This window comes from Rhea pennata, chromosome 14 (assembly GCF_028389875.1).
Source record: "Rhea pennata isolate bPtePen1 chromosome 14, bPtePen1.pri, whole genome shotgun sequence".
Lineage (NCBI taxonomy): Eukaryota > Metazoa > Chordata > Aves > Rheiformes > Rheidae > Rhea > Rhea pennata.
Genome location: NC_084676.1, coordinates 12,896,057 through 12,967,046, shown reverse-complemented (window position 1 = coordinate 12,967,046; position 70,990 = coordinate 12,896,057). Strand labels below are relative to the sequence as shown.

The window sequence follows — 70,990 nt, the reverse complement described above, 5'->3', positions numbered from 1 at the left end:
AGACTAAAGGACCTTTGTAACTGGAAGTGATGCTCATCTGTTCATTTGCTTCTAGTCTTTCCACAGATTATCTTAAGCATGATAAAGTAGGGCCAGGGATACAAGGAAGAAAGAATTTTGATTTTGTTCTTACCTTTCCCAGTGTTTGTGATTCAGCTCCAAGAAGTCATCTAATTTTGCTATTTCTTTGAGGTATTGAGTGAGCTTTAGAAGCTCCTTGTCTTTATCCCGATTTAAATGTGCTTTCATGAAAGGTCTTATCTATATAAAAGAAGTAAATTGGGTATAAGCATTCGTTTAAAGAAAAATTCTTCCAATTGTCCAACATTTACCATCTAATTAAAACATATTTTTAGTACTATTCAAAGTTATAACTTCTCTTAACTAAGAGAAAGGCAAACCTTCCTCTATTAGTGGCTACCTCTAGTTTGTCTTGATATTAATGTAATCTGGACTATAGGGTTTTTGCTCTGTATGCCCACCAGGAAGTAATTTATCCTGTTAGTTTTGCAGTCCTTCAAGCTTTCCCCTCCTAGCCAGGCAGAATGACAAATTGATCTGCAATAGACTGTCACATTTTCTAATTTCAGAGATTGTACTACAGGAGACATGAGGGGTTTTCAGCTCTGCTTAATGAGTTATGTGGCCTCACTGGAGCCAGAAGCTTCCCCCCCCCCCCAATAAAAATTGCAATCATAGCTTCAGTGACAAAAGAGATGTCAGAAATAAAGCTTATCTGACAATTACTTTAACCTTGGAATACACTATAACTGTGCCTTGTTTTAGCTATTTAACATTCTTACCTGCAGCTCTGTTAATGTTTTGACAAACATCTTTGAGATCCAAGCTAGAGGGAGCTCTCTTGGCAATCCTCTCCCAGAAAGATTTTTGATAATTCTTTAATGCTCATAAGAGTGTACAGTTCTGATTACTATCTTTTTGTCAGATCTCACCAATTGCCATTTTCTTCAAATTATGGATATTTTCAAACAAACACCTGTATTGCTGCATTTGCAAACAATTTTTTTAAAAAAATTTTGGAGGTTCTTTTAGTACTGTATTGCTGCACTGCATGTTCTATTACTAGAAATTTAAGTTGCACGCTTCCTATCTAGAGCAACAATGACGAAGAGTTTTGTAACAGGAACTGGTTGATAATTTTATCAAATGAAATATTCACTGTTCTGCAGTGAAAATGGCTCCAGGTATTATTTTCCAGGATCAGAATGCCTGCTATTACATCTGCACTAACACAAAGTACAGCATCTTGATATTTGACTTGTTTTCTGACTATAACTACTCTTGAGATTGTACATCACCTGTCTTAATGGTAGATGTCAGGAATGCCCAACCTGATTAGGTTTTGCAAGTGCAATTTAAGCAGAAATAATAATTTCAATGATTTCAGCAGTCTCTTGAAAGCTCACTTAATAGTGAATCAAAGTGTATCTAACAGTGATTCAAAAATTTTCTATTGCTTCCACAAAAACACTCTTAGGGAAACGTTAGCCCAAACCAATAGCAATTTAAGTAAAAATTAAAATAAAACATGCATCTTTACTGATTAAGTACAGCCTTTCCTTAAGATACAGTAAAAAGTCTGAGAAGGTATTTCTCAAAGTATGAGAAAAGCAGTCACAAATGAAAATTTAGTTAGAATTACCTTGAGTCCATTTTGTGGATTCATTAGGAAGTTTCGGCCAATATCATCAAACATAATAGTATTTTTTTTGCTGTAATATTCTGAAAATTTTCCCCAGATAACACCAAGAGGCTTGACCTGTGAAAATGATGCATATAAGGTACATGAAGTAAATAAGACTTACAGATCATAAGCAGGAGATGAAAATACCACTCCATAGGAACTTGAATGGAAGTTTGAATGGAATCTTGAATTCTTTTGATGAAAAATGAGTTGGGCTTTTATAAGGGAAGAGATATTTAATGGTATCGTATGCTAAATACTCCCAACTGTCTTTCGACACTACATTTTCTTGCAACAATCTTACCTGTTATTTTATTTGAGAACACTGTTATTCAAATGAGCTACTGAAATCAAAACATTAAATATTAAAAGAGGATTTCAGTAGAAGAAGAAAATCTCTGCTTCAGAGATTCCTACAGCTTTCTTGCATGAAACTACAGCACAACTTTAAGGATTTCAAGAGGGTTTCATAACATATCTGTTGGAAATAGAAAAAGACTGGGAACAGCAATAGTACTTACATCTATTAGTCCTCTTCTAGGAGTGTGCACTGTTATCATGGCAGCACTGTCCAACATGAAGGTTATCTTGTAGTTTGCATTGGTACTCACGCCTAGCTCCTGCATCACAAAGACTAATCATTAAAACTTCAGATTATGACAGTTTTACTGCTGTACAATTGAAACAACTTGTAACACATTGTAAAAGAGTAAGCTGCTGAGGATGAATAGAGGCATACTAGAAGTAGGTATGTGTTTATCACTCTCCAAGGAGAATCATAAAAGTACACCATTCTAAACAAGAGGAAAAAAGCAGACAGGAATTTTTTTGCTGTGTCTACTGTTAGAAATTCAACAACTGATGTCAGCATAAAATCAAAGCAGCTTTGCAGAAGAGCCAAAATACAGACAGCTCTTGGCCATACCTTCATGCACAACCTTTCACAAGTTCTACAGGTCTCAGAACTTTGCTCTGTAACAAGGATAGCAGGTGTGTGTGTTCTGCTATTTGTTCATTTCAGTAACTTGCAGTAAATCACAGACTGAACAAATATACAATAAAAGTTTATTGTTCCCCTTTTGTCCTGAATGTGTTCAAGATACCTAATGACTGTCAGAAATCAAGAGACTGTCAGTCTGTATTTTAAAGATCTGATCGCTACTAAATAAAGACTGCAACGGAAAACCATCACTTTTTTTTCTAAAAGAATCTTTGACTAGATGAGAAGAAATCATTTCCATTTCAAATCCTTTCTAAGCTGAAGAGTAACAGTAAAAGCTGCTGACAATTTATAACACATTTTATATTGCTGACTTAACTCTGGTGCACGCAACAGCAATAATACGCAAAACTACATAACAAGGAGAAAATATCCACTGCAACAGCCTTCTTGCAGATACCTGGCCACACTTAAATGATCTGCTTTTACATGCAAATGAAAAGTGCTACCTACCTGGGCCAGTATCCAGTTATACTGAAAAAACTACCTGCTCTAGACCATCTGAATTCTGGGCAATAAGTAGATGGTAATTTAGAGATAAAACTTGGTTATCTGATACTGCCTCTTTATCATACTGTTTCTGTTTTTGTAGATTTAAGCAAAAACTTGAATGCTGAGTATTGCTGAAATCATTGTTTCCAGATGAAGAGTGAAACCTGCAAAGGTAAGCACTCCTGTGTGGTCAATTTAAGAAGTGGCAGTTGTCAGCTACTGGTGGGAGTCTCAAGTGATGAAGATGTAGGACCAGGCACAGAAAGGCTGTGATTCAGTAGCACAGAAAAAGGCTTGGGAAGGTGACCCAAAATGTGGTAAGATGACCTATTAGAAGTGCAGAAAGGTTACCAGTGCAAGAGAAAGAGCAAAGTTTGGAGCAATTGCTTTCCACTTGGTAAAATCCTAGGGCTACAGACCATGGTACAGAGAATCTGCATATGATTACGTGTAGCAAAACAAAGGATTTACCTTGTATGTAAACCCCACATACAAAGTGTGATGCTTGCATATATTAGGGACTGAAACAAAGCCAAAGGAAGGTTAATGATTAACTTTGTAGACTTACTTCATCGTACTCTCACTTACTTTTATGTGCTACAGGGCTTTTGTTTACAGCCACAGAACTAACCACATAAGCAACAGCCACAAGCTCTTTCAAGAATATTTTAGTAACTTGCTCATTCTAGATTAAAATCATGGTTTGATACTAGAGGATCTAAGTTTTTTTATTTTTTTCCCTAGATGTAGCAGATATGATTCACATAGAGTTGTGCTACTGCCACAGAAGTTATTTTTACAGGTCTTAATAGTGTTTCATTTGCATGGAACTCCATTTCATAGCTCTGATCAAAGGTTTTTATTTCAGAGATCAATATGAAGGATTTTTATCTGTTTAGAAAAACTGAAGCAAATAACTATTTTGAGCAAAATAAAATTGTAATTTGTTCTTTGCTGAGATTAGAAACTGAAAAAATGGTCAGTCTGTAACAAAGAGAGTGGAAATTAAAACTCTGAATTTAGAAGAGTTTCCCCTGAAACTGTTTTGATTTCGAGGCATAAAAAACCCTCATAAACCAAACGTACAGTAATTTTTACTAAGCTCCTGAGCTTTACATTTAAGCCTGGCTGTAAATATGTTTATCACTAGATCAGCTGTGCAAAACTGGCTAGTTGCCTCATTTAGGTACGGAAGGAACCAGGATTGAAAGAAAAACTCTTATGGATGTTTTAACAAAGCAGAGGAAGCAACAGGCACACAGTTGCAAGAGGTACAAGATAAATATGAAAGGGGCTTCCTCTTGCTAACTTACTCCTGCATGCCACATTTATCCACTCCTTAAAAAAGAAAAAAGAAAAAAAAAGAAAAAAGGTATTACACATAACACTATAATTAGAGCTAAAACATGAAAGCAACAGTGAAGGCTGCAGTGACTATTTCAGTAAGTATCACCTAGTGTTTAGTTGTGCTAAATTTAGGACCCACTGCTGTGAAGTTTGTGTGGAATTCTAAAATTAGATTTAATCTAGTTTTGTGATAAAAATATGTTAAAGTGTCTATAAACATCTAGAAAACTCAGATTTTGATTTAGATGAGTTTCCCGGTTGCTAATCCTCTTTACAGTGCTGAACATAAGAGCAACTATATGAAGTTAGCCAGATGAGAAATAAATTAGTATTTTCAGAATAACTCACTTTCATTTTAGCTTCAATCCACTTCATATTAGTAGCAGCTGAAACAAAAGGGAAAAACAAAGTTGTTTTTTTTTTTTTTTAAGGCCAAAAACCTGTTCACTTATCAAATTTGTACACAAGCTCTCATTTCAGAATGATCTATCCTTATTACAGCTTCAGGTTACTGCCTTTAAGTTATTCTGCCTTTGTGGAAGTTTATTTTTATTTGGAAAAGCCTACTTTTCAAAAGAATACATACACTAAGCACTGCATATATTCAAAACTGTTTCCTACATCAGCTATTGCTGAACTAAGCCTGCAGAGTGATACGAAGTAGACTACATCTGGTCTGTGGAACTATATTGACTTTACAGAATTTTTAACTGGAAGCAATGGTAAGAATACTTAAGGCCTGTAAGGGACAAAATGTCAACACTGCCCATTGATTTAAGAATTTGTGGAACTATTTCTCAAGACTATAAAAATTAAATTTTGTGATACAATTTTAGTATGGTTTAAAACCTGTCTTGGGTAAAGTCTGCTTTCCAGCTGTTGGACAGGAAGTGAAACAGCATGTTAAAGCAAACAATCCATCATTCCTGTAGACAGGAGAGTTCTGTTCATTTCCAGTTTCCCTTTGCTATGGCAGTTCACTACTTACTGTCTAGACAGATGTTATTTGTAAAGATATCTATCAAGCAATGTTTGAATACTGATTATACAATTTCATTACTGGAAGCACTTGTTTATTTGTACAAACTAACACTCAGTAAAGTAATGTTGAGCTTTATATTGTGATTAGATCCATTCAAGTGAACAATACGTGGGAGTTTTTTTCCCTCGCATAAGAATCACTGTTTTTCTAAAGTAGCTCTAATAGCTGTGTGTGAACATTCCTGGTGAATGTTACAGCCGAGTATTAAGGCATTTTTTCAGGTCTTGTGATTCTCACTAAAAAGCAATGTAAGTACTTTCTAGCCTGGTGTCTCCATTCTGAATGACAACTTACAATAAAATCTTAGTTAGCTGTTAAGTATAATACTTACACCAAATTACAATATCGTAATCCTCATAGGCAGATGTCAGGAATTCATGAAGATATGGCCTCATTAGTTCTACCCCAGTTTCAGCACACGACCTGTGGTCTGCCAAGAAGATAAGAAATTCATCATTAAGTTTAGGATGTTTAGTCTGACTTTCTTACCAGAGACCTAGAGAATTTTACCGGGGTAGCACCAGAGCACTGTGAAATAATGAAAAATTTCTCCCTCCTGCATGCTTACTGCATAGCAAACTAGTATTCTCATTTTAAAAAGTGAAGAGAAGCAGCAGAAGCAACTTTTTTATCCATATAGTTATTTGAGGGCTTAGCTAATAGTTAAATCAGGGAGAGCTATGTGTCTAAATATCTCCGAGCAGCCAGGCCAAGTATGTTCACGTAGCAAATTTGCAACAGCTCAGAAATAAAACAAACTTAGTCTAGTTCATCTTGTGAACATGTATCAAGCTTCTTTCAGACACTTAAACATTGCCTATTCCAGTGAGAAAACTGTTACCAGTGAAACTCCATTAGGAGGAGACCGCTAAATAAAAGTTCTTAACTCAGTTATTACCAGATAGAATTTTGATCTCAGATTACAAACAAGTGTCATTAAAAAAGAAGATTAAGGAAAGAGAAGGACACAAACTATTAGCTTGACTACTAAGTCAAGATGTCATGACACACCAACATCGCAGGACAATGAAGTCAGAAGGAAAATTCTGGCTTCCAAAAAACCAGTCTGACTGAATTTTCAGGTGAAACGTGCTTTCATGCATGTCTAGTAAGTCTCTGAAAACATAATCTGAAGCTACTCTCCCACTCCCCAAAAGAGGAATCAATCATATACGGACAGAGATCATTATTTTACAACAATAAAGTCATTGCTGCCGCCCTGATATCCAAGACACAGGTTAGTCTAAAAAGAAAGGTTATTTGGGTAAAGTAGTTGGATAAAGTACTAAACTATTTCTTTTTTGTGATTTTGTGTAGAAAGTAAAGAACTAGTGCTTTAAAATCAATGGTATGCAATATTTGCAAGGCACAATTCTTTTTAAAAATATCAGCAGAAGACCCCCAAAATATTACAAAATAGATGTTGAGCAGTACCATACCAGCCAAAGTTAATAAAGTAGACTTGTAAAGCAAAATCAAGAAACATTAACTGGCAAATAGATTGAACTCTTAAACAAAACCACAGAACTGCATAAAATCTCACCAAATAGTGTATAATCAACATCTAGCACCAGCAGTTTTTTTCCTTCCCTTGGAGGATTCAGAATTTCCACTTTGTATTCTTTAACTCTGCGTGAAATTTTTAGTAGATTTTCTTCCCTACAAAGAGGGTAAAAGTTATAGTTAATCAAAATGCATGCAGTACATTCAATAACAGGACTATTTTAATTGATAAAACTGCTAACCTATTTTCTACTTCAACAACTTCTTCTTCAATATCAAAATCATTAACAACATCATCATTGTCAGGGGGTGGCCCAAGAACATCTTCCTAGAGAAATGATAATAAAAGATAACTAAGATCATTAAAGTAAAATAACACTGGATATCAAGATTCTGTTACCGTGCATTACTGAGCAAACAATGGTATTATTTAACTTAAGTGATTTTCATTTCATACTGGAGTAACTAGCAAGAGATACTGAGGAATGTTGAGATTCGAGAAGTTAGCAAAAAGATCATAGTAATAGGCTTATACTTTAAGCCTAGAACAATACAGTTTAATGTATACAAATTATGCAGAACAGCTTATTTACATAAAAAACAACACCAATAGAAATCTACTGTGCTTTTACACAGTACTTTTACAACAATTTCTGAAATATTCTCAACTTAATATCATAGTGAGGAGATGCATAACAGTTTTTTTTCCCTCTTTTTTAAGTTAATTATCAAGTAAAATATTTACCAAACTCTCTTCACGAGTGCCCATCATCATGATTTTAGTGTTTGGTTTTAACTTGAGAGCGCCAAGCTTAACATCATCATCTGCAGGTTTGCCTATAATGCAAGCAGAGATTTTTCTTTATTACAGATATTTTTAGAAAATTGTCAATATAACATATTTTGTGTTTACTTGAAATAGGCTACCCATCAAGCACCAGAATTCACAATTCCTCCTCCATATACAGATATAGTGCTTGTTCCACTAACAGCAATTTAACATTTTTTAATGTATGTTTGCAGCACTTCCACATCAGCCATTAAAAAAGTGACTATATTGAGGTATCAATAATAAGCAACATCCAATGATGTGCAAAATTTCTATGTTCATCAAAACACTAAGTCTGGGAGGCAGATGCCCTAGTAGTATTCACATCCTGACTAGGGTTAAAGGATGTTTTTCCTTAAATGTCTCAGACATATCCACAACAAACAATAATTGTGAACAATTACCCTTCATCTTAAGTCCAAGTAGTTTTTGACGCTCTGGTAACACTCCAGTAAGGCCTTTAAGAGACTGCTTCAGATCCAACACTGTGTCCTCTTCTGACAGTGAGGTTATTGTATACTCCTGTCCACCCCATTTTATTATAAGAGAGAGAGACATCCTTGAATCATATGTTCCGTATTATTTTCTGGAAAATCTGCTGGAGGAGGAATAGAAAATGATCATGTAAGGAAGAAAAAGGAGACTTAATTGCTCTTTTCAGAAAACAAACTATACTATTTAAAGTTTTTTTTAAATGTTATTGAACTGAACAGATGCTAAACATGTTGAACAAAGTATTGAAACTAGGGGAGAACGAATAACATTAAAACTAGGGCTTCAAGTTCCACCTTACTGTTATTTAGCAATGTCACATTCACTGCTTGCTCCAGCATATGCTCATTTGCTGTGTGTTCTGGACAGGTACAGCCTGTTCACTGCAAATCAGCACCTAAGCAGAGAACTACAGTATGATAAAAGTTGTTCAAATCTCAGAAATGTCTTCTGCAATAATTAGGCAACTGAACCAATCAATGATAACTTTATAACAAAACAAAACAGCAAATATAAAATACCACCAACATAAAGAAAATAAAACATTTCTGAACCAACAGTTCAATTTAAGCATTATTTTTTTCTACTCACTGTCACTAAGATCTGTATAATACCTGTAGTAATATACACCCCAGGCCATGTCTCACCATACCAATATCAAAGTAAGAGTTTGAGAACGAAGCCAAAATGCACACCTACACAATGCAATTACACTGTAAGAACCACGCATTTGTTGCGGTGCTGACGAAACCACCATAATTATACTATATTCCATTTACACGGCATCATTTATATGAACTGTTTACAGTTTGTTTATATGAACTGTTTACACTTTAGTCTTGCTTCAAGTACAGCAGAGAAGCAGAAATTTTAGCTGTACACAGAAGGGAGAAGAACGTGTTTTTCCATTAAAGTTTTGAAGTAGAGAAACAGGGAGGTAGAGAGATAAGAAGTCTCTTCCAGATCATCAGGAAATGCAGAGAAGGCCTCTGCACCGCTAATGGTGAGATTGTCTTCAAAAAAAATGCTGTTTGAAAAAAAAAAAAACAGATCTATGCAAAAATGATCCACTTTCAGGAGATGCATTATACCAATAAATGCAGGTATAAAAATTTCGAATTACAGCCTGAGAAATGTTGGAATCAAAAAATCTGATTCTGCTCCCTCTCCAGAATCACATTCTCAGAGATTACCTAATCTCAGCCAAATACTTATTTATACTGTATTACAAATGATCAAGTAATTACTCAGGCATACATACCTACCATGAAACAGAGAGATAAGAGAGGACTAAATACAATCTGCTGGCTGAGGACACCAAAAGCCACATGTCCTCATTATTCCCTCTGACAGCCCTGACCAGAAGCTCAAAACTGATAGTCCTGAACAACAAAAAGCCCTTTTTTCCACCAGTAACCAGAATTAGATAAGTACCTAGTATTATCCTGTGAAAATGACCATGAGAAAAGGTTATTACAGAAGTGCTAAGAGATCCAACTGAGTTTAAGGCTGTGTAGTGGCAAGCAACGGAGATGCACAAGTGTATTATCAAAAACAATCTCTGTCCATAAAGCTTAGACTAAATTTACAAAAAAGAAAAGTTCATTGTCTCCTTTCTCACCTGCACACATACACTGACTTACCCAAAGTCATTTTGCAAGAAAATGGATGAGGCAAGAATTGTAAGAGAACTCTGTTCTGTGTCCAGTGCTAAATTACAAAGATCATCACTCCTAACTTAAGTATTTGAGCCATCATCTGTTCTTGAAACATCTGAGCTATCATCTATTCTTACTGAGTTACAGTCCTGTCAAGATGAAAATTATCTGAAAAACAGTCTTTTTTTATTATTTGGTGTTTCTGTCTCATACACTACAGGGACTGTAGTGAGTGTAGATACCAGAACCACTGTCTAAAGTAAAACAGATTAGGACCAAAGAGAAAGCAGCAGGGATTTTCAACATTTCTACCACCTAAGCTGGTCAGCATGTGGAACTGAAACTTAGGAACGTGACATCTGCTCTACTTAATTACATTTTCCAAGCCCTTAAAAGCTTCCTGGCCCATTAAGGTCTACAGTGACAGGCTGAAAAATCACTGTGACAGAGAATTTGGTTCAAGTTATGTTGCTGTAGCTGCACCGTTGCATTACACCACTTTCCTCGGAAGATTACAGAGCGATCCACGTCCTGAAGCTCCTGGATGCTTTACGGTGCGACTGTGTGATTATTTCCTTAGACACGGGAGCAGCTGCGTAGGAGGCGCTTTCCGCGGCGCTTCGGCGGGTGAAGGAGGAATCGGGTTTCAGACCAAAGGCCGCTGCGAGCGAACCAGCATCGGCAGCGCCCCCCTCCCAGCGCTGCTGCCCCGGCCCCGCTCGGCCGGGAGCCGCCGGCCCCCGCAGGCGTTACGGTGAGCACGGACGGCCCGGGGCCGCCCCAGGCCCAGACACACCGGGCTGCCCCGGCGGTCACGCCGCCGCTCCCGCGGGGTCGCGCCGCCACCCTCGGCCCCGCTCCCAGCCGCTGCCGCCCCAGGCCCGGCCGCGGCGGCGCGGCGCGGCCCCTCACCCTGGCAACGGAACCGGCGCCTTCCCGGGATCCGCGCACCGGAAGCGGAACTGGCGCCGGCCGGAAGCGGCGGGGGCGGATGTGCGCGGTGCCGCGCCGCTCTCCCGGGCGACGGGCGGCAGCCGTCGCCATGGCAACGCGGCGGCCCGGGCCGGGGCCGGGGGCTGCCGGCGGCTGCCCCGCGCCGCCGCTTCGCTTCTGAGCCGGCTCTTTGCGGACCTGTGATCGTGCCGCTCGGTCCGGGGCCCCGCTGTGGTCCTGGGGAAGCGGCTCCCGCGGCCGAGGTCCGGGGCACGGACGGCAGCCGTACTTCGGGGGCAGAAAAACGTATTTGGCGCAAAGCTGGTCTTTTGCACTGAGTTATTCTGCTACCGAGAAGAGAGTAACGCAGTTCAGCAGGAAGCACGAAGTGGAGTTTATGCGGACTGCAGTTCCCCTTGGCGTCGGTAGAGGGGCTGTTAAATTTGAGGGAGGCAATGAAAGTTGCGGTCTTCCCTCACCTTGCCTGTCTGGCTCTGTAGCAAGATTAGACTTCCCCCCCCCCCCCTTTTCTGAGATAAATAGGGAAGGGAACAAAAGAGGAGACGTGAGCGCCCAGGAAACAAGTAAAACTTTACTGCTTTCTCAGAAAGGCCTCAATAAATTTAGGAGTCGTTCCTATCAAGTATATCAAATCTTTGCAAGTACAAAATAAATAAAACCTCGCTAGAAGCTGATTTATCACAGTCTGTTTCTTTCCTAAGTGGAAGGGAATTTAATGTATTTCCAGCCTGAATATGTATTTTCAGTTCTGTTCTATATTCAATTTTTAGCATAGAAGTGATTTGGTTTCCAAAAGAGCAGTTCAAAAGGGAGACTACTGCAGTGGCTGTTCCTGTCTACTTGCAAAAACGTGTAAAACAAAGCGGTGTGTGTCTCAGTCCCGAAGAGTTTTCTTTGTCCTTCCATGGTACATCCTTGCCTTCTGCTGAGGCTGTGCATTACAGGTAGTGCTGGAAGGCTTCCAAAGCAGCAACTGAAGTCACACCCTGTCATAAAACTATGCACCCTGCAGGCCTGTTAAAAAAATCAGGCTAGGAAAGCAGAATGTAGTGTATAGCCTCTCTAGTTTTTGTAGTCTTTCTAATACATTTTTATGAATGTTAGATTAGCTTTTAAAAGGCTGTCTTTTAGAGACAAAAGGAGACAGCAGGGGTCTTGGTTTTATTTATTTATTTTCTCTTTGAGGAGAATTATGAAAAAGTTTAAAGTATTTTTGCGGATATTTGATTTCATGTATGATACTGGTATTTTAGTATCCTGAAGCCTGAGCCATGACTAGGACTTCTTTGTGCTAGTTTAAAAACACTCTGATCTTGACAACATTCGTGTGCCACACATAAATACATCCTTTTTCTTGGCTATGAAAACACGGGGGGGGGGGGGGCTTAGTCCTAACATTAGTAAGCAAAGAGTGGTCAAGTAATGACTTAAGACCACGTAGTTCTAATTCAGAGCCCAAACAGCACTGCCTTTTCGCTGTACTAAGACATTTGTGTTGTGGTGGTATTCTTTGGGTCTAGACTATAGTAAACTCCTGGAGATCAAGAAGAAAGAAAAAGTACTGAGGAAATTTTAAAGCAAATGCTTACTGTCTCTCATCCCGATGTGCACTGTGTCCTGGGATGCTACAGAGCAAAAGAAAAGAAGTGACTGCAAGACAAATTGATGCCTAATGGCTGCATTCCAGTACCTTATGTTCACAGCAAGCATTTCTGAGCATTTTGAGGAATATGCTCCTATGTATACGCAAGCCGAGGAGCTAATCTCCTAAATTGCTGTGCATGCTGCGTATTAGAAAACAAAAATCCCTTAGGAAAATCCATGTAGCAACTCTATTTGGAGAATGGTAGATCAGGATCCTTTAAAATGGTTACTTACAGTTGAAAATGGTTTGGAAATCTCAAAAGGTTATTTTGAGAGATGTATTAACACAAAGTTTAAATCAGATGGAGAAAAGGAGTTTGAAAGTAAAGGTAACGACATTGCAAGGCTGAGGGAGGATAAATATCTGCTATATTCTTTGACTTAAATGAGTGCAGAATCAGTGCAGATGTTAATGTGATAGACTGTGAATGAGCAACATCCCAGATTTCAAGGTTTTGCAACTTTTTTTTTTTTCAATTTGCTTTTTGTGCTCAGAAAATTCATTTGAGTATGTACCAGTCTTTCCACTCCATTTCTAAACTGAACCCATGCTAGGAAAAAAATCTAGAAGGGAGCCCATATTCTCCTTTGGGCACAAAAGAATCCTTAAATACAGTTCTATACTAGTGTATTTTACTGTGAATGCTACTCTGTTTCATGTATTTTCTTTTCCTTTCTCAACTCTCTTGCATTCATTACTTTTTCCTAGTCCCTTTTCTCCATTTTATAATTTGTTCTAGGCAGGCAATGAGGGCAATAATGTCTGAGAATGTCAAACTTGCCTTTATTGTACAAGTGATGCCAGACCAATGCAGATTTCCATGCAAGCCTTCTGTTCTTTTCATGACCACTAATGATAAATGTAATATAACAGACAGCATGGTTTCCTGGGTGCTGCCATCACTGTGGCCTAGAAACACTAGCATTTGAATGTACACTGTGATTCTGAGTCACTGTGTGACTCCAGGCAAAGCACGGAGAGCTGGATTCTTGGTGTTCAATAATGTGATGTGCTGTTGTAGCTAGCAGCTCAGCTGGAGACATGGAAATGCCTCAAGTTTGAAATGAAGCACATTTTCAAGTGATCACTAATACAGCAAGTGCCTATCTCGGCTTCCTCATCAGTTAAGTGGAGGTTAGCATAATATTTATCTAGCTTCCTCACAAGATCTTTTTCAATATGATTTAATTAATGTTGGCACTGCGAGATGCTATAAATACTAGGAGGTTGTACCAATATACCATATGATTCTGTACTTTCTGAATGTGACTGTTATTTTTCTGCCACTGTTTGGCCCAATTATTTTTATTTTATTTACTTCAGTTCTTTGTATTCTAGATTATGCCCAACTGGCAAGTGACCTTGGGAGAGAACTGTGATTCTTTTGTTCACAGAACAAAACCTGATTCATCACTTTCCTTACATCACCACTCAGCTCTCTAGCTTCTCAATGCAGAGTTTGGTAGGGCTCTTCCTTAGGTAAATTGTAAATTACAGCAACTGTTTATCTTTTTAGAGTCAAGGCTCTTCAGTATTATGAACATGGTAAAAATAGCTATATAGCTCACATGATTATATATATCAGAGATACTGTAGAGGTGGTATTCTGCACTGAAAAGCAATGAGGGTGGAAGAAAAACTGCGGGTCCGTGAGAAACCAAGTTATGCGGAAAAACTTAGCAAATAGGATCACAGGTGGTGAATAGCAGAGAAGATTCTGACATGGTGACCACAGAGTAAGATTAGGTAAATCAGAGAAAGAGATGTGTTGGCTAAGTCTCTATTGTGGAACTGAGTAACATTTCTAGTTCCTATGTCTGAGTATGTGTTTCTGCAGGAATTACTGTTTATTTGTTTCTGTGTTTAGTGAATGAGATAAGATTACAAGAAAAGAACACACAGGTTTTGATGGCTGGCTGCCATCTGTATTATAAGGCACGTACATAAGGCATCAAGTTAGTTTTCATGAGCATTCTTAATGTTTACATTATTTAACTTATGTCTGTTTGACTTTTCTGTGGACCTAATTGTTAAATAAAACACTACATTATGCTACATGACCTCCTGGTTATTAAGACATACCTTTGTGTTATGAATATTTATTGAAACAGGTGATTATAAAAAACTTCAAATGATACTTCCAATGTTATTGTCTATCTTAGGCATGCAGTGTCCTTCCATTTCAGTGTATTCTGCTGCTCTTGAGAATTCTTATGAGAGATTTTCTTTGTATGCAGTTTGGGGTGCTGGCATTTGTCCATGCACATAAACAAATCAAACTTCCACATTATCTGAACTCTGAGAAGCTCTTTTGAAAGTTTTAATGAGACATCTCCATGCTGGCCCACTTTAGTCCTCCGTTACTGATTGCTGAAAGTTTGGAATCAAAGTGCCTCTGCTAATAATGAAAAACAAACAATCCTTGAATTCAGAACTCCTAGCAACCTAATGTCAAACATAGAAAAGGCTTTTAAAATTCCAGAGCAATGAAGCAGAAAGTTGAGGTACTTTTTAAAAGACATGCCTGACAGTAAAACAGTGATAAAGCCACACACCTGGTCTGCCCATTAGAAAGCTTGTGCTTTTCTGAAGTAATAAATTTTAAGAATTACATGATGAGAGGTGATGGAATGAAATGAAGGTGGAGCTCAGTTCCTATTGTTTGCTTGCTGTGATAGGAGAATTTTGGTGATTTGTTACAATACTTTCATGATATGAATACTTCTAAGATAGTAACAGAGATCTGCACTGTCTCTCCTATAAGTTCTTCTTGTTCTCTACAGTTGTGAACGTATGTTTTCTCTCTCCACTACTTGCCATCTTTTTCTCAGATGCATCGCTGAAGACAGGAGGTAGGATTCACAGAGGCAACCATTGCCCTTGACTAAACAGCATAGAACCAAGCCCACAAAGAACAGAAGTGACTTGTGCTTTTTAACATGTGGTGCAAGAATACCAGCAGTCCACAGAGATCAGCATGCAATTGTTATGCCTTACATGACAACTGGTTCATACACCTTGTGATAAGAAGTGGGGTACTGGTACTGACTAGTTTTAGGGAGTAAGTGTGACTAATTAATGACTAGGCTGAGCCAAACATAACAACGGGGTGGCTGGAGTCTGCTGGAAACCATTTTTTTCCCACATTCTCTGCAGTGTTTGGAGCAATGTGTTTACTCCAGATACAAGGGGGTTACTAATCTGTTATTAATCTTGACAGTGGCAAGATTAATAAAAAGATTCATAGAACAAAGAGGAACAAGAGTAGCAAGCACTTGTCATACAGGAGCCTGTTAACTGAAGGAGGAGGAAACTAACTGGCAGCAGAGAAAATCAGTGGCTCACAGAAGCTGTGTGCAGGAGGACTCTGTAATCCCTGGAAGACACACAGTGCTTGTGAGTAATTATCACATGTGTATGAATATCCTTAGTTTGTCTGGACGTGCATGTTTTGCTCTTCCTAAAGAAAATAATGATGGAGTTCAGGAATTCTCATGTAAACAAAAAGCTTTAAACTATTTTGAGCCCATGCAAAGTTGTGTTGATAAGCTGGGCTCTCCTATGGCGCCTGAGCAACAGCTACCCTTGGAGGCCTCTGTGGGTTTGCCAGGTGGTCTCACTCCTGCAGAGGGAAACTCGGTTGAGCTGGCGCTTTTCACCAAAGTTAACACAGAAACTTTCAAATTCCCATTTTCTTCTGGTGTTTTGAAAGTGTTTGGATATTCAGAGAAGAGTAATTTTGCACAACAGAATGTGGACAGCCACCCAGCCCCCATTTTCCAGTATCTGCATTCCTCACGTTGTGTGTCCTTTGTAACACCTATGTCTCGGTAAAGTGCTCCAGTTCTCATTAGAGATGGGAGAAAAAAACCCAATTATTAAGTTGGCCATCCCAGCCTCTGCAAACTACAAGATTTTCCAGTTCAGTGTATCCTCTCATTCCTCACTGTGGCAAAGTTCCTCATCTCTCAGACAATGTGGCATTGTAACTTTTCAAACAATAAGGTCAAAAACATTATTTCTCTCAGGTCGCAATTTTTCTCAGGGACACTCAGCTTAACAGGCTGCGTCATGGCCAACTGCCCCCGACACGACCCTCATCTTTCTAGCTGAAAAAAAAAATGATGACAGCACGACGTCAGCTGTTTCCTGGCTGATTCTGCAGTGAAGATGACCACGGACGCGGCGGCACGCTGCCGGGGAACACCGAGCCCCTTCCGACCCGCTAAGCGGATTTTTCCTCTCAGCAGCCGCGCGCAGAGGATTAGGCGAACGGCGGAGCTGCCGCGGCCGCTGCTCGCGGCCTTCCGTGGGTCGTTATTCCGACTTCCGGCCGCCCTGATGAGCCCTTCACGTCTCCCGAGAGGAGGGAGAAGGGAAAAAGAAAGAAAGGAAGGAAAAAAGGTCTTTCATCGGAATTTAAAACCAAACGACTTGGGGGGGGGGGGGGGAACGCGCTGAGGCAGCGCCCGGCGGCGGGGCGGGGCCCTCGCCGAGAGGGGCGGCGCGCGCATGCGCGGAGCGGCGCGCGCGCGCAGGCAGCGGGGCCATGGCCGCCCGTCCGTGGGGCCGCGGGGTGTCGGCGCCCTGAGGCGGCGCCGCGCCGCGCCGCCATGGTGCCTCGAGGAGCCGCTCTGCCGCCGGGCACCGAGCCGCCGCCGCCGCTGTGAGCCGCGCCGGGGAGGAGAGGGAGGAGGAGGAGGAGGAGACGCCGTCGCCGGCGCAGGTGACCCCCCCCCCACGCCGCGCCGCCGCCTCCGACACGCGTGTGCCCCTTCCCCCCCCTCAGGGCGCCGTGGGGCGGGGGCGCCCCAACCCCCCTCCCCGCGCGGGGGCGCAGGGCCCCCTCCCCTCCCCGCCCCGCGGCGCGTGCGCGCCCGCGCTGCCGCGACCCGCGCGGCGCCCCCGCCCCCCTGCGCGCGCTCCGCGGCGAGCTCGCGGGGTTACTAGAGTTCGCGCGCGGCTCGGCGCCGCGGGGCCCGCGCGGGGCGGCGGCGGCGGCGGCCGGGGGCTTCCTGCCGCGCCGGGCGCGCGCGCGAGCTCGGCCCGGCGGCGGGCGGAGGCGGCGCCGCGGGGCTCGGGCCGCCGCGGGGAGCTGCCCGGTGCCGCAGTCGCGGCCGAGGCGCGCCCCCTCCTCCCCCCCCGGCCTGGCTCCGCGTCCTGGTGCCCGAGAGAGACGAGCCGCGGATGTCTCCTCAGCCCGCTTCTGCAGGCCGGGCGCCGGGTGAGGGGCGCCGCTCCGGCGCCGCGCCGGGCTCCAGCCCGTCGGGTGGGAGCAGGGGAGGCCCGGCTCTCCCCTCCCGCGGAAGAGCCCCGGAGCATATGGTAATGCTTATGTAAGAAGCAGTCGCTCCTTAGCGCGATGAACAGCGTTTTCTCTGTCCTCCCTACCTATGTCACGTTAACTTCTCTTTCTTTCTTTATTTTTTTCCTGATACCTTCCTTTTAAAATCAGGTTTGTGATGAGAATTTTCAGTTTTTCCACGGCCACGAGCAGTTCTGTGTATGAAATGCGCTTGTGGCAGACAGTCAGCTCCTAGAATGATGCATGTCTTTCAGATGCCAGATAAATGGTGTTACCATTTATTTATGTTACCTTTTGAGTGTGGGGCTGGGAGCAGAGCATAAATAATGTGATTGGGAGAATAAAGTGAAAAAACAATGTTTGCTCTGTTTTCTTTAATGCAAATAAGCATCAGTAACCAAAGGACAATAGGAGATGCAGGTATTGTAGGTGAAATGTGTTTTGTTTACTAGTTAAATGGATTTCTGTAAGGTTTAACTCACAAATATTATCCATTTGTGATCTCATTCAAAATAGGTGTTTTTCTGAAGCCTGTAGGCATTGATGTACTTCTGTAGTTTTTTAATACAAGAATTTCTACTAACTTTCTTTCTGGAGCTAGGACTCTTAGATACTTTCATATTTGTGTTACTTTTTTCTTGTGTGTGTAAAATGCACTCCCAGATTTCAAAGTTGAGACAATTTTTATTTACTGTCTTTGATAATTTTTATTTGTAGATAAGGCAGATTTAAGTATGAGCACAGACATTTATTTATTCAGATAAGGGAGCTGTTAAGATATTGAAACCTATAACTTTGGTTAATTTGTAACTTTGGTTAATCTGTACAGTTACCTTTATCAGCTGGCTGCACAGGAGAAAACATATCTCTCTGTCTTTAGTTATTTTTAATAACTGCAGCAACCACTTTCATGATATTATGGCTGCTGTCTGAAGCAGAGTACTCACCTTGTTTTACATCAGTCTTAGGTGGCTGTGATGTCAGTACTGCTTCTTCATTCTGACTCTTGAGACACAAACCAAACAATACATCTGAAGAAACAGCAGGGATTTCTTTACTTTGCAGTTGATGGAAAAAGATCAGTATCATACACTGGTTCAGCAGCTGGAATCTATGGGGCAGTTTCAGAAAGGCTCATTGTGCCAATAAAATGTGAGTGAATGAGTATGCCTTGAAAAAGTGTTTAGCCTGCTCAGTGCTTCATGTTGCTCTGTTAGCAAATAGCTCAGAGATTGTTTTCAGACTTGGACTGGTTTTCTTCTCTTCACACGGATATGCAGATACCTTCTGTTTCAACTGACTGAATTTTTTTTGTTCTATTTTTGTTTAGTGACATCCTCTTTTTCTGCATCCATTTTAACTGTAAATACACCTAGAAATGTTTGATGTGGTTGCGGAGCAGATGGTTTACAGTAGTTTTGTCTTTTGAGTGCAATGTCAGTGTCCAGTAACTTCAATATGATTCAGCACCTCATTGTTTCACTGCATTTACTTTTATAACTTCTTTTTTTTGTTTTAGCAAAGCTTTACTGCTTTGTAATTAGTTGTGTACTTAGGATCATTCAGGGTCAAATATTCCATTTCATGGTGCTTTTCTGGAAGTTTTTTAGTTGCATATCCTGAGCTTGAGCATGTTTTAAAAGGGACTTTCCTAAGTACTTTCACTGTTCATGTGATCTTGTAGTCATGCAAGACTACAGGAAGCTAAACTACTTATTTGACAGACCTGGAGACTATTGCTCTTTATTTAAAGGACTCAAATAGCTAAGGCAGCAACTATGGAAATGTCATCAATATTGACTCAGAGCATCTTATTAAAAGTCTTACTTTATATTCTAATGAGTTGGGTAGCAAGTTATTGGCGTCTAAACCTAGCCCGTGTCTGAAATGACTAAAAACTAAATGAGTAATTGTGACAGGTGAACTGCCTTTCATCCTGTCAGCTATCTGCTTCCTTGTAGCATGTTTTGTTTGCAGTTTTTCTGTGTGGTAAACGGGGCACTTCAGCTTTGCTTGCTTATTAGGTGGTGATCCTGTGCTCTTTGAGGTGGGTTGCAGTAGACTGCATCTTGTGCTGTCATCGGTGCTCTGTGCAGGTCCTTTGGGTGTTCAGTCCTCTGCAGAGGCACTCTGGGACTGCTGCCCAGATTTTCTCAGAATATAAATGTGGTTAGGCAGGCTTGTAGGTGTAGACTTGCAAACATGGCTGTGATGGCAAAAAAAACAAAATGCTGATTGTATAAATAGTTAATATAACCAAACCTTTGACTGGCAAGAAATCGTAGAGTTGAAAAGGATTTCAGGGCAATTCAGTCTAGCATTTTTTTCTGAAGATTTTACTCAGAGATATCATTAGAAGTGTAGGTTTTTTGTTTGTTCGTTTGTTTTATGAGTTAGGCACCTGAAAGGAATCTAACTGAACTAAGCAAAATAACTTTATATGGTCTAAAAAACAAAGCAGCCCCTTTTAGAGTGTCTGGATTTGAATTGATAATAATCAGTCAGAGAGCTGATCCTCTAGCAATCAACAGAAAGATTTTACTGTGTATCTGCTAGATCTTGTAACCTTCTTAACATCTGTTAGTCCCCGAGTTCAGTTCCTTGATCTTACCTGTTCACTTATAAAAGGCACAGGATGTTTTACAGGCTGCATATAAATAATACACTTGCTATATAATTGAGAGAATGTTGGAACTGTTCTTGGTGGATGAAGATACTCCAGAAATAAATTTTTAAAGAAAACTTTAACTTCATAGCTCTGTGATATGTATTCTCATTTCTTGAACTGATTTTTCTTCTTCCTCATGTAAAACTTGCTAGAATTAGTGAGAGCTGGAAATGTATTTTTTTTTCTACTGTAGTTAACTGTTTCCAGTATGCTCATTTTAGTATAGTGTTAATGTGAATTTGTGTTTATTTAAGTCTGCATGTAAAGGTAAGAAGTTGACCTAAATAGTTCTACCATAAAAAATGTTTTTCTAAAAGCATGTTATAGTATTTATCTGTTTGTTGGAAATGTTTAACCTTAGCTGTACCTCAGTTCACAACTGAATGAGTCTTGGGTGAATAGGAATTTAGCAATTCATTTGATTATATATGTATGTATGTATATGTTTATATGTAAATAACCATTCTCCAGTGGCAGCACTGTATCAGGACTACAGCAATTCGTATTGTTAGAGCAGATGGGAAAAAAAAGGGAGAAAAAATACTGTTCATTTTTAACTTGCATAGCAAAACTGAGTAGTCTGTTTGCTAACTGACCTTCTGTAAACCTTTAAATTGCATGGTTAAGTACTGTCTAGTTATTGCTTGAAATTACAAAACTCTTCTTGTGAATTAGAAAAAAAATGAGTATAAATGGAAATGCCAACCAGATCCTCATTACAATATTACAGTATATGACAGCAATGTTTTACTGCCCTATTAGTATACTTGGTATGCTAACTGTATCTGGCCTTCTCAGCAGAAATTTTTAAGAGTGCCATCCTTGTTAGCCAACATGGAACTTGGCCTCATTTAAATTGTATAGGATTGTAATTGTATCTTTTGCTTTCCTTGCTGCTGACTGCATGGGAAAGAACTGTTTTGATGGACTGATGACTCACATACTGTCCAGAGTTCAAGGGTTTTTTTGTACAGACTCACACAGGAAAATTCTTCTCTAACTGTGTATCTGATAAAACTTTTTGTCCTGTTCCTTTGCTTTTCTGTTCTTCATTTTCTTGCTCCCAAACTGATGATAAAGATCCAAGTCTCTAAAGAATTAAGTTCTTCAAATTTCTAGTTTTGCCTTGAGAGCAGAGCAGGCATTTAGAATGAAGGATTTTGAGAAAAGCATGAATGCATCATAGCTTATGGGTCTAACTTTAGATTTTTGAACTGTGACATTGAACCTGTCTGCAGTTCCCAGTTAAGGTAAGTTACTAACGGAAAGAGATGTGTATATATGTATATGGGTTTTTTTTCCTTCGAGGTCTGCCTAGCCAAGTTCACCTTAGAGAAAAAAAATCCAGGCTTTTCTTGGTGACAATTTTAGAATATAGCATGAAAAACAAAGTGGAAACTTGACTACTTACCAAAGTCTGTTGTTACACGGATATATCCAAAATTACTAGAATTTCACAGATACAGAGAACAGAAGCTGAAATGGTGTCTCTTCTGGTTTCTAGTCAATCTTTCCAAGTGTTTTAGGTCTTAGTCCTGCAGGATAATGAGCATCTCTCTTGTTCACAGATGCTAAACTGAAGGTTGAAGTATCAAGTCTGGTTTGGAAGTTCTAACCCTAGCTGGAATCAGTTATTGCATCTTTCTATGATCATTTTCTGTGAAAGTAGTATTGGAATAATTCTTACCTTTGCAAATACTCTAGGGTGTTTCTGTAACTATTTAGTGACTGTATAATTAATGCTTTTCTAAATGTAGACATGCTACTATGTTAAGTTAATTTTATACCTTCTTGGTTAAATGGATGCAGATTTTGTGGGGGACCACTTGTGCTGCTTTACAAGTGAGTATTTTCTGCCTGTGATGTGATAGTTTTGAATTTAAGTGTGTGTATAAAAGTTAGACTGAGTTAAGTGGTATAAATGACAGCTTCCATTGAAATGGTAAAATTATGTGTGATGGCAAAACCTCAGAAGTAAACTTCTATTAAAGGTAAAATGTGCATTATTTGTGAGATTTTTGTTTTTAAGCTGCAAAATTTTTTTGCTAATGGAATCATTGGGAGCCAATTTATGATTTTTTTTTTAATCTGATTTTGCTGATGTTAGTATTGTCTGTAGAGCTAGCTGTTTTTTTTTTTTTTTTTTTTTTTTTTTTTTTTTTTTTTTGATTAAAATATGTATGTTGGGTGAGGAAGGGATTTTTGGAAAATATTACATTGGTAGAAAAGTGCTTCCGTGATCATTGATCATGTATGATGGGAAAAATGTTTTATGTTTCTTATCAAATAGTGCAGTTATACTGGCACTCACTTAAGAACTTCAGATTCTCATATTTTAATACTGTTTTTCCCTAACCACTGAAATTTCTCTTTTGTTTCCTCATCTTGATTTGGTTATAGAGGATGTTAGAAATCATGAGAAAAAAATCTGAGACACAAACTAGTTGCTTCCCAGTCTTGTTAAGTGCATTCTTTGGCTATGTACAAGAATGACCTATTTTTTTTTCTAATGTCTGAGCATCCAGCAACTCTTGTCATCATCATTTATCTAAAGGTTTTAGGATTTAAGTGGTTTTATTTTTTTGTTTGTTTTTCCACCAATCAAAATAATGCGTTGTGAGAGCTCTTTACAATATAATAAGCTTAGAGCAGTGGACTTTGTTGCTTGCCTGCATTATGTTCTGTTAGAATTTGGCAATAATTACAACTGAGGCTTTATTTAATGCATCCACATTTCTAGTGGAGTTAATTTTAAAGGATTTCTTATTAATATTGGATGCTTTGTCAGGCAGTGACAGAATATGCTGCAGTGTTTCTGTGGTGGTTCTCATAATACATAGCTGATTGATTGCAATGTAATGTGATTTTCAAAGTTTTTATTTTAACAGGGTCATAGTTTGTTTTGTTACACAATATGATATAACAATATGATATGTAGTACTTTTCAGTTTTCTTGCTTTCTCAAGCATTAGTATGTGAATTTAAGAGGCAAAATTGCCCAAATTTTTCAGCTTAATTTGAATGTGCAGAACTTCAATTATCTTTCGGTGTAGTTGGAAAAGTCCATAGAGGTTCTAAATTGGGAGCAGTTATGGAAAACGTGATTAAGGTTTGTAAGTGAAAACTTTCTTCCTGTTCTAGATGTTGAGTTGTTGTAGTTGACTGTAAAAGATTTGACGCTTATGAGGGTATCATTTGAAATCAGGTGGTACTTGTCGTTTTACTTGAGTATTTTTATGACGAAGTGTAAACCTGTAAGTTATTCCCCACCCCTAAGCCCTGATTTACTTGGAAAAATAATCTAGCAAAAAGCAATAAACAGCTTAATTTCTAATATATAATTAATTCTGCATACTTGGCAAAAACAAAGCTTTTTGGGGGAAAAAAAAAAACAAACCACAGGACACCAAATGTTTGGATATGAATAAAACTGTGTGCCTATAAACTGTTTTGAGCGTAGGCTTGAAATTCAGTATGTGGCTTGCTGAATCATTTTGTATAGCCTGCCTCGGTCCCAAATTGTGTTTGCACAATCCTGTGTGCTTAATCTCCAGATGTTTAACATTAGTATCAATATTCATTAAGCAGTTTGGACAGTGGTTTTGGTTATTTATTTTATGTGTTTGTAGTGTTCTGGGTGACCTCTGAATTCCTTTTGCAAAGTATTGTGAAATGCTCTTTGCAGCAGTGTTGTATGGGATGCCTGAAGTAATGAGGTAGCTTTTTCAGTGTGAGGGAAAGGATGTGCTGTCTTGGGATTTATAGAGCTGTGGCAATAGGCCTATGAAAGGTGTCTGTGTTTATGTAACTAGAAAAATAAGACTGAAACCTAAGTGATATGCCGCAGCCCTGTAACCTGTGGTTTACTGAGACATTATTGGACTGTCCTGACGTATTGAACTGATTTAATTTTGTCACCATGCCTTGACAAGTGTCAATGTGGCTTTTGCTGGGCATATAAGCAGTTTATTCTAGCAGCTTGTCCACAGTGGCACAAGCAGAACTTTGGGTGATAATAGTGTGTTTTACTGTCCACTGCTATGCAATGGGGAAAGTTTGTTTAGTTATTGTGTATGAACATGTTTTTGTTTCGTGCTTTGCTTTGATGTTGGCTTGATAGTATCTATTTATAACTCTCCCTGACCAAAGAGCTATTGTGGTATTCTAAAAAAGGACAAACTGAATCAAATCCTAAATGGCTTACTTTCAAAAGTGTACTTCCATGTGTATATTTTTCTGTTTCTTTGGTTGGGGTACAGTTTTTTTCAAAATATCCCTCTGTTAACTGGCCTTGGGTCTTTTCCTAAACCTGAACTCAACTGGGGACTGATCCTGCTGCAGTGATTGTTTTCAGTTGTTTGAATAACTCCTCATGGATAAACACTTGCTAAGTCATCCCTAATTTGGTCTTGAGTACTTTAACTGTGTTTCTCTAAATGTGTGTAATTGGTGGCTCCAATGTCTGAGTAACAGATCCCACCACAAGTTTTGCCGTGTTCTTTAGTTTTCCTTTTGCTCTACTACTATAGACTGTGGAGCGTGTGTGTGTGTAGTTGGCTTTTTTTGTTTGTGGTGGGTTTTTTTGTAGCTTCCCCTGAGAGCCAGAAAAAAAAATGTTGAACTGTGTAGGGATAGCTCATGAATTTTGTTGATGGTAACTTTAAAAAGCAAAGTTCAGCATGCTAATATTTATGTAGCACCTGATACATTGGGGTTCTTTGGCTGGAGTCTTGGATGCTAAAGTAGTGCAGATAAGAATGAGCATTTATTTACTGCACACCCTTAGGCCATTTTTCTTGGTGTTAACCCCTCCTCCCAAGTTTTTACAGTATTACCATGGAAAATTGCTAGCAAATTAACCTTTTTAAAGCAGAAATAGAAGCTGTCCTGTCAGGATCTGAATTTAACTCAGTTGATTCATTCACTTGTTTGTGGCCACACAGGAAGCCCCATTCATATGATCACAAAGCCTAATAGCTGTTTGTACAGTAAGATTGATCTGATTGTTCTCGTCTGTCTTGTGCTATTTACAGTCTGCTGCAAGTTCACAGAAAGGGAAGAGAATGGCTGCAAAGGAGAAGTTGGAAGCCATATTAAATGTGGCCCTAAGGGTCCCAAGCATCATGCTATTGGATGTCTTGTACAGATGGGATGTCAGCTCGTTCTTCCAGCAGATCCAAAGAAGTAGCCTGCACAACAACCCTCTCTTCCAGTACAAGTACTTGGCCCTTAATATGCATTATGTTGGTAAGTGTACATGTATTAAAGAAAAAACAGTACTGCAGTAAATACTGTTTTGTTTGCTATAATAATTTTAAGAATTTGCTGGTAGTGTGATAATATAATTACAGAATTTGTTTTATTGACTGTATTTAAAGGGCTGTTTATGTTAGCAGGAAAGAAATCCTGCACAGGGTCTTTTGCTGAGCTTTATTATTTAGCTTCAATGTGGATAGAGTAAAGCTGGAGACCAGAAATGCTATTGATGCTGTGAAAGAACCACACACCAACTATGGCATGTGTCTGACTGGTTAGAAAGACTCTGAAATGCTAAACAAACAATAAGTATTGTAACATAGTTCTTTGGCGTTAAATAAGAAAAGAGGGAACAGGTTGCTTGCTCTGGACTGTGAACGTAGCCCCAAAGGATTAGCTTCCACTGCTGCGTGGATATGGCTCTTCAGCCTTAAGAAGAGTCTATATGCAGCGAGTGGATCAGAGCGTGTAACAAATCCCTGTGTTGCAGATAAATGGGCAAAATCACTAACGCAGCTCAGGGAGATGAGCTTTGAAGCTTGGCCTGCAAGTTTAGCTCTGAAATGCTAGAAGTCTGTATTTAGAGATGAAAGGATTGCTATTCTGGGACCTGCCTTCCAGGTGGGTGTGTGATTCATCTAGTGACTGTACATGGGGTTAATTAGGGATTGGAGCCAGACTGTTGAGGTTGATATCCATTGAGGATCTGCATTAGTGCTGCCTAGCTTTGGGAGAAATGGCTAGCATGTAATTTTCCAGCTCTGTGCAGTGTTTCTTCTTTGTAGATGGCCTGGAGGGTAAAGATGTACTGCACTCAACTAGAGAAAATACCTTTTAGTTAAGTAGTTAGAGGACTGTGGTTTTTGAAGTGGCATGTCCAGAGTTTTAATCCTGACCACAGAAGTAATGGCATGTGACTTTTTAAATATTGTTGTCCAGAAGTTATTTGCTGTCATTGTAAACACATGTAGCTTTCTCTGTTGTGGCTCAGTTATACTTGTACTGGGGGTAGAAGTGTATCTACTTTTAATGTAAAAGCTATGTCTTTTTGTAGGAGAGAGGAAAGCGTGTTTGTGGCTGGTGAATGTGACACAGGTCAGGAGGCATGTAACTACAGCTGCCTCTGCTGCTTTACTTGTTCTGTGCATACTCTTGTATGAATGCAAGTACCTTTTAGGAATTAGTTTATCAGATCAGTTTCTAATACAAAACTAACAGATATACAATGCGTTATCAGTATGGCAGTGAATAATTTCTAACTGTGACACAGCTCTTCGTAGCCGTTTGATAACCTTTCCCCCACTTGTATACATTGAAATACACCAATGAAAAGCATTATATAGCAGATAGGTATTATTAGCCAAGTCTTTCTCACTTGGGTGCTATTTCAGTACTAAATCTGTGAGTTTGTTCTTTCTGCTTCTTGTACAAATGGGGCTTTTAGGCTGTTGCACAATCACTCAGCAAATCTGTTATTCTTCGCTTTTGAGCTTCCACACTTTTACTTCAATTGGCGGTTGCTACTCAAAATATGTAAACTAGATTCGTAAAGAAAGTAAGGAAAACAAAATATTTTTCCACCAATTTGGGAAATTAAGCTTCTCTGAAGAAATATTGGGGGCAATTAACTACTAATACGTAACTTCAATAACATAACTTGCTGTGCATATGATTCAGCATGCTAGTCTGCATGTCTCTTTATGCCAGAAAATTCTGTGTTTATATTTGCAGTAAGAAAACATAGTATCTTAGTAGTAATCACTCAACTAGAGAGGATATTTCAAGTAGAAAAAAATCTTTTGTCTTCTGAAGGGAATCAGGTGTAAGCGTTAGTTCTGTCATCTGGCTCTTTCATGCCATCTGTTTAAAAATACATATATATTTCTGTTGTGAATATTGAAACATTTTGAATTATAGGACTTATTTTTGTATGTTATATTTGCAAATAAGTGCATTTTGTAGTTCTTGCTGGAATGTTTTGGAGTAACTTGTAAATCAGCAGCATTATCCCAGGACTATTTCCAAACTCCTCCTCCTCATCCTATTGAAGTATTCGTTTTACCCATCAAAACACTGTGGCTGAAAACTTTCATGCGATAAATTTGTGTGCAGTATGCTGAATTACTGCCAACAGTAGTTCTGCAGGTTGATACACTGCCTATTACTAGGTAGAAATATTTGTAAGGAAAGCAGCTTGGGAAGCAAACCAAGTTTTTTTTTTTTTTTATCTGCAGCTGATACAGGTGTGATGTGGTTTCAAAAGGTTTCCTTCAGATTTCTTTATATAATTCAAGTAGTCTGTCCTGCAGGATACATCTATGCTAGCTATAGTGACTTTTTACCACAGGCTTTTATGTAATATGGACCAGCACTTTCTGCTACTGTCAAAACTTCCGTATTTACTTTTATATTGTAGTGTAGCTGTGAGAAGATCGTCACTTCAGTTTTGTTTCGTTTTCATGATGAGGAAGGTGGAAACAGTAGAAACCACATAATTCCCTTTTGTAAAGGGCAAAGTGGTGCTATTTGTGCTAACTGGTAAATACTCCAAGCTAGTTCTGAAGAGGTGAGTTGTGGCCTTAACTTGTAATCATAGTTGAACTGGGAATTTAAGTCGTGTTGAGCTGAAGGTACTGAAGTGCACTAAATACATACTATTCTCCAAGAGTAAAAATAAGAGGAGAAATATTCTATCCTAAACTCTAGTGTCATTGCAAAAAAATATACATACGTATTCTAGGGAAGAAACTAGGGAAACTAGATATACCAGTCAGACAAAAAGTGTTGTGCTAACCTTAAGTCTGAAAAGAAAGAAGCAGTTTGGTCATTGCAGAAATAAAATTTCCAAAATCATGAGTTGAGAAAGCATGAATTAACATGTAAATGCACTCAGTGCATACAAGGACAAAGTGGTGCTCAGATTTAGCCGTACTAAAAGCATCTCTGCATTTGCTGTCCCATGTGGTCTATTTCCTTACTCCCAGAAATATTTAGATAAATGGATAGTAGGACTATTTTCAGTGTTACTATTTTAAACTGTAGCTATTCTTAATCAAATGCAATTTCATGACGTTTACTCAGTCTTTATTTTTTCTTTAAAAAAAAAAAAAAAAGAAAACCTACTTGCAAGTGTCTTCATATTCTCTTGGATAAAAGTCTGTGTATGCTGCAGTTGGTAGACACAGAAGAGATTACAGAATATGCCATGTTCAAAATATAGCACAGTCATCTTTCTCTTCCCATCGCTGTAGCCTGCCAAACTGTATATGACTGCTTTTGTGTTCCAGGCTTTTGCTAAGCAGCTTCCTGAGTATATAAATACCTTCAGGTAACTTTTCTGTATGAAGCTGCTATCTTGTTTTGGCAACTTGTATATTTTCCTTTATTTAAAACAAACAGTAGCTTGCTTGAAAGGACGTACTTGAAATTGTATAAGACTGAATTGACTATTGTATTTCTGAGTGTCAGTCAAGACAGCCGCTTGTGTTCATAATCTACAACACATTGTGATTATTTATGTTCCTATAGCTTCACCTCCAGCTCTTAATTCTTTACTAGTACTCTTCAGACTCTCCTTGGTTGTAAACAGTATTGGAACTCGTATCGTGAGGTATGCTATGTTATAGAAACAGTCCCTGAATCGTACAGCAGAACTAGAATTAAGTCTTTTTTAACTGTTCAGACTATACTGCAGATCTCTCTAAGGAACTTAGTTCTTGGATTATTTATGCTTAGTATGCCCAGTCTGTTACATGTTTAAAAATTATGAAGCATCTGGTGAAGCTGATGCAGTTCACCAGTAATGAGTAAATTGTGTCTTATTGAAATTATTTTCCTTGGGATATGCATATGTTAGTAACTGGAATTCTGTTCTCTATTTAAACTGTGCCATGACTTGCTAAATTAATTTATGTGTGTAGGTATGTTTAGATATTTGACTTCTCAGTTTAAAACTCATTTTTCAACATGTTTTCTGAAGGGCACAGTGTTAACTGTGTTAGCTTGAAGTATAAAACTTCTTGGAGTGGATAATCCTTTGTTTGGGCAGCCCTGACTGACAGGGAAGGTGAGAAGGGGGATGTGCCTTGGCATTGGCTTACAGAAACATCCACTCTGCCAAAATGCAATATATCTTAAACCCCACCATGATTATGCTGCTTTGAAGAACTATTTAGTTAGCACTGGAGAGACAGGCTAGGTAAAAGCTACCCTTCATGGTGCTGGTACTGATGCCCCAGTGGTTGCTTGAGACTAATACAGGTTTTGGCAGCAAATGCTGTCTGAATGGGTTGGCTGCTGGATTAATTTCAGCTTGTTGAATTTTGCATGAGCTTTGTGTTGGAGCCACCTTAGATGTAGGAGAGAGCGTTTTGCGTGATGATGGAGGTTCTATATGATGCTGCGCGTTGTAACAGAGCAGCTAAAGAGCTAGTCTTCCTCCCAGAAGGATGGTGTAGTTGTCTCAATCAGTGCAAGAAACCCACTTCGGGGGGTTATCAAAGGAAGCTTAATATGCACTGAAGATATACAAGAACTTTTACCTGTTTCCTTTTATATGACTTAAAAATAAGTGGCTATTGTGGTTCCTTCTGGACTTAAGCTAGCCTCTGTTGAAGAGGCCACAGAATGTTGCCTGGGAATTCTTGTGCTGTGCCTTTTAGCTGCTGTGGGTAAAGCATATCTTTTGAAAACCATCTACTTCTGAGGTAGGTGCTTTAGACGCAGAGGATTTCATGAATCCTCTCTGTGAATTGTTTCAGTGGCTGGTTATCTTGAGAATTAGACACACCGAAAACACAGATTTTGATCTTAAATTGTTGTTATACTACTCATCCTGTATCAAAGACATTCTTTGAGAAGGCTGTTCTGTATTACTGGCACTTGTGTATTGTGATTAGATCATCTTCTGAATGAGCTGCATTGAGGACGGTTACCGTTTAGGCCAAAATAAAATAGCTAACTCAGTGGTTCACTAATCCTATGTTGAGTCATGACAGACAAGGGTTTGGATGGTATTTCATGAATCACAACCTGCTGCTTCACAAATTGCTTTGCAAGTGATTATAGGATGAGCCCTGTACTCTCAGAGGATATAGACGAAAGTGGTTCCCCCCCCCCCCCCCCGCCCCACAAATTATTTTTTTTTATGAACCAAGCAAGTGTGCCATTAGTTTCTGGTGCTTAAGGATTTGAATTCCTCACTTTGTAGCATCCAGCGCAAACAGCTGCTTTTTCAGAGGGCAGTGTTTGTTTGTCAAGGCTCTGCAGAAGCAGAATCCAAGTGATGGTGTGGTTTTACTAAGAAATGTCAGGAACTTTTGAATTGGTTTTCATGTGCAGAGTTCTCATTTTTGGTCTAAAAATGTAGGAAACTTTGAGTAATGTGAAATGGACACGAGATCTGTAATCATGGAAATGAGCACTAAAAAGGTTCATAAAGAGTGACTTTGATCATGCTCCAAAAGACTCCACTGTATGCAGCATGTCAGTAGACTTGAGCATCTGAGTTTTATTGAGAAGTAATTGGGGTGAGTGAACTTGAGAAACACCTTGGTACACAACCAGGGGGAGAATGCTGAAAGGCAATCTGTGAACCTCTGCTTACCGCAACAGTGAGCATTGCACGAGTGAAAGGTTTTCATCTGGCTGAATCAACAAGTTGTAAATGAAGTCATGAGCTAGCTAATGCATGTGTTTTTGTCTCGCAACATTTCATTTAGCTTTTCTGCTTATTCTTACTGTTTTCAGTTTTTCTCGTTCTCTAGTGGGGCCTAAATCTGGCCTGTCGTACAGAGGAGGCAGTAGAAGCTCTGCTTCCTTGTGCTGCTGAATTAGGTACTGGACGGTGTGTCTGTGCATTTGAAAGATTGGCAGAATGGGTTTCCTATAGCACTCCTTATAGCTGGTAGTCTAAGGGTGCAAATGGCAATGATGTTCCTTGGTGGCATAGCACCAGGACCCTACCAGGGGGTTCAGCAAAGAAAGTATTCTCTCTCACCTTTATTTTCTTTAACCATACATTAGGACAGTTTATTTTCCAGGGCAGGAATTGGGCTCCATTGAGCCTGCTCTTTAAACTTGAGCAGAAATGTACTTAGTGAATTAACAGGGGCAATACACCAAACTGCAGCAGTGAAAAAATAGTATGCATGGCCCAAATTAAGGGAGAGGAGTGGACCTAGACCTCAAAAAGCTCTGAGTGAAAGTGGGCACAGTTACTGTTAACCAGTGTATGAAGATTGCCCCCTAAGATGTCTGTTTTTCAAAGTGTAAAACCTTGTACATGGAGAATTCTCCAAAGGGGTAGATGCTGTCAGCATCAGGTTTTCTTTTGTTGGAGGAGGTGTAAATGAAAACCAAACGTAGCGACCTAGATGAGAAGTTTGCTGTGAGACATTTAATTTCCTGGTTCTTTTGTTTTTGAAGTAGAATCTCTTTTATGCCATACACTAATTATGTCATTTGTGCTGAAGGAAAGGGAATAAAAGATCACTTCTAGTATGTTTGAATCTGCACTCATCTTCCTTTTCTTTTGCAGTCAGCCAGTTTGGTAATGAATTACTTGCTTTCTTTTTTTGGCAGAGGCATAGATAAAAGTGAGATTGGTACCACTGTGGGAATAGGGCCTTTGCAGCAAAAATGCAAATATTGCAGTATGAAGTATGTTAGAAATCTCTCATATCAAGTCACAAGAGAGAATTGTAAATAAGAGTGAAAAGGAACTACTTTAAATGTCTCTCCCTCTCTTCAAAATCTAACAATTAGAGCAAACAAAAGCTGTTTCAGAGTAAACATTTAAATTCTGGCCCAAATTCATAAGCAGTGATGTTCATCATTAAAGCTACTGCAATAACCTTGACTTTCTTGTGTTTCTTCCCAGTGCAGTGTTATAAGCATCTGTGCTCTTTGGAGGCCCTCTGTTTAAAAGCCACAGATGTGACAGTAGTCTTCTTTCTTTTCATGTTGTATTTAGATGGGTTTTTTTTGCTCCTTTAGTCTCTTGCCCTGTTCTTTATTTGAATCTGTGATCATGTAGTGAAGAATGAGCTTCAAGCTCTTCTAAAATATTCCTGTGTATTATGACTGTGCTGGAGCGCAATGACTGCCTTTTAAAATGTCTTCCATTTACAGGAATTATTTTAGCACAGCTCAAGTATGTCATTGTGTGGCCTTAGAATTTCACTTTTGTATGAAACAAAAAGGTAAAGGAGGTGGCAGAGCTTAAATGCAAGTACTGTAAACATATTCTTGAACTAGTTATAGAGTAACAGAGGACTAAAAATAATAAAATATATAACTTAATAATTAAAAAAACAAATTCCATTTACTTCTCTTTCACCTGAAGATGAGTCATGGGCTGCAGTGAGAAAGAAGGGTTTAGAGAGATTTGACTTAAGTTGTGGAGTGGTACAGGGGTTTGCCATTTGGTTTGTTCCACTGAGGGAAATGTCTCTAACAAAGTAAACAAGGGGAGGTGGTGAATATGGCAGAGACAAGATATTAAGAATGTCTGCAGATCATCTGAGAGCTGGTGAAGCTTGTTATAGGATTATGGTGCATAATGCCATGGAATTGTGGACTTTTTTTTTTTTTGTTAATACTAAGTAACGAAAGCCCATAGCATGTCCATTATAGTCAACATGGAAGATTATATTATGATTATATTTAAATTAATTATATTTAAACAGTGTAAGTAAGTGTCCAATATCACTTAGTAATTGTTCAGTATTACCAATGTTCCGATCTTTCCCCATCTTAATAACTTGCTAATGTTTTTGTAACCAGCTTTACCTGCCTTGATTTTAAAGCTGGTAACTGAAGGGCTCTTTCCCAATGGCTTTGTCTAAAAGAGACAGACTAGAAGGTTTTAAGTCATATGTGGCAGATAGCGGGATCCTTCTGCTAGTTCAGGATGATGTGGTGCAAACTGGTTAAAGGTCTTCACAGATTCTGCCAAGCATTTTCTGCTGCTGCTGTTTGTGTGTTTGGTGGAGAAGAGGAAGGTGGTGAATGGAGAAGATGAGTTCCACAAAGTACAATTGTTTGTCCGTTTGCTAAGAATTTTTATCGAGTAAGGGGGCATACTGTGTTTCGAGGCTGTTTGTCTTATAGTAGCTGATTGTTTAAGTCCTGATGAGTACTTAATCTAGAATTACATTATTGTTTTCTTGCTTAAGTATTTTTCAAAAAGCTCAAAGTGTAAATTAACTCCTTGTTAAAAAGGATGTTCCCAATGTTGCTGAATAGATGGATGATGATGCCTTAAATGTAACGTTAAAGTATAGCTATAAGTGGCAGGATAAATTCCTCTATAATATTTTGTTCTTAGCTGCAGGGGAGTTGTTAACTATTGTTTTTTTCTAATTGGATTTCAGTGCTGGGCGCTTAAGTTGACCTTCAGAAAGAGAATGAGTGCGCTGCGTTGTGACGGAGAGCTCAGGAACAAAGATTAGTGAGGGCACTGTGCGCTAGGTCTTCAACCTGCAGAGTCTGTCTGGGAGAAAAGAGAAGGGGATGGGCACGTATCCCCCAGTTCTGAAGTGGATTCCAAAGAACTGCTTTATTTAAGTGCCCTAATAGAAGCAGGTGTAAAAAACCATTCTAGTTGTTGCTTTAACAGCTACTGAGTAGCCTGGCTGTGTTTTTGAAAAATAAAGCTGTATCTGCACTGGGTCTTTTTCTGCAATCTTACTAAATGCTAATAGGCAGCAAAGGAATTACTGATATAAATGTCCACAAACCCTAGGCTGTGCCGAGTGTTTCACTTGATTCACACAGCACTGTTGAGCTGAATATGCTTTAATAGTACTAGTACAGAGAAGGGCCTGTGTCTATCCGTCTCAAATTATGGCATGCAAAGTATCTTTAAACCATAACACAGTGGAAGAATTAAAATGTATAGTACTAATCAGCATGGAAAAGTTTTTTGTGCCGCTTAAAGAAAAGGCATTTTTACATTGATTGACTGTGTTTGTGGGATGGTAGTTTTTTTTTTCCTGTTATGCTGTAAACTTGCTTTCACTTTGAGAAAGAAGGTGGCCTAGACCTGTTTTCCATCTGTTTCATGGTTTATAGTTATAAGTCTTTTAAAAATACTATAGATCAAGTCCACAAATTGGTATCTAGATGTGATTTTACTGAAACCAGTAGAGGTATTTCTGTTTCACAACCACGAATTTTTTATTATGTGTTTTAATGAGAAAAACATTTGGTGCATTAATTTTAAAAATAAATTGAAACAAAGGTAGTTGAAGAGACCTCAGTAACTTCAGCATTTATTCAGATTTTAAGACATTTGGAATTAGATAGCATTCTTTGAAATATCAACGTCTGCTTTTTATTACAGGTTACATCTTAAGTGTTGTGCTCCTGACTTTACCAAGGCAACACCTGGTTCAGCTTTACCTATACTTTTTGACTGCACTGCTGCTGTATGCTGGTCACCAAATTTCCAGGTAAGAATAAATGAATGTATTTTGTTAACTTGGATTGGTAATTAGAAAAATAACCAGGATTTTCTCAATAGTTTATAAAAATAGAAGGGCAGGACTGGGTTTGTGGAAGTGCTGTCCCTCCCCCCCTCTTTCTTCTGTGCCAGGCACCTGCATGTATCTTGCTGTTTGTTCTGAAAAAGTTTACAGCATTAAATCTGCAGTCAAGTTCCTGCCTTTCTTAAAAGGAGTTACAGCTGCTTTTGTGAGATGTAATGTCTATTAATATAAGGAGAGAAAACACCGCAAGATTGTGATTTCTGATGTAGTAAACTCAGTTACTCAATGGCTCAGCTAACATGCTTTCAAAACTGGAATGTTTTATGATGTGGACAGGATGTTATTTTTAATTTGCTGACACCTAGAATGAGAAAAAAGAATTGTGTAGGGGAGGGTAAAAGTGAAGTAGTAGTAGAAATTATTCTTAAATTAGTCTTTAATATATTTTACAATTAATACAAAGAGCAAGCTGTCTTGTATCACACAAAATGACAGTGGAGAGCTCCAAGACAAACAAAACAAAGTAGTTTTTTTGATTGGTTCTGGCTGGATCTGTTGAAAGCCAATGCAAATGCTCATAGAGACAAGACATTGAGTTGAAACCAGAAAGAATACCATCACGTTAATGGATTTACATGGGAAGTTTTTGAAATGTGGACTTGAGCCTGATTTGTTTTGGTGCCTGCTGATGGGAAGGGTTTTTTAAATGTACCTTTGATTTAAGTGAGGTGATAGATTTGTAATTTCCACATCCAAAATGTTATTACAAAAGCCCTATGTTAAAGCTCAGGAAAGTGTTAATGGAGGTTTTGTGGCGACCTGATGTGTCCATGTTGTGGCTTGTCAGTGTTTCAGTTAATGATTTCCTGAATGGATGAAGATGCAAGAGAGGAATTATGACCTCTTATTTCCAGGTTAGGAAGGAAAGAGGGGGCTTTTTGTCATTCTTTGGGGAGTCCTGAGTTTTTGTGGATACACTTTACAAATGTTTCTCCTGGAGCTAAAGATATATTAGGTGTTTCTAGAACTTGTGTTAAAATAAGGGTAGTAACAGATATCCATCAAATGCAGGGCTTTAGTCCAGAACATTTGGAGCTAGAGTTCTTTGTGTATTCTATTCTGGATTTTTAGTCTTTTAAAAAGAAATGAGATAGTATAAATGTGGGTTTGTTTTTTCCACTGGTGTAACTGGTGTTGCTGTGTGCGGTTCGAGACCAACAGGCTGTATTGAAACATTTTAGATACCGTATTGTTTGGACTGTTTAGCATACTGGTACTAAGCTTTCTATATATGAAGCTTCTTGAGTGATTTAATAAAGACTTTAAATCTTGCATCCACTGGCACAAAAAATATTTTTTAATTAAAAGATGTCATGTATTCAAATGGTTGAGCAGTATTCTCTAGCTATTTTGCAAAACAGATACAGTTGCTAGCACTTTTGAGTGAGCTTACCCATTCCCTAGGTGTAAAACTGATCTGATTTGGAAGGAAGGAATGTTCTTGATTGGTAAAGGGATTTCTCAGCAGCAGCCTTTTGTATAAAGCAGGGAGTTACAGTTGTATTACTTCTTCAAAAGAATTTTTGAATCCAATTACTGGATATGGAAAATAGTAAGCATTGAAGTGTAACTAACACACAAATATACTCTATACTGGAGTTGCTCCTTTTATTGACAAAACCAAACAATTACAACTGATGTTTATATTTAGCAGGCTGATCGGAAAAAGACATACAGTAATCACATATGCAAACTGTTCCTGATTTTTTTAATAATAATTCTGCTTATAGCTGAAAAACTGCGTGCATATAGCCCCAGCTGGGATGTTATTTAATACAGATAGAGAGGTTTTATATTGAGGCTAGTTGAGTTAATGCAAATTACAGACCAGCATCAGCTGGCAATTGTGACTCTGTAGTCTCTGGAAATTCTGAGTTGATGAAAGACTTCAGTTTCTCAGTGTTGTTTTTCCAACCCAGAAGTAGCTTATGGTTCAACTGCAAGACTAGGAATCATAAGATATAAGTTTACTGTTAAGCCCTAACTTAACACTTCCAGATCTATGTGATCTTGACAAGTCACTTAATATTTGTTTCCTCCTCTGCAAAACTGAGAATTATATGAATTGATTAGTTAATGTTCATGAGCACCTGGAGAGTCCTAGAAGGCTCTGCATTTCTGTGTAACATATTAAGTTGGCAATTTGGATAGAGAGAATTCATCATCTGTTATGGAAAACAGAAGTCAGCTTTAAAAAACAAAATGCTGCCACTTCTGACATGTGGAATATATGCTATATATATATATAGCTGTGCAAATGTCTTGCTTAAAAGGGTCACATTTCAGAGAATCATGGAATGACTGAGGTTGGAGATCATCAAATCCAAAACCCCTACTTGAGCAGGATCACCTAGGGCAGATTGTCCAGGACTGTGTCCAGTTGACTTTTTGCTATCTCCAGGGGTATGATGCCTCAGGCTCTTTGGAGAACTTGTTGCAGCACTCAGTCACCCTCACAGTAGAAAAGTTTTTCCTTAGATTCAAACTAAACTTCTTGTCTTTCGGTTTGTGCCCATTGCCTCTTGTCCTGTCACTGGGCACCGCTGAGAAGAGCCTGACACACTACTCTTTACACCCTCCTTTCAGATATTTATACATATTGATAAGATTCCCTGTGAGCCTTCTCTTCTCCAGGTTAAGCAATCTCACTTCTCTCTCCCTTTCCTCATTGTGAGAGTTTTCCTCTCCTCATTTTCAACAATAAAAATAAAGAAATTATGCAATTATAATTGCAGCTTATTAAAAAAAAAAAAAAAAAAGGAAAGAAAAAGAAAAATCGTGATCATTATCTTGTTTCTTGCCTTGCTGTTTTATTATGATTGTGTTCCAAGTGTCGAGCCTGGCTGAACTCAGAATGAGAAGGTTCCAGTGGTGTTGGGGAATGAAGTGAGAGACAACTGTTTGTTAAGGATAATCTTAAGATAAATTTTAAATGTCTACAGGCATCCTTAAAATTAAAAGCCTAAGAATACATTTCAGAAGGGTTGGACAGTGTGTTTGTTGACTATGGAAATTAATCAGCCAAAGTAAATGTCAGCAATATGATTCAATTAGGTCAGGTAACTACTGTGCCTTATGTCAGTCAATTACAAAGCATATTTTTGCGCTTTAGAAACAAAAAAATGGTTCTGCATCAAGCTGTGTATTTCTCTACCTTTCTAGAGCGATGTTAGTCATGGCAGTCTCTGATTGTGTGTTGACAGTCCAGCAGTTTGATTAAATGAGGCTGGGAATGCATCTACAGAATCAACAACAAGCAATCTGATCTAAGCTTTATTCTTATGCCATAATTCTGTGAAGTAATAATGTAGTTTCAATCATTTCATTATCTGGAAAATAATGGTTTTAATGTTGTTTTCTTATATTACTGCACAAAAAATGAACAATTCTAAAATGTAAAAGCTGCAGCTTAATACAGCATTAATTGATCAAAATTGAGTGCAGACGCTTGCTTTTCTCAGCATCTTGTATGGCACTGCAGCTGTTCAAGGAGTCTTCTGATTGGTGTCTCTGCCAAAAGATCCTTGTGTTTGTACTGGTAACGTGATAAGGGAATCATTGCTTTGACTTTTCTTATTCAGACATCACCTACAAACACTATTTAAAAAATTAAAGAAATTTTAAAACATTGGTTCTCCAGTCTGGTAAGCCTAAAATTATCAGTTAGTCGGGGTTGCTTAAAGAATGAAACCCAGTGTAGACCTCTGTGCAGATGACTGAACCAGAGAAGGGAAGAAATGTAGCCTGAAGGGATTTGGGTCATCTCCAGGCACGTTCCTGATGTTAAGGAAACAACTTTATGTACAGCTTTGTTGGTGTGTCTTGGGGAAGTTGTGTAAGATCTTCTTGCTGCAGTTGGTTTTCTGGATGATTTTGTAACTTGTTTCCTTGCAGCTATAGAAGAAACTTGATTTCTTCATTGCTTTCCTTCCAGCAATTTAGAAATAGACAGTGTTTTCACTGTCAATCTGAGATAGGCTGATAAGGCTAGTATAAAAAGGAGTATTCACCATGAAACAAATTCAGACAAGCAGAATCCATGGTGTTAATTTTTTATTCCTTTGTAACTCTGATGGATTATCGAATTTGTGCTGCTAATGCTTTCTGCAACTTTGCATAAAATAAAAAATAAAATACATTGTCACAAAAATAGCATGTTGGATGTTGGAAGGTGGAAAAAAAAACTTGTGCTTAGATGTATCTTGATAACAAGGGAAAATGTTTCATCTAGAATCAGTCATCTTAGGTGCCTTTTTCCATCCTTGTATGTGTTTAATTGCAGGTTACAGTTTAAAGAGCCCATTTCAACATACCTCACAAGTACTATGACACTTGAAAAGCTGCAGTGAGTAGGCAGAGCTGTCAGCTATAAAGAACAGGCTTTGAAGTGTTTGTTTTAGTACTTGGAGATTTATGTCTTGCATTCCAGAGATTTTTTTGGCAAATGAAAATGTGATTACCTTATCTTGGGACAGCGAGCTAATGCTAGAACAAGAGTATTTTTCCACATTTCTGGGGAGAAGTGAATGCTTCCAATTGCACCAAGTTGCGTATTTTTTTCTGCACTGAAATAAGTGCAGTTCTTATATTGGTTGTGGTTTCCAGTATTGTTTGCTTGCTTTGACAGCATCTGTTCTCAGGAAGTGTGACTTGCCTCACTGGCATAAATAAATATGGAACAAATGAAATGCCATGCCCTTCCAGCAAATAGACTCTGCTAGCTCCATGCAGGGTTGGATCCAGTTTGTCTCCCTGGCATTCCAGGGATATGATGCGATAGACAGCAATGACTGGACAGTATGAGCCAGATAATTGCCCCCAGCAGCATAACCAGGACTGTGCTAAGTTGGTCTTGTGGCAACGAGGATGGAGCAGCAGGAGTCCTGGGAATGGTGAAGAAGGGTCACAAGGGTGAGGCAGAAAGAGAGGCTCACATCTGGATCCAAAGGGTCATAAGTATTCTCTGTTGTCTCATGGCAGGAGATTAAGGAGCCACTAGAGAATGACTGCTGTGCTTTTCCAGGACCGCCTTCTAGAAATGCAAAATGTTTGCTGTTAATGTGAATTTTGTATTTGAGTTACATTGCTGTTAAATGTGTTAGCCCGCTTGAAGGCAGAGCTGATGGATGACCACTAACAGCAGAAAAACGCCTAGCTGCCTTGAGCTCTTTTCTTTTTCTCTGGTTGCCTGAGTCATCTTCCTTGCCATCAGTTTCTGTCCTTTCAGATTTTCAGACTGACTTACTATATCTGTCAACAGCAGTCAGTGAGTTTGAGGGTATTCATAGCAGTTGGTCACCTCGAGTTCCCCAGGATAGAAATAAACTTTTAAAATCATGTTGAATAAGAGGATTATGAAGGAATTCTTATCCTTGACTATACCCCATGACTGTCATTTTTTCTTCATACCTATTTTTAATTCAATGCAAAGCAAATTAGAATTGTTCAGTACAAAATATGATAACCATTGAATTGGAAGACCTTGTCCCCAGGCCCTCATTTTCTTTCTTTTCTTTTTTTTTTTTGTTGTTTTTTTTTGTTTTTTTGTTTTGACATGGAATTTGTGGGAAAAGGAATTACAATAGGAGGGAAGAATACTTAAAAAGGAAACTTAAAAATGGAAAAATGCTTAAGGGTTTTGTCAATAAGTTCCTTGAGGCCACACGCCAAAGAACAGCTTGAGTACCACAAAAGATTTCTTACAGCTATGCCAGTTTAATTGAAGTCTTGTCTTACTTAGTTCCTTGTACCACTGAGATTGTCATAACAGTAGTCTTAATGTTGTTTTTTGTAATTTAGTTAATTGACTGTGTGTATTCTATATATATGGAATGAATGAATACATTCTTGTCTGACCATAAGTATTGTAATACTTTGTGATTTTATTTTTTAGGGATTATGTTAGGAGTGAATTGGAATCGGGATATGAAGGACCAATGTACTTGGAACCTCTATCTATGAATCGTTTCATGACTGCTTTAGTAGGTAAGTGAATTAAATGTTTGTGATGTAGGGGAGAACTCTATCTCATTTTCTTCCTTGAATATTACACGTTACCTCCATGATTTCAAATTTCTCTGTCACTTCAGTAGTTGTGATCTTCTTACACAAGAGATGCAGAAGGCTGTGTGTGTCCTGCCTGGCTCTTTTTATGCTAGAGATTTACCAATACTCCCTTGCTTACAGATTTGAAGTTTGTCTAAATCTGTTTTAGGGGCTTCTTTTTAATTTAGTGTGCAGTCTGATTCAGAATGACTGGACTGTCTAGGGTATTACTTAGGTGGAAAGTACCATAGAGATTCCAACAGCAGCAAGTGTTTGCAATGCTTTTGTCTTTGAAAGTGCTGAGAGATGACTTCTCTACATAATTCCAGAGAAATCTTGAAGAATTGGACATCCTACACTTTTTCTCTTATGTTCCGTTCCCAAATGAACCTTGACTGGAAGAGAATAAATTCAGTGTTAAGGTTGCTGAGCCATACCATATGCTCTATTGAGAGGATATTGGAATACAAAACATCATGTGTATTTTGAAAGTAAGCCTAAGACAAACTCAGAAGAAAAATCTTCCTTAATTCCTTCCACGTAGATCTATGGGTTTCGTCAGACTATTGACAGATTTAGTCAACTGTGTACTCTTGGCAAAACTGTTGCTTGCAGCTGTTAAGAGATTGAGAATGTGGCGGGAGATTTAAACGGGTTTACTTTTTTTACAATATGTTAGGTCTACCAGAATATATACTTCTCTTGTGTGTCTGGTTTTTAACTTTCAAATGTGGGATTTTTCTTTGCTTTTAATGGTTTCTTATAGAAATAATGTTGATGTTTTCTGAGGAAATGAAGTCTTTAGAGATCATTTTCCCTCTTCTGAGTTTCTAGATATACTAAATCTTACTCTCATTTGCCCTGCTCCATAGTGTTAGAATTGCTGAAACTTAGTGCTCACCAGTGCTCCTTCTTGATGAGCCAGTGACAAACTTGCATTGCATAGTTTTATTTCTTCCTGATAAAAGGTCCTCTGTTTCTATCGTGATCATTTCTTGTCAAGTGATGTCTAAGTACAGCTAAAGCCTTTAGTGTTCTTCAGTGAGAAAAAGCCTGCAATTAATACTTTGAAACTCTCCCAGGTGCAGTACAAGGACCTGTGGTGCAGGTGTGAAGCAGAATCAGTCAGAGTGCTTTTCAAAGCAGCAGGCAGGCCTTAGTGGGAGGAGGTCAGGAGACACTGTGCTGTTCAGTAATACTTTGTCTGTACCTGAACCAGGAGTCAACTCCCATCTGTATTTCATGACACATCTCTTGGGTTTTAAAGTGGATTTAAAAATAAGTAAGAAAACAGCAGTATTTTTATCCAATACAATTTTGGGTTTTACTAGCTGCCAGGCCAAAATGTAATTGTGATTGTTTATAATAATTGTTTTTCAGAATTAGGTAGGTATTTGACTATACTAGAAGTAAGTATAGACCAACGTATTTAATATCCTCATTATTAATTTCCCCTCTTTTAAAACCTACTTGAAAAATGTAATTATTGATCTTGAGGGCAAATGATCTTATTTGGGGAAGTCCTGTCAAAGTAGGCTTTGTGACTTGTCAGTGTTCTGTTTAAAATATCTTCAAATTTGTTGCATGCCATGATACTTGTCCAGTGCAGTCTGCCAAGTTTCAGGAGTGTACTGCACTGAACTGTGGCATTTTTGCAGCAAAATTAACATGCAGGTGCTTTGCTCCACCTTCTCCTTACATATTTTGTCAGTCCTGTGTCGCAGCACTGCTAAATGCACTAAGGCAGGTGTATGGAAGACAAATTGTGCTACAGATACAGTTGTGTTCACTGAAAGTTCTGGTCGGAGTGAGGAGGAAGCTGTACAGTACCCCAGTTGGTTCACAAATTTAATCTGTCGTTGTTAATGCTTTTATTCATTAGTGCTTTTGTGAACAGCCTTTCATAGTCATTCCTTCCTCTGGATCTAATTCAGTCTGACGACTGTTGACAGGGGTTACCAATAAGCTCTTGAGCGCTCTAGGTGAATAAATACATGTCTTTGAGAACTGCTTCTTGGATAGATGTGCCACTTTGTGAGCATGTCAACTGTGTAAGTCCCAAAGCTATGTGGTTTTGGAAGCTATACTATCTTTGAGACTTGTTTTTTCTTAGTGCTTCATAATGGCATTGTATGTTAACTTTTAAGCCATCCTGTGTTTCACATAGCAGTTAGTGTGGTAGCCAGGAAATTTGTTAACATCAGCTTTTTCAAAGTGGGAATGAAACAAAGACGGCTCCATGCTAAGGGTGGTTTGGATGGAGATTTTACCACTTAGGCTTACTTGTCACACATTTTCCATTAGCTTACTGACTGGGAGGCTTTGGCTGCCTGTCAGTAACATTTAATGTATTTGTGGAGGTTTTGGGAAGGGAAGGAATGTCAGAAACTTCAGGCAACAGATTTCTTCCGTATTCCCTCATTCCCTAGTAGACAGCCCTTGTGTTCTGCAGGAGATTTCCAGCTGTAGGATTCATTAACTGTGTCTGGCAGTTTTCAGTCTGTGGCATTTTAAGTTTACAGGGCAGAGTCAACTAGATCTGTTAAAGCACTGGAATCTCTGTATATTGATATCAAGCAGTATTTTGGACTGATACTGCTACCATGTTTGTGGTGTGTCTATATACAGCCCCACGTGGAGATTGACTATGAACTATGGCAGAAAAAAAATCTATTCCAAAATAACATGCTGCTACCCTAGTTTAAAATGGAAAGTACCAGTCAGTACAAGTTCCTGTAGAGGCATCTTTTCAGGCCCTTCCTGAGGGAATTGAGAAGTGGTAAGATGCAGACTTCAGAAAGGAGATCAAAGCCTCAAGAGAAAGTGCTCCATTTATTTAATTTGATGGTGTCCAGCTCTTCTTCCATGACAATAACTTTCAGTCAGTGTTTAGACTGAAAAGGTGAGAGGGAGAGAGTTTAAGAGATTACTAAGAATACTCAGCACCTCACTTCTTAGAGGAAGGCAGTCGTTGCTGTTTCACGAGATGAGACTGGAATCTGAGGTCCTCTTTTGTGGTCAGAGAGCTCCAAAGTCCACCTGTAAGAGTGCTGGATAGTTGAGTTTGATGTCGTGTCTGTATTTTATTTCAGATGATGACATTCTTACTAAATCCCGAAGAGCATATTGGTGCTGATATTTGTATTCCTTTGTATGTGAAGTTGGGTTGCCTTAGTTACCATGAGTCACAGAAATCACAGCAAGCTGACTGTGTCTGGCCACTGAATATTACAGCACAACAGTGTGCTGCTGCTATCTTAACTGGGATTGTAGCAATGTATTTTTCTTTTTTGCTATGAAGTGTGCATTTGGGCAGAGAACAACAAAGCAGAGAAAGGATGCTTCAGAGCTGGAGTCTGTTGTACTTTTTACAAAGATCAACGGAGTAACTTTTTCTGAGGCTTATGAGACCCAGTATGCTGTGTCAAAGCGAATAGTGTCTTGCTGAAAGCATTGATACTTGTTCTGAAATGCATCTGGTAATTTGAAAATACATCTAGCGAACTAAGAGTAGGACTTAATGTGCAGCTTGAAAGAGGTCAGTGTAAAGGGGTAAGAACTGTGTATGTTTAAGGAATAGTGTTTAGAGATTTCTGGTTTTGAAAAAACTGTGATGAAAGCACCCCTTTTCTGGGTAGGGAAGCTTGGTAGGGTGAAATATAACCCTTGATACATTATTGTTTCTCCTCTTCCAGCTTCCCTCCATAATCCATCTAATTCCAGGAGGGCTTACAGTGTCAGCCAGTTTACGTGAATGCATGGAGCTAGCTCAGGCTCAGACAGAGCCTGAGACGTTATTGCCCTGATATTATTAGACTGTGCTTGACTGGGACTAACTCCTGGTTGCAAGAAAAACTGAGAAATTCAAGGATTAGTGGAGGTAACTCCAAAATAGCACATAAACACCTGGGTTTGGCACTGTGTGTTGTGGCTTCCACATCTAAGAAAATGTCTGATGAACAAGGTATCGCTTTTGTAGGAATACGTTACAAGCTTTTTCCTTAGTGCAAAATTATGGGTGAGAATTGTTCTTATCCAAGCAATATGTATTTGGCCCCATTCTGCTTCCTCTGAGATAAAAGGTACAACTTCCAGGGACGCTAATACGATCAATTAGACTGCTGAGGTCTGCTCTAGAAATACCACCCTCCAAATCTCGGTGTGTGCATGGGAGAGATGTGCTTACACTTGTGCCTCCACCAACAGTTAAAAGAGAATGGAGCTGTTAACTATCTGTCACTTGTGAGCTTCAGAGGTAATTCTGAGCAACCGCCTCACCGCACCAAGAAATTATTGGAGTCTCAACTGCTGACCTGGCTACTTTCCTGTTCTTGGCCAGTAATTCCTCTTGACAGTAGAAATATTGTTGGTCTAAAAGCCATTTGGGACCCAATTACTTTTTTTTTTTTTTCCTAGATCAGGCAAGATAAAGTAGGAGTATAGCTGGGCTTCAGAAAAACTGTTGTTGTGTATACAGATACTGGTGAAATTTATGTTGAGCTGGGTACATTAAGGACAAAGAGGCATGACTTAGTCATCCTTTGCATGATTTTTTTCCCTGTGACTCTCTGTTAATCTGAATATGATTCTGCATGTGTTTTGGACCAACATCTCACTAATCTATGAAGTGAATGCATATCCTTTGCATATTTTGAGAAGGATAACTTTTGTGACCTGGCAAAAGATGCAGAGGAGCCTGTTTTCCATAACACATGTCCTAGTTAGAGCTGTCATAATATGCTGGATTACAACTGGGTTATGGAATGATAATGTATCAAAATATGGGACTATGTTTTTCTTGAAGGAATAATCAGCTTGATATATAATACTGTGTTGTATTTCCAGGTCAGCTGGTGGTGTGTACACTCTGCTCCTGCGTCATGAAAACAAAACAGATCTGGCTTTTCTCTGCTCACATGCTCCCTCTACTGGCACGCCTCTGTCTGGTCCCTTTGGAAACCATTGTCATCATCAACAAATTTGCCATGATTTTCACTGGTTTAGAAGTTCTCTACTTTCTGGCTTCTAATCTTCTGGTACCCTATAATTTGGCAAAGTCTGCATACAGAGAGCTTGTCCAGGTAAGACTTGTACACAGAACATGAGAGTTCTGTTGTTTTTGGCCTGAACTTTTGTGCAGGAGTGAAACAACAATGTAGTTTGGTTGTCTTCTGTGCATCCATTTATGTGTTAACTCAGACTTTCTTAGCAAACAAGATGTGTGTTTCTATCCACAGTATCTTCTTTCTTTAATTATTGAAACTTGCAGTTTGTAGAAGTGAGCAATTATGGCATTAGCCTGTCTTCTGCTCTTGACTGACTGAGCATGCTGACTTTGCTTGGACTTCAGTTAGTCTTTCCAAATCCAAACTAAACAACAGGATTGTGGCAGAAGGGAGTTTTGTATTTACAGCCTCATACAGTAATCACAGTAGCTGTGAAGTTTTTTGTTTTATTTATTTATTTATTTAAAAGAAAGCTTTCTGTAGGACAACTATTTGTAATTATAATAGTCTTAAGCTGAGAACACTAAAGCTGAGCAGCAACTGTAACTTAATGTGATTCTGAATTTTCTTTGTCTCAGTAGTATTTGCTGAGACATCTAAAAAATAATAATAATAGAAGAAGAGTTACCAGATACATAAGACTGGTCTAAAATGCATCCATGCTGTTAACACTTTAGCATCTAATATCTAATGTATATTTGGTTGAAAAGCTGCTGTGTTTAATGGTACATAAAAATCATGCCTTCATATATCTCAGAAAATTGATGCATGCTTTTGACTGACCCCCTAGTTCTGCTCCTACTGCTTCCTGGATTTTTTTCAAACCATGTCAGTGGTTTTCTGCCTGCTGCTTTTCACTTCAGAAGTAATCTGAAAACCAACTTGTTAAGCTTTCTCAAAGCCCTCTTTAAAGCTTTATATCTGCCATATCTGAACAAAAACTTGGTATCGGTGTCTGGTGTGCCAAAGTCTCAGCCTGTCATTTTGATCATTACAGTCTTGTTATTTATTTTGTATGTAATTGGTCTGTGGAGTAGGATTATCCTTCTGTGCTTGTACAGTGCCTAGCATAGTCTGATCTTGTCTGTAGCTAGATTGTAGATTTGCTGACAAAAACAACTTTAGGAGCTAACAGAAAAAGCTCCAATATCCTTGTTCTCCAGTGAGGATAAGAAAGCTGAGCTTACTGTTTACTTAAGAAATGGGGATGGAGGAGAAGGGGAAAAAATTTAGTAGTAACATGGTAAAACAGAATTTTACAGCTTGAAGACTTGCAAGAGGCTGGAACCAATGCCTTGGTTTTCCATACCTTTTAATTGCATATGTGTTTCTGAGGAAAGAAAACAATTGTTTCTCACTGAGCATTTATTTATTTGAGAGGGGGTGAGGTGGTTAGAACTGTAGTCAGAATACAGCTGTTAAAAGTCTCCAGGAGAATATTGCCCTATTTCTTTGAAAATTCTCTTGTTTGTATTTCTTTTATTATAACTCTATGCGGTTGTTAATTTTTATTGATGCCATCATCCTGGTGGTTGTGAGCTTACTGCTGTTTCAAGCTGGAGTTGATGCTGTTCTGCTGTCACTGGCGGAACTTAGTGGCTATTGGGATGCTAAGTGCCAGCGTGTTCCTGAGTGCAGCACCTTAGGGAAAACAGCCCCAACAGGTAGACCAAGGCAGCTTTTTCGGTGTGAGTGTATTTCAGACTGTGGCTAATGGTGTAATTTTAGAGCGGGTCCAGAAGCTTAGCTGCCTATTTGCTGCAGAATATGCCAGAAATTCCTCGTGGTTATGAGTCTACATTATGGACATGAGCCTTTTCAGACAAGGTAAAGTTTTTTGCCAGGAGATGCATGGAGTTGGTCCCAGGCCAAGGGAGTCTCCTGAGGGCAGAAGCAGTTCCTTGACCAATATGTGCTCAAAGCTGAAAGTGGAAGCTTGGGCTCTACATCGCTGCTGGTAGCATATTGTTTGTAGATCAGCGTTGGTAGATACTGCAGCAGGTCCCCTGAATGTATGTAACATCCATCATGCTTGTCATGAAAGGCTAAGTAGACAGCTTTTTTAAAATATTTTATTGAAGTACAAACTTTCTCATGCATTTGCTAGCCATAGATTTTCTGTCTTTGTGGGAAGTAGAAGATGAGGAAGTAGTAGCTATGAATGATTTCCTTTTGACCTTTGTATTAAGTCCAGTTATATGAAGTTCTAGCTCTCTGAAAATCACTGCATTATAACTTCGTATTAGCAATGCAAAAGGAGTTTGAGCTTCAAAGTATTCTGAAATAACTTCATAACCATAAACTTCAAAAGACCTGGTTGATTAGGAACAGCTGAAAGTTTGATACATTTGTTTTGAGATACTTAAATATAAAACATCTGCGGTACTTAATGTTTCCTTTAAACTGTTTGGTAAAGCAGGTTTATTGTGCTGGAGTGTTGTGACTCTTTTCAGTATCTTAGTATGTGCAGTGGGTTGGCAGCAGCTGCAGAGAGAACAGCACTGCTGGGACCTGAGCGAAGCAAAAGGTCTGAGTGGGTTGTGGTGAACTAGAGGCATGCTTCCTCTCTCCTGCTGTCACTGTGTGGCAATGCTGCAGTCAGCAACTCTGAGCCTGTTCTCAGGAAGGGACGTTCAGCTGTTCAGATAGCATGTTGCACACTTGGGCATTTTGTCTACTTTGAGTGATATGGTAGATCAGCAGGTAAAATTTCACTGCTGAGTCTGGACTCTCTGGTCAAACTGTGTAGTCTGAGCCTCTTGCTTTTTTTTTTTTTTTTTTTTTTTTTCCCCCCCTTTGAGGTGGCTATTGCTATGTGAATTACCCTCAGCCTCATTGTGGTTATGCTGTTAAATATTTTTTCTCTTCTATATGACTCTGAACCAATAACAGCATTTTTCTCTATCTTGCCCAGGTGGTGGAGGTATATGGTCTCCTGGCTTTGGGAATGTCTCTGTGGAACCAGCTAGTGGTCCCAGTTCTCTTCATGGTGTTTTGGCTTGTCTTATTTGCTCTTCAGATCTACTCTTATTTCAGTACACGGGACCAGCCTGCCTCAAGAGAAAGGCTTCTCTTTCTCTTCTTGACAAGGTAATTAACTGGAATCTGCAAATAGTTAGTTTTCTGTTTTGATTATGTTCTGGAATTAATGTGTGTGTTCTTTTATAACCTAGATGCTTAGATCAGCTTGGCTTTGTTTTGATGCCTGGCAAATATTTGTCCTTATTGAAGTGACCATGTATATGGGCCCAGTTAAGCTCCTCTTTCAGAGGCATGGGACTCAGCTCAGAACAGACAGCATGAGTAGAGCTGTGGGAGAGTTCCCAAAGACAGTAAATAGTACTTTGAGGAAATCATTGTAGGAATTGGAGTGTTAGTTCAGGGGTCTGTTTTAAATATACAAATTATTTTTACGTCTGAGATATCTCACGAAGTTACTTAGTTCTGTCTGACATGATACCTTGTTCGTGATCATGATGTCTTCTGAGCCCTGTGTGTCTTGCTTCTTGGTTCTGATGTGGGACACATTCTTGAATTTATCCAAGCAGCTGAAATAAACAACTCTCAAAGTGACTTTTCAGTCCGCTAGCTAATTTGACAGAGTTATAAAAGTCTTTAAAGATACAAATTTTCTAAAAGCTTTGTAAAAACTGGCTATAGGGTAAAGGAGAAAGGCCTGAATTAGTGCTCTTATTAAGAGAAAAGGCAGCATTTGAGAGAGTTTTCTGGCTGGACTGTACATGCCTAATTTAGAACCAGCTGCAGCTTGTGCTGACGCTTGTCTAACTAGAAATTATGGTAAAAAACAGGGAGGGGGAGTGTGGAGTTGAGAGGAACTGGGTGTATTACAGGAGAAGGTGGGGTAGACAAATGAGACTGTATAATCCTGGGACAGGGAGAAAAAAGCTAGGAGTAGTGCCTAAACATGCAGGTAATATAGCATGTATTCATAACAGACCAGACATCATTAGTTTGACTGTTTGTGGAATAACTTGTTTGAGGAGCTTGCTCATCACTGGTCTTCCGATGTGACTTTCCAATTACTTAGTTTCTATGTGTATGTGTGTGTTGGTGTATCTGGTAGTGTTAAACTCTCAGAATTCATTGTCATTAAGGAGAAATGCAAGGAATTTTATTATTTTGAGGTATTACAATCACACAGAACCACAGAAAGTTTGGGGTTGGAAGGGACCTCTGGAGAGCATCTAATCCAACCTCCCCCCTGCTAAAGCAGGGTCACCTAAAGCATGTTGCACAGGACCACATCCAGGCAGGTTTTGAATATCTCCAGAGAAGGAGACTCCACAACCTCTCTAGACAACCTGTCCCAGTGCTGTCACCCTCACAGGAAAGAAGTTTTTCCTCATATTCAGACAGAACTTCCTGTGTTTCAGTTTGTGCCCATTGCCTCTTGTCCTGTCACTTGGCACCACTGAAAAGAGCCTGGCCCCATCCTCTTGACACCCTCCTGTAAGGTATTTGTAGACATTGATACGATCCCCTCTCCATCTTCTCCAGGCTAAACAGGCCCTGCTCTTGCAGCCTTTCCTCATAAGAGAGATGCTTCAGTCCCCTAATGTTCATAGCCCTATGCTGGACTCTGTCCAGTAGTTCCATATCTCTCTAGTACTGGGGAGCCCAGAACTGGACACAGTACTCCAGATACGGCCACCCTGGGGCTGAGTAGAGGGGGAGGATCATTTACCTCGACCTGCTGGGAACACCCTTCCTAATGCACCCCAGGAGACCGTTGGCCGCCTTGGCCACAAGGGCACGTTGCTGGTTCATGGTTAACTTACCGCCCACCAAAACTTCCAAATCCTTCTCCGCAGAGCTACTTTCCAGCAGCTCGGTCCCCAGCCTCTGCTGGTGCGTGAAGTTATTCCTCCCTAGGTGCAGGACCCTGCACTTAATGAGGTTCCTCTCTGCCCAGCTCTCCAGCCTGTCCAGGTCTCTCTGAATGGCAACAGAGCCTTAGTGAATCCAGCTGCTGTAACTCTGTACTTCTGGTAGCTGGGTGAAACTTCAGCAAGTAACTGGGTGCATTGTGTCTACTGCTCAAAACTGACTGTTAGGTATTGCAGTCCTACACAAGCAGGACAGTGCCACCACGTGGCAAGAACCGAGGAGCAAGAAGCAAATGAACAGTGGAAGACCGCGCTGTGTTCCCCTCGCTCCAGTCTGAGGACGTCACTTGTTAGGTAGTTGAGATTAGGTTGCATCTCTGAAAGAAGCAACAAAATCCCTCATAATTTTTATAGGAGGATTCCTTGGTGTTTTGTAGCTTTTAATGTTTTAATTAAAACCAATCCAGTTCTTCTTTTAAACCAGCTTGCACTCTTAACAGGACATAGAGGGAGCTCATCACACTGTTTTTAATTAGCAAATCTTTTCTTTTTGTCTTTTTTGTCCCCTCCTAGTATTGCAGAATGCTGTAGCACTCCATATTCACTTCTGGGCTTGGTCTTCACGGTCTCTTTTGTTGCTTTGGGAGTTTTGACTCTCTGCAAGTTTTACTTGCAGGGTTACCGAGCATTCATGAATGACCCTGCTATGAACAGGTAAGTTTGTCTTTGCATATAGGGTCTAAAAAGAAACAGACAAAAAGGAGCATATATAGAGGAGCAGTATGAGCTGAACTACAACTTGTTTTAACTTACCAGCTCTTGGATAGTCTTGACAGGCTTTTTATATGCTAGTCTAAGTATACATTGGAAGGATTTGAGGTGAAAATACAGCTTGCCACAGACTTCTTGAGAGCTGGTTCATTTCTATAACACATTCAGTGCTGCTGTTTGGGATTTACAATTGCATAGCTTGATCGTCTCAGTACTTTCATTTGTATGAGTCTCTGGAGAATTTTCATGTGCTTAAATTATAAACACCTGTACAGTTACATCTCTGTTTCCTCATTCAACCTCTAGTCCTCTGTGAAATACTGCTAATCTTTGAGATTTGAAGCAGAGCACTGTATGGATCACTTGTAAATTACTACAGGAAATAACCAAAATACACAAACTGCTTGTTTCCTTACATTTATCTCAACTGCCCAATATAAAATCGGGCTCCTAGTTATGGCATATTGTTGCTCAGTTATTGCAGCCTATATATCTGTAGAAAGTTCAGACTGTAGGCAGAAGAATGTTTCACATCCTAAGTTCTGAGATGAGGAAGTGAGAATGATTATCAGTTGGGATTGCCAAGGAACAGTTTACATAAAAGCATCTTTCAGGGAAGCATGCACTTCCAGGCAGTCTGTATTGTTACTGCCTCAAGGTGGTAGTGTTAAAATGCAGCTGCAAATGTATTAAATGCAGTCTGAGCTTCTAGGCCAAAGAGAAGCAAGGTTGGCAGCTTAATTTGGAGGTATAGGGCATTTTCTCTTGCATTTTTTATAAGTCACAGAAGATAAACTGAAAAATTGATGAATTTCTAATTACCTAAACTGGAAAGTGGTGAGATGAAAAGAGGATGTTTCCACAGGGCCAAAGGACAAACAGGAGGGTTGTGTTGCGAAAGATAACTGGAAGAGGATCTGCTTCGTGGTGCTCTGGGAATGGAGTTGACTGAAGCACAAGTTTAAACATAGGGCTGCTTCACACTAGTGTAACAGAACCCTGGGGCTGGGTATCTCCTCGGACACACCACCTGGGTCTATGGTGGGACTTTATGCTGGAGGGACTCTGTCGTGTGGTTGGTGTCTGTTGGGCTGAGTGTAGCCCATGTGCTGCTAGTCAAGAGGCATGTACTGAAATCTGGTAATTCCTAGCTACTAATGTTGCAGCATTTTAGAAAACATTCTCATGTGGTTAAATCCTTAAAAAGAAAGTCAAAAAAAAAAAAAAAAAAAAAAAGCAGTGCCGATTGTAGCATTGTGGTAGTTATGGGCAGCTGATTTCCTAGCATTTCTATGTATGCTTAAACCAGTGTTGACACACAGAGATGTGATTGTTTGTTCTCTTGTCTGTGTTGATCTGCAGGGGAATGACTGAAGGGGTCACACTTCTGATCCTCGCCGTGCAGACAGGTTTGATTGAGCTCCAAGTTGTGCATCGGGCGTTCCTGCTCAGTATTATTCTCTTCATTGTAGTGGCATCCATACTTCAGTCCATGCTGGAAATTGCTGATCCCATTGTTTTGGCACTGGGAGCTTCAAGAGACAAGTAAGAGATTGGCTTTCTAAACTGAAAGTTATTTAATGCTGTTGTAGGAGATGAGAAACTGGTAACTGGCCTGATTTGGACTTTTAGTAGCCTGTAAAGTTATCTCTAGTTTTTTTCCTTTCCGTATGCAATGGAGGTGTTTTTTTAAGTCTAAATCCTCTATAAATTCTCTAGTTTATCCCTTGCTGTCCTGTTCCTTCATGTACAGGCAGTGATGCATTCTGGCATGCCGTATGTGGCAAAGGAGGATAATTTAGGTGACGCTGGCTGCCTATGCTTGTCGGTGGTTACCTTCACTAGCCAGAGTGTTAGTGAACTCTATAGTCTCTCTTAGGTAAATCTAGGGCTCAAGTTCCTGTGCTCTCCCCATTCATACTATGTTGTGTGGCTTTGCAGAATGGTTTTGCTTAACCACCTCTGCAGTTGGGTAGGTTTCCCACTACTGCAGTGGTCTTAGGCAGCTATTGAAGATGGGAAGTTTCTAGGAGTGACCTTGTATCATTGCAAAAACTGGAGTTTTTTTGTAACACAGTGATCCCAGAATAGTACATTTTATTGTTAGAAAGTAGGAAGCCTCGCATTAGCGTACCAGATGTTTTGATCATGTGGGATTTTTTTTTAAGTCTTCAGTATGTATTTTGAAGAGCTTTATTGGTATCTGGTGTTCTTGTATTAATCTGTTTGTGTTTGAATCTTCTCTGTTAATTGGTTGCATCTTTTTCCTTTCTGTAACCTGTAAGTGAGGAAATGAAAGAGATTTGTTTATGTTAGAGAGTATGTTTAGCTTAGAGGCTACTTGTAGCTAGCGTGGTATGCCTGCAGCAATGTTGGCTTTAAATACACTAACAAAGGGGAAAGGAGTAGAGCCAGAATACGAGCATCTGCCCAGCTCAGGCGAGCGGTTTGTGATGACAGCAAGTTTTAACTCTTCCGTTAAATTACTGAGGCAGTTGACGCCATCTGGGATCATGACAAATTCCACCTCAGCTCTCCTTTCTTCCTTGTCTCATGTATATACTGAATTGCAAACCTCATGGTAGTGTTCTGATGTTTCTTCAGACTCTACTAGCCAGTTTCTGCTGTCCCTCTGCATTGCCACCCACCTGCACTGTTACTGTCAATTTCTTTGTACTTCATTTCCAAAGCTTAAACAAGGTTAAAATACAACCTGAGGAACATGTAGAGGTAGTATAGCAAATTACTGAAGACACTCTAAAAGCCTGTGCAAATGGGTGAGTGTAAAAAAGATTGATGGTCTATTTAGGCTGGGGAGGAGATAAAGTGAATGAGAGAGAGGAGCAGAATAAGGACTGGCAGAGAAAGGTAGCGCAAGTTGAACATTCATCTTTTCTGATGATACAAGAGGAGGGGCACAGTTTGAAAGACAACAGGCTTAAACCAGGTGATGAAAGGGAATACTTTTGCCTGGTGCATATTGGCAAAAAGTCACAGAACAGTTTTAAGTGTGTAATCTGGAAGGTCTCTGCTTAAATGGGAAAGTATATAAATGATCAAATGTATATTCTCAAGTTTAATAGGCCTTTTCAAGTTCTCAAATTCTGAAGTTTAAAAGATTCATCTGAAGCATACAACATCCTAGGTACTTGATTTGCCTAATCACTGACTCGACCCATTATGGCAATTACTGTAGCTGAATTTTTGCCTATAATCTTTATATTTGCGCTGAAAATGGCAAAGGTCAGAAAAGAGAGAACTTTTCAGCATGCATGTGTGGTAGGGATGCATATTGTGAATTAGACTATGCCCAGGTAGAATAGAAACTCTTTTCAATAAGTTAAAGCCTTGAGCAAAGATCACTGCCTACCTCTGACAGTCTGCCTTGATAAATTGCAGCTTATTCTTACTCTGACACTCAAATCTGACTTAAAAAGTAAAAACCTACTGTGTTGTTCACAGGAGTCTGTGGAAACACTTTCGAGCAGTCAGCCTCTGTTTGTTCTTACTGGTGTTCCCTGCGTACATGGCCTATATGATTTGTCAGTTTTTCCACATGGATTTCTGGCTGTTGATCATTATCTCCAGCAGTATTCTGACCTCTCTTCAGGTAAGAATGTTACCCTTGTATTAATCATTATCCCATTACTCTAGGGAGAAAACATACGGCCCTAAAAGGAAGGGGGGCCTGGAAGGGCAGAAATACAAGAGAGGATATAAAATCTCTTTATCTGTACCTGTGACAGGAGCTCCTAAGGAGGTGTGAGAGCATAGGTGAATGGAGGTTTATTTCAATCTGTAAAGCTGGGGGGACTTTTGAGGGCATAATTAATTTTTCACGGTAATATATATATATATATATATATATTTTTTTTTTCCAAACTGCTCATTTATGTGTTGTTACATAGCTGTAGTTCTTTGAAAGTAGTTGTAAAGTATTCCTTATGAATAGATAAGAGCAAGTAATTTATAAAATTCCTCCTTCTGATGCTCAGCACTTGTGTTTAATCAACTCAGCTCTTCAGCAAAGTGCTTTGGAGGGAGAAGTACTCAGGAACAAGCTCATGCTTTACAAAACAGTGACTTTTATTTGGCTTGACGGTCAGCAACAATTTTACTGCCTTGAGAGCGCACCTGCTTGCTGTGTGATTGGTGAACATTGCCTGTGCAGGGCTCTATGGACAATGCTGAATAACTTAAGCTTCTGTTCAGAATCAAACACTGAGCTCGTGGTCCTGTGCTCTGTTACAGGTGCTTGGAACGCTCTTCATTTATGTTTTGTTTATGGTGGAGGAATTCAGAAAAGAACCGGTAGAAAATATGGATGATGTGATTTATTATGTAAATGGCACATACCGGCTGCTGGAATTCCTTGTCGCTCTCTGTGTGGTGGCATACGGTGTCTCGGAAACTATCTTTGGTGAATGGACTGTGATGGGTTCTGTGATCATCTTCATTCACTCCTATTATAATGTGTGGTTGCGTGCCCAGCTGGGGTGGAAGAGTTTTCTTCTCCGCAGAGATGCTGTGAATAAGATCAAATCACTGCCCACTGCCACAAAAGAGCAGCTGGAGCAGCACAATGATATCTGTGCCATCTGCTACCAGGTAAGAATAGAACTATCAAAGAACTGACTTGAATTTACCTAGCTCTGGACTCTCTATCAAGTTCAGTCTGCAGCTGCTAAAATAAGTTACTTAAATTATGTTCAATAAGTAGCATTATGCTTAAGTTCAATTATCCAGCTTTCTGCTTTGTGTAACTTGACTTCGTGGGCTGGCACTGAGAGAGTGGTTTTACAAATAAAAAGATCACTTGGGTATATTTAAACTTTCACTTTTCCTCCAGTTACACAGCCCTTGAGTTTCTTTGAAATCCTTAATGTGTTTGGGTTGAGCTGGTCTCAGTAGTAATAGCAATTGTGCCCTTCCTTTGTCAGTAGAGGATTCTGTTACTGAAAGACAAAGAGTGCTCAGTAGCTGATCTGTCATTTTACCTTAGAAGCAGCTCAGTCTCTACAGACACTGCCACTTCATGCACAACATCATTTTTTTATAACAAAAACCTAGTTTTATCAAAAGGTTGAGTCTCATGTAAGCCAGCAGAGGTAAGGACATCAGTGCTAAAAGTAGTATCTTTGTCACACCTCTAGCTCTGAAGTCTTTCTCTTGAATGGAAATCATAGTAGTTATGAATGAAAGAACCACCCTGGGACTAATAGTGTGCAGTAATTGGATTGACTCCAAACATGGTATCAGTTCTTTGAAAAATATTCTTCCGAGATGGCAGCACTGAATGGCAGTGTTTAATACACCAAACTTGTAACATGTGGGTCTGAGCTTTCTGAGTTAGTGTCATTTCAGTTCTGCTTTGCTATTGTCACATGTTGTATGTATAAGTGTGCTGGTTGTGACTTGTACAACTGTTTCTTATGCTAACTAATTCTGTGAAACTCATCCTACAAAAGCTTTTGTTTGAAAGTAATAATAATACCTTGTAAAAAAAAGCTTTTGCATAAATTCTAATCTCTGTAGTATAAACAGGCCTGGCATGTACTTGAACTGTGTGTGTATGTGTGTGTTTGTATGTGGAGAATTGTGGGTATGAAGAAAGAAACATTCTCCTACTTGCCTGTGAACTGTTTTTGTTTCCGCTGTGGCTTTTAGTGCCATTAGATGAGGCGGGACATGTATGGGGTTGTCTGAGATGAGAAGAACGAGATGGCAGATAATACGATCTTTCTTTTTTCTGTCTTTCAGGACATGAAATCTGCTGTAATCACACCATGTAGCCATTTTTTCCATGCAGGTTGTCTTAAGAAATGGCTGTATGTGCAAGAAACCTGCCCTCTGTGCCACTGCCAACTTAAGAACCCTTCACAGCTACCAGGGCTGGGGCCAGAACCAGTTCAGCAGCCAAATCCTGGGGCAGAGCAAAATACCAGTCCTGGAGATGCAACTGAGCCCCCTGGTGTTGAACATGACAATGGGCCAAATACAAAAGACAGCCCTAGTGAGAGTAGCAGACAAGTTGCTGATGGACAGGACAGCCAGGAGGCCTCTGCTGATACCGAGGCGTCTCCAAGCATGGACTGCGACACAAGCCCATGTGGAGCTAGCCAGGGAGCAGCTTTTGCTGCAGAACTAATCGCAACCCCAGAGGGGTGTCCCGCTCAAGACCCGAGGGTGTGTGTCCAGCTCTGAAGTGATAAAGGATGATACAGGAACAAACACATTTCGGAGATCCAAGTTTGACTCAAGAAATCCTTTCCTTCCACAGCTGTGAAGGAAGTTTATAGCTATTAATGCTGGTCAAAATGTAATATCCCATGCTGATTTTTGTGGGCTGCTTGATAGTGGTAACCTGCAGTGAGATACAGTATAAATGACTCCAGAAGCTCTCTGAACTGTGGGCATAGGAAGGATGTCTGGAAATAAATTGAAGAGAAAATGTGTTTTCAAGATGTAGGTGAGGGGTAGGAAGAATAGGAGGTCTGTGAGAGGTTGTAGGCAGATGGAGAGAACACTAGCTTTTGTTTGGGACAGAAAGAGGGTATGAAATACAGCCATGTCCCAGGGTACCAGACAGGTGTTAAATGCAGTAGCCTGCTAGTCTTTGACTGAGGTGCAGCTATGGTTACTGATAAAACTTTCTGTAGCATGGAAGCGAAAATCAAAGATGTAAGAGCAGTGATTATACTGGAAGATGGAAGCACTCTTAATACGTCGTGTATGCTTTGGGTGTTCTTGGTGGGGCAATTGCATTTGAATTCATGTAATCTATAGTGACTCTTGACTTTTATGATGGAGTCGTCAATATTTTGATGTATATGAAACTTTTGTTAATATATTGGACATAGTCTGGGCTGTGTGAAGTAAACTAAAGCTCTGATGAACACTTTGGCCTCTGCTAGCACATGCAGGAGGAAAGTGGGATGAGTTTTAGGGCACAGATTGAGGCCTTGCAGTACTGTCCTCTGTAACGTTTAATTCTTGCAGCTGAATTAAAACAGTATTAAACTCTGGCGATATTTGCACTTTGGGAATGAGTACATTATTGTGTATGATCAGACTCCGCAAATGCCACTTTTAAAGCTGTTAATAGGTTTGCACCTTCTTTTCTTTGACAGGGACATGTCCATACTTAAATTTTTACATACATCATGGCTTCGAGTAGAACTAGGGACTCTGGGGTGGGGAAATAGGTGGGAGTAGGGGAGCAGGCAATTTTTTTATGTGAATTTTGATATGAAGAGAAATTAGTCACTTATTTATACAATAGGCTTGACTCAAGTGTTTTTCAAAGTCGGTATTCCTAATGTGAAATGTGATACTATTTTATTTTTAGTAGTAAATTTGGATGTAGACAGACAGACATAGCTGAATGTCTTAATAAATTACATTTGAAGATTTTTACATCTGGTTATGTGGTTCTTGTACTGAAGTTATCTGAATTAAGTATGTGTTGAGACGGCCTTCTGCAATAGTAGCTGTCTTTTCCCCTTGGAGATCAGTAAACTGATGCTGCCTCTCCCTTGTTTCCGTTCTGATGCTGCGTTGTGATGGTACCCTCTGCCCAGGGCTGAGTATAGACCTTAAGGCCAGTTCTTGACGCCAACTCTGGGACTGCAAAGACCAATGGCAGAACACAAAGTTGTGTTTCCTTCTGGAGGCCGTACATGCTGCCTGATGCTGCTGAGCCCCAAGCAAAACCTGGGCCTATTTCCTTCTCACCTGACAGGATGAGAATATCAAGCGCAGCAGTGTGTAATTCTCTCTCTCTGTTTTTTTTTCTTGCATCTTGATCAGAAATTTAGGTTCACCATGTGATTCACTGATCTGCTGCAAATATTTTACTAAAAGCTGGGAGCACTGGCAAAGAAAAATTGTAAGAAAACTTTTCTTTGAACTCTTTTCTGAAACTCCTGTAAAGCTGTGGTCTGGGTTCTGCACCTCCTCACCTGCTTTTCCCTCAAGTTGAATTTCTATCAAAAGGAAAGTGTGTTTTGTATATGTCCAAGCTTTTAGCTTACCTTTTAGATTTTTTCCCTTCTGTCCACATTGTTTTAAAAGTCTGTAGAGGCAAGAAACAAGGAGTTTCTGGGCAGGCCCTGTGTAAGACTGTTGCAGGGTACTGTTTAAGAATATGAAACAAATACTCTTCTTCAGTTCACAGAATGTGTCCTTAAAGGATTCTGTCTTTAAATCTACTCACCATCCCGTGGGTGCTGAAAGATGTCATTGTAAGTTCTTCAGGTCAGTAACGGGAAGAGATTTTCCTTTGTGTATGGTCACCTCACTTCCACAGCTGTTCTGTGGGCACATATAGGAAAGTATATACCTCCTATTCCCCATCACTTGGGGTTTAAGAGCTGGACTTGTAAGTCTTGTAAAATGAAGGCTGGAGAGTTTACAGCTGTTATATAGATATCTCAGGGTAGATGTAAGGGGCGGGGAGGACTTGCAATCATCTACAGTATTCACATGAAACCAGTAGGGTAAAAAGGAATCACAGGAGTCCTCTGCTCCAGTTCATTGCTGTGCTGGACAGTATGTCATGTCATTGCTTTTGTAAATACAGGAAGTTGTGTTTAAAAAAAAGAAAAAAGTTTAAAAAGAAAATACAGTTTGCTTTCACTATTTACACTGAGGAGCTTTTTCTGAGCCTGACGTCAGGACTGATGTTGGAAATGAACATTCTAATTTCTACCCTAAATTATTCGTAAGGCAAGAACTAGAGGAAAGGACTATGGATTTACCTCAACATCAGTAAGAGGTAAGTGTGCCTGAAGACTGCTCATTAAGAATCAACAGGCCTTTCACTGGTATGGATTCAACAAATGCGCTGTCTGCCAGGACTGCAGATTGGAAACACGAACATGACATTGGAAAGGAGCGTGAAGGACTGGGAAGGTACTTGCTGTCAATTAGGAGAAATGATGCTGCAAGACTTACTGAACCAAACCCAGTATTTTGGGGCTGGAGAAGCTGCTCAAAGATGCGGAGGCTCAGGGCAGACCGTGAGAGTCCTGGCAAGAAGATACATGATAGAATAAAAACATGTCTGAAAGATTTGCTCTTTGCAAGAGGGAGAGGAGAGAAAAGGGGAGGCTGCTAGCTTGGAGAGTTCATAGGAAAAGGACTTCTCCTGACAGCTGGACTTCAGTGGAGTATCTGGGAAAAAAGCTTCTGGCGTTGAGGCTTGTACAGCTGGTCAGAGGAGTTTAAGACAGGAATGTGTGGACAGTTGAGGGGGCTTTTCACATTCTCATGGTTTTAGGATAAGAGAGGCCATAGAAATAACTGAGGAAATGTCACAGAATGAAAGATGGGTAGAAAGAGGAAAGCACTGATGAGTAGAGTATACAGGGGTGCAAGCACTGCCTGATTTGATTGAGCCACAGGCTGTGGGCAGTAAAAACAAAACTACGTAGAACACTTGTGAAAGATAAGGCTTGATTTCCAGATGTAACCTGATGAAGAGATGCTGCAGGTCAAAGAAATAAAAAGTATTTGAGTATGTTGTAGACAAGACCTTTTTTTCAGAGTCGCTGCACTTAGAGTACCGGTTCCAACTTACCTTTATTAGGAACCAACACCATTACAGAGAGTTAGTTGTACAGAGTAAGCTGAGGGGTAGTATTTACATTACTGCAGGATCTATGAAGCAAAGGGCTAGGCTGAGCTAACTGGTTATTAAATTAGCTGAAAAAGGTTTTAAAGAGAGGGTTAAGGTTCTATTCTTTTTTGCTTTGTTTATTTTTTTTTCCAACTCCAAAATGCTGTCAGAACACCATTCCTTGAAAAACAGGCTCTGGACTAAACTGAGTGCACAGCTAGTTCCAGAAGGAATTTAGAAGTAAGTTTGCAAGGAATGAGAGGGTGGGAAAGAAATACTACTAAGACAAGCAAGCTGCGTCTTATAGGTCAGGAAGCGCAGGGATGAAGCGAGAACTGTCAAAACTCAAGCTGAGTCAGATCTTGCAGAAGAAATAAACTATGTAACTTGAAAGGGAACAGGAGAAAAAAAGTGGGAATGCTGCTATGGAGCTGAGATTTGAAGAGCAGGGGATTCAGGGATGAAATGAAGCTTCTGTCTGCTCTGTAGAGCAGCTGGGCAAACTCTCTTGACCTCTGTGCTTTGTTTGGTGCAAAACTCCCTCTTGGACACTGCTTGCTTTAAGCTGATTTTCTTTTCTCTGCAGCTGTGCATGAGTAAATACAGGAAGTGTTTTTTTTTTTTTTTTTTTTTTTTTGAGTATATATGATTAGGGAGAAAACTATAGGCTGAGGCTTGAAATTGTCTTTAAGTGGATCCCCTCTGACAGTGATGTGGCTTGATTTGATTGATGAATATTTGGAGCCCAAAAGATGCTTGCAGCTAGGTTATATAGTGGGAATGGGTTGGGACTTTTATGGTTGGTTGACTTTTTCTTGGAAATGAAAGCGCTGATCGCACGGTGAGGCAGCGGGTGTCCAATCAGTTCTGTTGGATAACAGTTGCGCTCGAACCTTTAAGAGGATCCCAGAACTGCTGGTTTATGGATTCCTTTGCTGTGAGCTCAGGGAAGTGTTTTTACACAAGGTGGGATGACGCCACTAGAAGAACAAACAAGTGTGGCTAGGATTTGCCCTGAAAGCCTTGATCTGAATTGTGCAGAGATTGGCAACAACTAACCTTTCTTGGCTATTGGTTATTTTGCAGCAGCAGAATCTTTCCCTCCTTGTTCCAGGTGAAGCAGTTTGTTTAATGACAAGGCAGAAAGCTCTTGAAAAGCACAAGCTTCTTCCTGTGTGAGAAAACCTCTTCTTTCCTAGGCCCCTTCTTTCCCTGTCCATTTTAAATTTCATTTCTGATTTACTGAATCTTTTCTCCTAAAACATTTAAAGCCTAAAGACTCTGACCTATTTGAATGTCTACTTGGCAATAAGCTTGTGATATCTTTTCTAATAAGCAGAGAAAGTTAAAAGAGTTTGGTTTCATTTTCTGGAGACAATCTGAATTTTGAGCCAAATAAGATACAAAATACAAGAAAATTGATATCAGAATCTAAACCAAAAATGCTTGGGAAATGGAAAGCATCTTACGTTGTTTGGAAGCTGGCTGTGTTCAGAGTGAGTGTAGCCAAACCGGGGTGGGGACTGACGTTGCTGGATGTTGTTCAGACCAAGAGAGCAAACAGCAGTGAGTACGTTTGCTTTGAAATAGAGGTTACGTGGTAGTACAGTGCTTTTAAAGGATGGATTGGAAGTTCTCGGGAAGGGATGGTCCATGGACCAGTGCTGGTTCATGCTACTCTGAGAAGGGCTGTGCAGATGACCAGTGGATTGGTGCTGGCTCTTTTCCTTCAATATATTGGATTTGTATGAAGAGACCTTTAACTTTCCAACATTACTTTTTGATCTCTGCGGTGTCCAGAGTACTGTCAAAGTTTGACCTCTAAGGCTTGTTTAAAGAGATATTCTAAGTCCTACCTGTAATTCCCTAAAAAAGCATTTGTGAGAAAGACAGACTGACACCATCTAGAGCAGGTTTGGAGATCTAGCCAGGCAAATCCTACCTGGTGTCATAAAGAAAGTTTGTAGTTACTGACAAAACATTCAACGCATGTGTTTTGTGACTCAGAGGTGTTGGTTATTCTCTTAAAAACAAACACGAGCTGTCTTTTAGAGAAATAAGTATCCTGCAAAAGTTTGGTGAGGTGTCTTGGAATAAGTATAATAAATGATGCTGAAAGAGCAGGTCTGTATGTACATAAGCCTAGAGACGACAGTCTCAGTTAAACAGGCAAGCTGTAAAAGAAAAAAGTATTTGAATGCATAAGCAACCAAACAAAAAAAAATTTTTTGTTTTTCCTAAGTGTTGCAAGTAATTAGACGCATTTTTTCCCAGAGGTTGCCATTTCCTGGAGGCGTACAGTCCACATCCTTAAATAAATCAGTGTTAGGTGGAGACAGCTTCAGCTACCAAGAGCCAAAGACTAGAAAATCTGCAGAATTTTGCGGCAGCAGATGTGAAATACCCAGGCCTGAAAAGTGGATAAATGACTTCAATCTTAGGAATTTAAGGCGTAAAACTGACTTAATAGGCTAAAAGTAATTAATTGAATAGGTATCTTTATTTATAAATGAAATGATATACTGTTCCTTAATTGACCATAGTCCCAGCTTTCTTTAAATTGATCGTTCGCTGCTAGCTTGGGGAAAAAAATGCCAGCTGGAATGCAGAGGGATTAAGCTTTATTTATTTTCCTTGCTAAGAGCCATATTGTGCAATTTAAAAGAAAACGTCCTTGAAAGATGGGTTCCTTTGTAAACTTTTTCAGCCCTTGTTTGTTTTCAGATGGAAATTAATTTCTCAAAAGCCCTCTGTGTTATAAAGCGTGTTTTTATCAGTAAAGAGAAACAAAAAATTTGTACTCTGTTACGAGAAATTTTATTTCCAATATAAAAACTTATCCTATATGTGTTTGAATATTTGGTGTAGTTGATCTGGTCATCTTGCTGAAAACATGTTGGTAGTGACCTTCATTTCACAGGTGGTAAGAAACAGCCAGTAAAAGAAACTCCAACCAAACTGTTGAATGTTACCAGAAATCTTCATTATATTTTGATGTGCTTAAATATCGTAAGCACTGCTGAAAATGCAACCTAGCATGCCAGCTTGTCACTCTGAGTTTGGTTGGTGCATTTAGCACAGCGGGGATCCTGCTCCGTGAATGTTTGTGTCCAGCTGTAATAAATGGCAGTAAACTGAAGTGGTTAGATGCATTTTCGTAAAAGCCGGGCCCAGCTGACCGCTTCCCACCGGGGCAGCGGGCGCAGCAGCCGCCGTGACCTGTGCCTGGCCGTGGGGGCAGACGCCCCGGTGGGAGCCGGGCGCAGACGTGGGCCGGCACTGCCTCCGCGAAAGCAGCTTTATCGAGAAATGCAGCTGTGCACGAAGCAAAACGCCTGCGAGGAAGGTTGTTGACACGAGCCTCCCTCTTCTGCTCCGCTCTGACACGCTTCCTAGCGCGCGGTCTGCTGTGGACGCTGTGTTTGCTGGCGCAGACGGGTGCTGGGTTTAGCGCTGCATTTCTGAGGAGCACGGGGAGCAGTCACCAGATTTGGCTGGTGGTGGCAGCCCGGTGGCCACTGGCACTGTCCTGCCAGAGCCCGACCTTCCCTCCGTGGCCTCTGAAGTCCCCGTGACAGCCTTGTGCTGCCCTTGCCATAGAGAAAGCTGCAGCCTGGATGTGTGCGGTGGCATTGAGTGTAGAAGATGTAGTTAGAGTTGCCCTAGGATGGAGAGCTGGATCTGATGACTTCCAGGTCTCTCTCAGCTCTGATTTCTCCTAAACTTTTGGAGCTGGACAGATTAATTGCAGGCAACTGCAGGGTAACCTTTTCCCTTGGTACAACTGAGGAATTCAAACTGAGCTCTGAAAATTGCCTGGCCCTGGGAGGAAGGCGCCAGTTTTAGGAAGCCGTTGTGCTGCTGTTGGGCTGTCCGTGTCTTTTCCCCAGGCTTGTTCTTTTCTGTAAAGAACAAGTCTTACTCCTGTGGAGATAGTTAGGAGGACTGTCAGTGCACCCCCCCGGCTCCGAATCATTCCTCAGGTTTCGGACCTGGTCGGCTCTGTATCTGCTTGTGCCGCTCTCCAGCGGGGAAGTGGGCAGCGCTGGCTGCTCAGCAGCCTCGGGAGGTTACAGCTTTTCCAAGAGGTTATTGCTCCTGTAGTCACAGTAGTGTTACTATCTGGCTGTGGGATAAAACTTTTCCCTGGGCAGAAAACTGGCACTAAATCTGTGCTTCCCACTTAGGATCCGACCCTAAAGCCATTCAAACACACTAGCGTAAACATCTGGATGAAATTAAGCTTTGCACTTAGACTCTGTGAACTGGCCCTTAGGGTCCCATGCAACAAGTCTGACTCCAAACCTTTTGAAAGACCCGCGATGCGTGAAAAATTACTTTCACAAGGTTTACTAGTATGTTTTTCAATCATAAATAATGACCAGGGTGAATAGGATAGAGGTGGGTGAAAAAGGAGGTTAGGAGGAATTAAAAAAGAGAGAGAGAAAGAAAGAAAGAAAGGAAAAAGAAAGAAAGAGAAAGAAGAATGAGAACTGCCAGGGCAGAGAAGCGAGGTCCGAGGAGGAGCGGGGCGCCTCGGCCGGGGGCCGCTGCGCGGCGCTGCGGCTCCGCAGACGGCGCCGGGCGCGGCGCGGCGCGCAGGTGCCGGGCGCCGCGGGGGCTCTCGCAGCGGCCGGCTCTGGTTTTCCTCTTAGTGTTTCGGTTTCCTAACTCCAGGAGTTTCAGTGAAAGGAGGAAAAAAAAAAAAAAAAAATCCGTGTCTGGTTTCCCCTACTGGACTCCGCGTTGGGCTCTGCTCCAGCATGTTCCCCGCGACGGTGCAGCGCAACACCCTGCTCCCGAAACGGCTTCAGCGTCTCCCAGGAAAACGGTATTTGCATTTGCAGGGGATCAGAGATCTGCTCTGAAGCTGATATTTTTCTTTTAGTGTGAAAGATTCACCCCCTCCTTAAAAGTCAGATAACATATTCAACTCTGCTCTCGGTGACAAAGCAATTAGATGCTATGAAGCAATTCCTTTCTTCGAAGCTTCCCACAGATAAAGATTTTTATGATAGAAATAATATGACTGGGGTCAGGATTTCTTCTCAGTATAACCCAAGGGTATTTTGAGAATTGCTTGGATTCTAGTGAAATCCCACTGGGTGCCAATCAACACTGTCCAGCCTCAATTATGGGTTCAGTTATTTTTTCCACTTCCCTTTGCACAGGATTTTAAAGCTGAGATATGCAAACATGGGCCATTGTCAAATACCCCGATGGGAGACTGTTCTTCCACTGTTTGAATACCATATCTTTTGCCTTCTTGCATAAATATTTTAATTGCTAATTTGCTGGTCTCATTTAACACAGATTTGGCATTTATCATTTGAATTTAAACTTGTTAAAATTGACAATTTTCTTGGCTACCTATATTAATAATTTAAAGGGAAAGCTCATTATTTAATTATTATGGGTAATTATTTTGTAACTAATGTGGAAATTGTCATTTCTACGGCCTTAAAAGATCCTAGAGGAAGTGCGCACAGATCGATACGGATCAAATCCCAGCAAGTGGAAAAGTTGTAAAGGAACAGTCTTTTGTGTAAAACATTATGTCACGGGGCTAAATATTAAAATTAGAATTAAAATGTAATTCTCTGTGCTGGCACCACCAAAGCCTGTGAGACTGTTCAGAGCAGTACAGTTGGAGGTTTGGAACAGCATTTTTAGTTTTGGGTTTTGATTCATTTGGAGGCATTTGGATCCTGCTGGGATGCGGTTTGGGTGAGGGCACCTTGGAGTACGCAACGAAACACGCTCGGTGGTGCAGCGTGAGCGGTGTCCGCAGTACGAGCGTCTCTGCGCGTGTGCTGGCGTGCCCTCTGCGTGACCGGTGGCTGTTTGTCTAGCACTTTCCCAGAGTGCCTGAGACTCCTTGGGAAATGACAAAAATGCCGCTTTTCCTCTATTTCTAATTTTTCACCTGGAAAACTCAGATCTCAGGAAGCTTTAGTTTATTCCACTTAATAGGACCAGAGAGGGGGAGGATCCCAAGACATTGCTCTGAACTACCTGCAGTTTATGTAAATAACTAAACCATGTTTTGTCTGATTTTGTCACTGTACTGAGGTTAAAAAAGCGACTACCCCAGATCGGGGGGTATGAATCCTTCACGTGGCACGGCGTGAAGCAGCAGCTTCCCTTTTCGCCCGGTTTGCGGGCGAAGGGTGAGTGCGCAGCGGCTGCAGCCAGCACTAGCGCACGTGGAGCAGGAGCGGGCTCGCTGGTAGCACCTCACCTTATTCCTGGGCATTACCGATGCTGCCCGATTTCTTTTTGCAGGAAGGTGCCAGGCGGTGGTTAATACCCCGCAGTCCTCCCAGGCAGTAAGTTTGTTTTCTCTGATAAGTGATACTTAATGTGACAAAGCTTTTAATTTTCAGATAGCAAAACCAAATGCAAGCAAGTGAGGCAGATCACTTATGCGCACCTTGAAAGCGGAGAGCGCTGCCCGTGTTTTAGCCGTCGCAGACGCTGCTCGCGGTGTTGGCATGCGGCAGTCCTGGGACCTGCCAGTCTGGCGTCCCCCACCCCGCGCCTGCTGACCTGACACCGCGGGCAGAGGCAGGCTGAGTCCCGCGGGACGTGCAGTGCCCACGGAAATGCTGCGATTTCGGTGAGTTGGTGCTGGGCTCTCCTGGGCAGAAGTAGTCCTGGTCCTGCCGTGTAAACGGGACAGGAGAGCCCTTTGCCGCCTGCCTTCCGCACGCTCTTACCTGGTCGGCGCGGGTGGGTTTCCATGCTGCAGCACGCTCGTGTTTGGGGCGTCCCCGTTGCACCAGCCCCTGGCCCTGTCCGTGGATCCATCCCTCGTGCAGAAGCGCTTTGCACGAGCGCGGCGCGTCTGAGCGGACGTTCGGGGGCGGAAGGCGCCGCGGCGAGGCGAGCGGGGGGCACCGTTCCCGGCCTCGGGCCTGCTCTTCTGCACCGCCGGAGCCGGTGGAGAGCGAAGCGGGGAGAAGTCCTCCCCGCTCCCCCGCCAGATGGCCCTCACGCTTTTTTAATTTTCCTCCGAGCGGCCGGTAACCGCGCCGTGGGAAGCGCGCGGTGAGTTTACGACGGACCCGAGCCCTTTTTTATTTCAGGAAGGTGCAGCGCGAGCTCCCGCGCTCTGCCCAGCGCCCTTCCCGGCCGCGGCCCCGGCGGGGAGGTGGCGGGTCCGGCCTCGCCGGCGAGGCGCTGCCGGGCTTCGGGAGGCGGCGCGGGCTCCGGAAACTTTCCTGAAGTGGATGTCACGCACGTGGGCCGCAGACGGAGTCGAGCGCGTGCGCCTGGCCCTGGGGTCGGTTTGGGAGCAGCCTCGGCTCGGGGCGGCAGACGGCTGCTTCTCGCTCGGACGTCGGCCCTCGGTCTCCGCTCGTCAGCGGTCGCCAGATCCTGCCGGTGCTGCTTTCCGCCCCTTTGGAGCAAGGTTTGTGAGATACGGAATGAGGCAGTAACTTCTTTTCCTGTTGATTGTACTTTATCTCAAAAAAATAAGAAAACACGCTTACCAGCCCCTTACCGGGTTACCTTTATATCTGAGTTTCAAATTCTGCAGTTTTGTATTATAACATGGAGAAACTGAAACAGAACCATACAGTTTGAAAAAAAAAATAACAACTTCTGAGTCTTGGCACTCATATAAACCAGTCCCTGATCCTGGATTTCCTAGTGTTTCCATCTTTCCCCGTACACTGAGATCGTTTTCCCTTTGAGAACAATACTGGATTTGGCGCTCTCCTACTTTACTGTTACTGAAATATTTTAGTGCATTAAATAGTGGATTTGCTGATCCACAGACAGGTTCTGCCCAGACTGTAAGCTTTTCCATCTGCACGCCCCCGTTCTGACCTTGGCCTACCGTAGGGCTGCCGAGGGCTCGTCCACGCTCCGCCACTGCGGGCTGCTCTACTGAGATTAGTATTAAGGGGCTCGAGCTGTTGAAGGGGGTTTTCTACTGATAAATGGATTGACACCCATATTTTAATCCCACATCATCAAACATTCGTCAGATACTCTTGGTCATTACTGACAGAGCCAGATTTGAACTGGTGACCTAGCAGTAAAAGGTCCCATTAGCAATTTCCTTAAACTGTCAAGTCATTGCATAATACAAGCGAAATGCAACGGGAATTTTTTCCTTTGGTAAAGGCTATAGGTTCTGTCTCATTTTATTTACCACAACACTGTTTTAAAGCCTTCATATTCTTGCCTAAGCCAAAAATATAAAGAAATATAAAAATTTGATATAGCACCCAATGCAGCTCCTCTCTACGGGACAGTTGCAGAGTTCAGCAGTGCCAGGCAAATGTAAACTATTTATTTACATGGACAGAGAAAGTGCCTGAGAGTCCCAGCGGCAAATCACAGCCTCATCCTGCCAGGTGCAGTGCACGCTCCGTGCCAAGATGAATCCAGCCTGCTTGTGTGGCGCTCTCCATAAGCAATAAAAGGGGAGAATGACAGGCATTTTGAAAAGCTTCGCTGGCTCATGGCATGCTGCTCTGTTCTTTTACCAGCAATTTTTGTATTGAAGTGTTTTTTTTCTTTACAGAATCATTTGAAGAAATAATGTGTGAAAAAAAAATATTACCTCCGGCAGTCATGTTATAATGGCTCTTGTGCTGACAGCCCTTTGGGAGCAGTGGCAGCAGTGGGGTAAGTATATATGACATCTTTGTAGTGATAAAGAAACAAATAAATGTTCCCATTAACACTCCATCAGGTCAACAGCTATTCCAGACCAACACGATGCTAGGAGAACCAGTTTGATTCATATCATCTAAGACACTTCTCTTGAGGCATATCTTCTGCAAGGCACATAAAACAGGGGTCCTGTGCTAACCAGGTGGAGTCATTAAAGAATCAGTGAACTTTTTACAAGTTGCTTGAAATACCCTGGCCAGAGTCCAGCTCCAGTTTTGTTGCTGTGCCTGTTTAACAGTTCCTTCATCACACCACGACAATGACTCTGTTTCGGGGCTGGAGGAAGTAATTTCTCCATACGTTGTTTGCAAGGCATTTGGGGAGGCTTCTGAAAGCTTCCTAAGCCCTGCAGTGAGATCTGTGGGATGTGAGCCTTACCGTAACAGTCTGCTCAGGAAGCAGGAGCAGCATTTGTGTGTCACCCGTACTGACTGTGCATGCGCGTGGAGCACACCCACACGCACACAGCCACCACCGGTCGGGAGGGCTAACCTCGCTCCTGTGCAACTCATGGGGAGTTACGCTTGAGTAAGGACTGCAGTGTCTACCTCCCTGCACAATGTT

At 40.5% G+C, this 70,990-nt stretch overlaps 2 protein-coding genes and 1 long non-coding RNA gene across 7 annotated transcripts in view; 2 read left to right on the top strand and 1 right to left on the bottom strand.

Annotated features, from left to right (window-relative positions):
- UBLCP1 (ubiquitin like domain containing CTD phosphatase 1) overlaps window positions 1–11,026 on the bottom strand; it is a 12,330-nt gene extending 1,304 nt beyond the window's left edge. The window contains exons 1-10 of one of the 5 annotated variants that reach the window (XM_062587253.1): window positions 10,981–11,026; window positions 8,323–8,516; window positions 7,835–7,926; window positions 7,332–7,417; window positions 7,130–7,245; window positions 5,918–6,016; window positions 4,893–4,930; window positions 2,227–2,325; window positions 1,664–1,780; window positions 134–261 (exon numbers count right to left, since the gene is read on the bottom strand). In XM_062587253.1, the coding sequence (XP_062443237.1) occupies window positions 134–261; window positions 1,664–1,780; window positions 2,227–2,325; window positions 4,893–4,930; window positions 5,918–6,016; window positions 7,130–7,245; window positions 7,332–7,417; window positions 7,835–7,926; window positions 8,323–8,476 (929 nt within the window). In that variant the 5' untranslated portion in view covers window positions 8,477–8,516; window positions 10,981–11,026. Of the gene's footprint in view, window positions 1–133; window positions 262–1,663; window positions 1,781–2,226; window positions 2,326–4,892; window positions 4,931–5,917; window positions 6,017–7,129; window positions 7,246–7,331; window positions 7,418–7,834; window positions 7,927–8,322; window positions 8,517–8,706; window positions 8,808–10,053; window positions 10,071–10,980 lie in introns of those variants that run through there. The other 4 variants (XM_062587254.1, XM_062587256.1, XM_062587252.1 and 1 more) reach the window with 4 other exon arrangements.
- A 6,183-nt stretch (window positions 11,027–17,209) lies between these two features.
- On the top strand, window positions 17,210–59,532 carry RNF145 (ring finger protein 145). The gene is made up of 11 exons (XM_062587532.1): window positions 17,210–17,393; window positions 25,674–25,887; window positions 35,243–35,351; window positions 41,341–41,432; window positions 46,338–46,573; window positions 49,413–49,588; window positions 51,919–52,059; window positions 53,479–53,661; window positions 55,579–55,726; window positions 56,368–56,724; window positions 57,877–59,532. The coding sequence occupies exons 2-11, from the start codon at window positions 25,704–25,706 to the stop codon at window positions 58,318–58,320; spliced, it is 2,070 nt and encodes a 689-aa protein (XP_062443516.1). The 5' UTR covers window positions 17,210–17,393; window positions 25,674–25,703; the 3' UTR covers window positions 58,321–59,532.
- A 10,770-nt stretch (window positions 59,533–70,302) lies between these two features.
- Window positions 70,303–70,990, top strand: part of LOC134146967 (uncharacterized) — a 4,476-nt gene continuing 3,788 nt past the window's right edge. Inside the window, exon 1 of the long non-coding RNA XR_009959929.1 lies at window positions 70,303–70,378. This is a non-coding gene — a long non-coding RNA (uncharacterized LOC134146967). The remainder of the gene's footprint in view (window positions 70,379–70,990) is intronic.

What these genes read in the sequence shown, in the direction of transcription:
- RNF145 (XM_062587532.1), top strand. Translation starts at nt 25,704, where the DNA reads ATGGCTGCAAAGGAGAAGTTGGAAGCCATATTAAATGTGGCCCTAAGG. An exon ending in CCTTAATATGCATTATGTTG is followed by an intron (nt 25,888 to 35,242) that starts GTAAGTGTACAT and finishes TTTTTATTACAG; the next exon opens with GTTACATCTTAAGTGTTGTG. An exon ending in GTATTCTGACCTCTCTTCAG is followed by an intron (nt 55,727 to 56,367) that starts GTAAGAATGTTA and finishes GCTCTGTTACAG; the next exon opens with GTGCTTGGAACGCTCTTCAT.